The sequence below is a fragment of the Eleutherodactylus coqui genome, chromosome 2 (assembly GCF_035609145.1).
Source record: "Eleutherodactylus coqui strain aEleCoq1 chromosome 2, aEleCoq1.hap1, whole genome shotgun sequence".
NCBI lineage: Eukaryota > Metazoa > Chordata > Amphibia > Anura > Eleutherodactylidae > Eleutherodactylus > Eleutherodactylus coqui.
The window spans coordinates 263,606,170-263,667,117 of NC_089838.1; the positions used below are offsets into that span (position 1 = coordinate 263,606,170).

Here is a 60,948-nt window from a genome sequence, read left to right on the forward strand (position 1 = left end):
GCAACCGCATCCCCTGCATCCTCTATAGTTACGCCCCTGTTCCCGCCCATAGTTAACATTACGTGCGTTAAAGAGAGGGCAGGTCCTATCTCTTCTCGCCCGTACAATTATCGGGTGAGAATCCCGATAGCGAGAATGTAAACAATGAAATCCATTGAAATCAGTCTCCAACGCACAAATTTCACGCAATTTTCTCACCTGTGTGAAGGCAGCCTAAGGGCTTATTCAGATATGCGTATATCGGCTGGGTTTTCACGCCCGGCCGATATGCGCTGCCCCTCTCTGCAGAGGGGGGAGGCAGGACAGGTCAGGAGCAGTGCACTGAGTTTTCGCCCCCTCTCCACTATTTGCAATGGGAGGGGTGGGATGGGGGCAGAGCTAAGTTCCGCCCTGTCCCGACCCCCTCCAAATTGCAAATAGTGGCGAGGGGCAGAGAGGGGGCAGGAGCTCAGTGCACTGCTCCTGGCCTGTCCTGCCTCTCCCCTCTGCAGAGAGGGGCAGCGTATATCGGCGGGGCGTGAAAACCCGGCCGATATACGGACATCCGAATTCGCCCTTAGGCTGGTGACACGAGTGTATTTTGACTGCATTTTCAGAGGGATTTTTTTAGCACATATGAATGGCATTACGAATCCCCCTGTTTAGCCCTAAATCAGATGGAAATAGAACCTATTGATTTCAATAAGAATATACACATGGGCTTTTTAAAAAATACTTAATGCTATTGTGAGCCTTTTTTAAATGCATGTAACCATGGCAACCATAAATTTAAAAAAAAAAAAAAAAGCATTCACAAAAGATGAAAAATCACAAAAAAACTTTACAGATTAAATCGGCAACTGCCCGTGTGAGCGCAGGCTGTATTTACATGGGCGATTGAGAGCTCTAGAAAATGAAGGCCATTTTTATTGTCATGCTTTTTTTTATTTTTTTGGCAATTTTTTTTCACGATTTCCATCCGTTTTGCATATATTTCTCACACACGCATGAAGAAAAATCCTAGCAGGCTTAATATTTTATGATCTCCATGGTTACATGTGTTAAAAACAGATCGCTCTTGCATCATACGATCCTTTTTGTAATGCACCCATTACCTTCAATAAAGGATTTACATCTGAAGATCGCACAGAAATAGGACCTGCCACGTTCTTCTTTTTAGGGCAAAAACACACAGGCGTGTCTTTCCCCCTTTATTACAACCGTAATAATTACGGACGCAGAGCGGGACAAAACATAAAACCGCTGATTTCAATGGTTTTGTCCTCACTCGCTCTTTTCTCGGCTGTTAATACTATCTTCTTGCAACTTTTCCCATAACTTTTTACCATATCTACACGATTACTCGGTTTCTCTTGCTGAGAACAATCACACTTTGCTCTACTGGCTAACAAACTTTCTTCTGCACTCTGGCACAGAGTTTCAATCGCTGGTGAAGAGGAAGAACTTTGCCTGATTCCTGCACAACTATGTTCCATACCGGCGAGCGAAGTTGCATATACAGCAGTCTGTTTTCGCCCTCACTCGAACTGTCAAAAAAAAAATTGCTTATATGAATATCCCCATTCGAATCAATGTATTCTATTTCCATGCGATTTTGGCCCAATTTTTATTTTTTTTGCAGTCTGGAAATCGCACGGAAAAATAGCCTGTTGGAATACAACCATGCAGGCAGATTAGATGAGGGTGCCCCTGCCCTGAAATCCTTGGGGTACATGGAGCTGTAGTTTGATAGGGGTCACATGGTTGCCAGATAAAAGAGATTGTAGCAAAATCTACATGTTACATGCGGTGGATTAAGAATATTGAAGAAGTAAGGTGCGGGGATGAGCAGAACTGTCACTACATGAGTGGTACAGCTGCACCTCCCTCCTGCGGCACCAGGGGGCGCTCGTGCTCTCCACTGGCAGTGACGTGTTTCCGCGGTCCCTCTGTCTGTCTGCGGGCTCCTCCCATTGGCTGCTGCTGCTCGCAGGGACTGGAGGTAACACGTACTGTACCCCTGCATGCAGAAGGGTAGAGAGTGACTGGCACACCGATCTGCTGGGGAGCACTGTGATCAGCCAAGGCACACCATGCCCAAGAGGAAGCCCGGACCCATCCAGCTGAACCCCACCCCTGATGGCACCACTGTGAACGGGACCCCATCAGCTGAGTAAGTGGGGTGATGCGGGCACTAGAGGGGGTCCTGCCTGGGAGAGCTGCACTCAGTCCTGGTCCTGTTGCATTTCCTGTCCTGAGACTTTTCCTCTAGTGGAGAGACACTTGATGCACGGAGCACACGTCCCCATCTGCAGGGCAGTGCCACTCTCATGCCACTTGTGCCCAGGTTGGCACTGTGCTTGCATCTTCTTCTGGCAGTGCTGTGTGTGTTGCAGATGGAGATGCATGTAGTTCCTCTTTTACCCCTTGACATCGGTACCCTGCTGACTGCAAAGGTGTGCATGGATATAATAGAATGACCTGTAGGATGCCCCCGTCGGGACCCTCTGGACAGAGGGGGAGGTGGTGGTGGTGAAATAAGCCAGAGTGCAAGTTCTTAGGGACAGGTGATTCTGCACCAAGATCTGCCGGAATACACAAGGGTTGGGTCGGATTCACACAGGTGTAAGCGCACAGCTTATTGGTGCGGCCGTAATGCGCTGACACCCGCGTATTTCAGCACCTGGGGGGTTTATTATGCAGGTTGCCTCCGTATTCGTGGCGCTTTTGTGTAAACCCATCTCAATGGGCTCTTGCACTAAGAAAATGGCGCACGTATTTTTTGCACAACTAAAATGTGCGCACAAGACACCGGCACGGGAATGAGCACAGTACACTGTGCAAATATGGCTGACATCCACAGCAGATCTAGGTGCATCTCGCGGGAATATTCTCCCCGTGTGAAGGGTCTCTAGCGGTACGTTCACACATAGCGGACATGCCACAGATTTTCTGCAGTGGAAACTACGCAACATTTGCGCATCAAAAACAGTGGCAAAATCCACAATATTAAATGTGGTTTTGCAGCACATAGCGGCGCCACTCTCACCTCTGAGCGCTCAATGGCAGCACACAGTCACCTGCTGCTGAGCGCCACCGTCCCTGGTCAGGTGATGTGAAAGTAGATTGATGGAAAATTGGCGGCACTCGGTAGCGATTGCTGGGTGACCGTGTGCGCTGCGGTGCTAGGAGTAAGCGCTTAGTATGCAGAGGTGAGAGGAGCGCCATTCACGTGCGGGCTGAAATAAGCTTCGGAATCCGCAGACGAATCTGAGTCCAAGTCCACACCAATGGTGCGAATTTTCCACTGCGTGTTAACCTACCCTCTTAGGTCTTAGGGCTCTTCCACACCTGCGTTTTTCTTGCGCATTTCTATTACGCAATAGTGCTACGTTTTTTCTAAGGCGAATGTCAATGGGACTTTCTAATGTTAAAAACGCATCACACAAAAATCGCGAAGCACAAACTTGCAATTTTTGTGCGATGCGGTTTTAACATCAGAAAGTCCTATTGACATTTGCGTTAAAAAACCGCAGCGATATCGCGTGATAGAAACACGTAAGAAAACGCAAGAGTGGAAGAGCCCCTATGCTGCTACCTACATCAGCTAGTTGTATGACTCCACGTGAGAAATGTCCTGTAGAGGGGCTAAATAATATTGGGCTCGTTATGTGGTCCTCACGAGATTTCATACAACTGACTAGTATTTCTGGGAGACCTTAGTCTTCTTAGGGGGTTTTAAAGAGACTCATTTAAAGGGATCCTTTGGATTTTTTAGCATATGGCACCTGTGTTACGCCGTTCCGTACAAACGTAAAAGGTATCCTAGAGATCACATCACTAGAAACACATCCGGGAAATACAAAATGCTGCCCTTGAGGCTGTGTAAAGCTTGTGCTGTGCCCGTGGTGCCTGGTATAACGGGTGCTGCCTGCTATCTGGGTGTGTCGGGCACAGAAGGTGCAGAGTGAGCAAGCCCTGGGACATGACAAGAATGTGCAGATCTCAGCTACAGGTCTGTAAGTGTCCAGACACGCTCAGCCGGGACCCTCCACCATGGCCTTCCTAGTACATACCTGACTGTTATATATATATCCACTTATCGATCTCTCTATAGAAAAGAGCAGCCAGTGGATTCTGCTTGTCATGCTAGCACAGTGAAGTGACTCCGTGGAGGGGGTTGAGGTTGGTACTGTGCCCAGGGATGGCAAGAATCCTTGCAATGTGTCATTTCGGCTTACAGAGCAGCGATCAGGTCAGGTAACGCCGGCCCACCTGGGCTACGCTGTATAAACACGGGTAGGGTAGGGAAGTTCATAGGGGTTGGGGGGCAAAGGAGGGGGGAGGGGGAGTTCCTGGTGATGAGAAATGGTGCATACGAGGGGTACCCCAAAGAAACTGGAATCTTCTTCTGGTGGCCGGATGTTACTAGTTCAGGTTCTGTTGTAGGTGAATGTCTGCAGAACCTTCTGAAGCGGTATGCCATACGACGTGGTTGGGGCGTTCCGATCCAGTGTTTTTTTTATTTCTTCAACAGGTTGTTTGGTTGTTCACCTATTTTGTGATGGCTGATTCATACGAATGACGTGCAGTTGTGAAGTTTTGTACTCATAAAAAAAATAATTTGCGAATACGGAGAATAAGGCAAGGGTGCTGCGCCATTTTTCGTCAAAAAAAGCTTAGCACTCAGCGCTGTGTGGGCAGGTCCTTTGTCATGATGGAAGAAGCAGTCAACTGTTTGCCCACACATCGCTGAGTGTTAAGCAATTTTTGACAAAAACCGGTGTGGCACCCTAGCCTCACCCTCCGTGCGACTTTTTTTTTTTTTTTTACAAATGCCTTGAGCAGTGGAAAAGGAAACAAAATTGCACAGCTGCACGCTCTTCATATGAGGCTGGTTTCACATGGCTGGGTGCTAGATCGGACCGTGAATCTCAGCCCGGTATCGCGCTTGTGCACGTGCGATATTCCCACGGATGCAAGGTGGTGTTGTGTCGAAAACGCCTCCCATCACTTCAGTACAGTTGCAATCCTCCGTTGTGGCATTCAGCCGCGTCAGAGGATCGGCAAGTGTTTCCCCTTGTTTTCAACAGAAGACATTGCGTCGCACTCGCGTGCGTATCGCATGCCGTGTGATGTATTTTCTGGCCCCATTGAAAACAATAGGCGAGGCATTTTGAGGGAACGCCCAAAGACAAGACCTGCCACGATTTTTTTTTCCAACACGGTAAGGTGGGAAAAAATTGCTCATGTATATGACCCCATTCAGAACAATTCATAATCGTGTGAGAGTTGTCCGTCTCGCAACGCACATAACTGGCGCGGTTTTTCTCCTCTGTGTGAAAGCGTCCTCAATCAGCCGTCACACAGTAGGAGAAAAACAGCAACTTGTTGGAAAAAAAAAATGAAAATGACTGGAGCCGAACGCAACTTTCCCCAACTGTGTCGCCTGGCGTACCACAGACATTCACCCACAACAGAACCTGTACTAGTCATGTCCGTCCGACAGAAGACCACTCCTGTTGTTTTTGGGTTCCTTCTCGTATGCTGGAAAACATTTTAAGGAGGTTCTGAAACTTGGCTCAGGAATGTCTTTGTTAGGTGACCCATATATAGACATTTCACCATAATCTATACGTTTTGGAGGTGTATGGCAACCATCACTTGTTGTACAGGGTCTTTGTGTAGTGGGAAGAAAAAGGTGAGTCTGAGCAGAGCAGCTCGGAGAGGGACCCCATGACAGGGTTGGTACAATGGCGCGCTACGTACTGAAGGACATGAGAAGATGTGGAGAAGTGCTGCCAGCCTCCTACGCTGGACCGACGGTCAGGCTGGCACTGAATAATATTGTAGTGGTAGCTTTAAAGGCTCGGACTCTGGTGCCACCTGTTGGCAAGTTCCCTAAGCCCCAAAATAATAAACAAACTGATACTCGCCTCCCCCCACAAGATCCCTAGCGGCGGCTTTGGCTCTTCTCTCTGACATATTGTTTACAGTTTGGGATGTCCCGTACACCTGCTTCTTCAGCCAATGACAGAGCACAGTGATCAGTACTGAATAGAGATGAGCGAGCGTACTCGGTAAGGCCGATTTCGCAATCGAGCACCGCGATTTTCGAGTACTTCACTACTCGGGTGAAAAGTACTCGGGTGAGCGGGGGGTTGCAGAGGGGAGTGGGGGGAGAGAGAGCTTCCCCCCCCCCCCCCCCCCCCCGCTCCACCACGCCCCGCCCCACAGCGCCCCTGAGTACTTTTCACCCGAGTAGTGAAGTACTCGAAAATCGCGGTGCTCGATTGCGAAATCGGCCTTACCGAGTACGTTCGCTCATCTCTAATACTGATTTGTCATTGGTTGTAACAGCCTGTTTACGGGACGGGACACGTTGACTGCACCTTGTAAACAATACATCAGCAACGAGACTGAGCCGCCCGTGGGACTTGCGGGGAGAGGTGAGTATGAGCTCAATTATTTGGGGGCATGGGGAAGCTATTTTTACAAAAAAATGTCTAATTGGCCAACCTTTTTGAAGGGACTATATCGCCAATTTTTTAAAAACTATTAATTAAAACCAGATAGTGAAACACTTTCATTTTTCTAATCGTCTTTTTATTTTCTGATTGTAGACTGTACGTGAATATGGAGGTGGCCATCTTTCCTAAGGGCTTATTCACACGAGCGTATATCGGCTGGTGTTTTCACGGCCGGCCGATATACAATACCGTGTGTTGTACAGGCTCTGCTAAGCTGTCTCCCCCTTCCCTCACTGGCTCACCTCCTCTCTTTTCCCGCCCCTTGCCTGCAGCCAGCAATCGCAGGGGGTGGAGTTTGGCCACAAGCATACCAAAGTTTTGGAACTGTGAAAGTCTCCAGCATGTAAATGATGTAGAGCGGTCTGGTAGGCCGGCTGGACCATCTCTGTTACCTTTATGTAAAACCAGAAATCCTGCACCGCTAGCCTCCTCGGACGTGGAAGACACCCAATATGGGATCGACGTATCTCTTTGAAATCCTGGGCTTGCATAAGGGCGCATGTGCCCTTCTGTGGGCTGAATCGCGGAGGTTAACTGCACATGCGCCGCCATCTGAGTTCAGGGCACAGGCGCCGGATTTTGAAGATATTTTAATAAATCCACAGTGGGAAAAAAATCTGCTGTGGGTTGAAGTCATGTTGCAGAGCATCACATCCACAGCGTGTTCTGTTCTGCTGCAGACATTACACTGCGGTTTCATTCATTGTGCATTTTGGTGTTGAATTTTTGTGCTTAAATGCAGCATCATTTTTATGCTGTGCGCACAACTTGCCAGATTACACATTGATGGTTTCTCCTGAGATGTTGTAAAGTGATGGTCAAAAGCAGTTTCCTTCATATTTCCATTCTGTTATGGAACAGAAGAATGAATGGAAAAATGGCGGGCCAGATTCATCATTTTGACTGTCATGAGTTCTGTCCGCTTTTCATCGTGGTTTCCCTCATTTTACCAGAAAAAGCACAGCATGCTGTGATATTTTTTCCCCCAACATTTGTGACAATGGAAGTGTGAAAGGAGCCTAAGGCCCCCTGTCCATGGTAGGCACCGGACCCTTGTCCACGAGCGGAAAATCATTGCGATTCCCCGTTCGCATGCTGCGAATTGCCCCGATTCTCCGCGGCCAACCTATCTATCAGATATGGTTGACCGGTGCAGATTCGGCGGCGGCTCCCGCTGTGGAGATCTGAAGCGGGACTTCACAACGTCTGTGGACAGGGGGCCTAAGGCCAGCTGCACACGAACGAGTCGGATTCCTTGTGTGGGAGTCCACAGCAGAATCCGTCTCTGACCCCGGCCCGCGACTGCACGACAATGTCAATTGCGGATGGGCTGCGGGTCAGACGGCTTCCATTGACTTCAATGGAAGGCGTCCGTGCGGATTCCGCACAAAAACAGAACATGCTTTGATTTTAAATCCGTTTGCGGAAATCGCAATTGCTATATGCTCATCTGAGCGGACATGTGAATGCTGTATTTTTTCAATAGGTACAGAATATCACATTTCGCGCTTGACTATCGCAGAATCCGCAATTGAAATCCGGTCGTGTGAAGCCGGCCTCAGATTGATAGGGCAGAGACGTACTTCCGTCATACAGTTAACGGTATACACCTAGTACTGAGATATACCTCCATCACATATATAGGTTACGTTGAGCATGGTGTCTAATGTGCAGGCAGCATGTTAGGGCGGACTAACATGGAGGTATTTGCATGCGCAATACGCAGAGAATAGAACACTTATTTCAATAGGTTCTCTCACATCATGCGCTTTTGCGAACACATCTGGTGCTAATTAGGCTGCATAGCCTTTTAAATCACGACACGGGTGTGCCCCATGCCAATGTCAACAGTCCCTGTCAGCGCAAAAAGTACAGTAAAATGCGATGACACGCTTGCAAAAAAAGCCTTTTCCAAACACAAAAACATTGCGCTGCCACATGTGTTTTTGTGAAGCCATCCGTGTCCACCCTTATAGAGCAGCAGGGGATGAGCAGATTGTCTGATACAGTTTTGTGGGAAAGGATTCAGTACAACTTATATTCACTTTAATTCCTGCCTTTTCAATGCTCAGGAGTCCAGTGGGCGGTCCTATCAGTGATTGACAGACTTCTCTGTGGGAGGTTACATACAGAGATAATTGTCAATCACTGATAGGACCGCCCACTGGACTCCTGAGCATTGAAAAGGCAGGAATTAAAATGAGTAAAATACAAGTTATACTGAATCTTTCCCCATAAAACTACAAATCAATCTGCTCGGCTCCTCCTGCTCTATAACATGATACGTACAGGTAGGACATCACATACAACCTGACAGGCTCCCTTTTAGGACCATACTTTTCCCCCATACCTAGCACCTGTGTCCTCATTTCGCCCTCCTCTTTGTGAGTCCCTCTGGGTGATGAGCAGCTGAGAGGGCCGGTCTAGAAGATATCTGCTATCTAATTACGACTTACACTTGTTATTCTGAAGCCCTCTCAGTAGAGCGTATCCTCGTGTGCACCTGTCCTACCGTACACTTACCCGCAAAAATAATTACCAGGTCACTTACTTCCAATGTAATGTCCCATGTGGGAGCGCGGCGCTCATGAATGCTGCACACTGATGAATGACTCTGCTGCTTCATTCTTGACGCCTAAACAAATGGCCCAATACAATATTTTTGTGTAGTGTATGGTATTCTAGCCTTTAAGGGTATGTTCACACGTATATAATCCGTAATGGAAAAGTCTGATGTGAATCTGTGTACATGGCAGAAGTCAGAGGCTAAGGGCTTATTCACACGGGCGAGCATCTTGTGTGTTGCGAGACGTATAAAACTTGCGTGAATGCGAACTCCATTCTTTTGACTGGACTTATCACGAGCGTGTTCCATTTGTTTGATGGGACCTTTAAAGACTTGCATGGCCCTCGTATGCTGTAGGTTGTGCATGAGCGTGCAATGTGATGTTTACCTGGGAAACGCTTGCGATCTTCTGACGTGTGTGAAACGCGCTTGAAATTGCAATTTTACAAAGGCGATGCAAGGCATTTTTTAATGTTCAGCACCTTGCGTTGACGTGAAAAACGCACGTTGCAAGCGCGGTATTGGGCCCGCCCATGTGAATGTAGCCGAAGGCCGGGTTCACACGACCGTAAGCAGAAAACGCTGCGTTTGACGTATGGTTTTACCGCTGTGGAGCTGGCGGTGCGTCGGCCTATTGCGGCGTATGGCTGTGATCTTTGGACCGCACACAGCAGCATATCTCATACGCTGTCATGCGCAGTCTTCCTGGTTTATTTTTTTGTTTACATTTCCTGCTCTGTCACTTCGCAATGGTGTGTATAAACGCCGCAGATACGCAACGTAATACGGGCCCATTGAGAACAATAGGGCTCTATCACGCATAATACGTGGCAAAATATAACATGTTGCGTTCTTTTTCGCACGCGTATTATACGCTCTGAATACTCGCATGTGTGAACTAATCAATGAAAATCAATATATCTTCATTGACTCCATTCACAGCGTATTACGCGTGGGTAATACGGAATGTATGCCTGGTCTAAGGCAGTATTTACACAGCAGAGTTTGTGCGTTGCAAGATGCGCAGAAATCGCTTATGAATCCATTATTTTCCACGGGTTAATTTACATGAGTGATGTTTTTTGTTTTTTTTCACATTCGCATGTAATGCATTTTGCATACGAGTGCGATGCATTTTTTCCATTTTCAAGTATTGCAACATTCAATTTGTTTTTTTCACACATGTGAAAATCGCATGAGCAGTGATGCTGTTTTTCTTGTAATACCTGCGATTTCTCACGATTGTGATGCATTTTGCACTTGCTCGTGTAAGTACAGCGTTAGCTACACATTTTTGCGCCAGGTTTCCATTTAAAGCTGCCGCTGATGTGTGCACGAAATCAGTCCCATTCAGTGGGGCTAATCTACAAGCAGATTCCGAACCAAGAAGGGACATGTCACTTTTTTTTCTTTTCCGGTGACCACACCGTAGATACCCATTCAAAGGAATGGGATGTTGATTTGCCACAGAATCGGCATGGACGCATCCGCCGTATGAACAGAGGTTTACGGCAAATTCACACGTTATGGATCAATTTTATTCCCTTTCCATGCAAACAAAACATTGCCAATATGTTCAAGATGTTTTATTCACATTTCTATTTTCTTTGTGTATGACTTTTTTGCCAATTCGCAGCGTATTCCAATGGGTCCATGTGAGTTTTTATTCCATAGTAGTCAATGGGTTGAATGTATAGGGACTTTGTCATCAGGTTCTTGCTGCCAAAACCACATGAACCCGGGACAGGGAAGCCTATCGGTTCTGTGGGTGTTTCAGAATAAACACACTTAGAAGTTTGTATGGAAGCTGAGCTCGGAGTCAAGGGATCGGGTCATGCAGACTTTTGCCGTACGCTGCATGATGACTGACAGCTCGCTCCCTATACACAAGCAGTGAAAGAACTGTTACTTTACATGCTGCGGACAGTGAGCGTCCGGCCCTGCTCATCCCTGTGACTCTCAGCTTATCTCCGAAACAAACTTCCAAGTTTGTTTATTCTGAAACGATGTAGCGTTTCAGTATAAAACACCCATTGACGTGACTGGCATCCCTCATGCTGCTCCTGATCCACATCTGTCAGCTGATCGCCAGGCTTGAATTCAGTGTGGACAGTGCTGGAAACGGATAGCACTGTCCATATTGCAATGGTCTTATTTGGTACTGCAGCCACAGTTCCCATTGAATTAAATAGGAGCTGTGACTGTAATGCCAACCCTGGCCAATGCAATGTTGACAGTGCTGTCTGCTTCCAGCACTGTCCACAATGACAACGAGCCCAGTGATCAACTGATTGAAGGAGATCTGGAGTAGTGGACCCCTGCTGATTACCTGCTGATGATCTATCCTAATTATAGAGTAGGTCTTCAGTATTAAAAGACAGTCCCTTTAAGATCGGCCCATAGTATACTCAATATGTAGCCTTTGCCTGCAATTCTTAGAGTATTAGGTTTTTTCCAATTGAAGTCAGTTGGATATGTTTCATGCGTTGCGAGATGCACGGAAAAAGAACCCATGGTTTTCTTTTATTTATTTTTTTTTGGGGGGGGGGAGGTGATTCTATTTATTGCATCGCTCTCGCATATACATGTGAGTTTTATGCAAATGTGATGCATTTTTGCTTCCATAGTGGCAAGAACGTACGATAAAAATCCAGGGTTTGTAAGCACAATATCCGTCCGAGTTTCAGTATTAGTGTATCTTGACGCCACCAGAATTAAGGTGGAGCCAAGATACAAGGAGTTTGACGGGGTTGCCGCCCCCTGTTCATGATTGGCAGTCCTGCATTCTCTCCGTCCTCGCCCTCACAGGTCCTGTAGCCACCGCCGCCCGCCCGGCGTTGAGGACGGTGAAAGACGGCACTAAGGACTTATGAGCGCTGCTGGGCAGGGGACGACGCCGTCCCTTAGGAGTTGGGGGCGCTGCCAGGGACTCGGGGGCGTTGCTGTGTGAGGGAGAGGTGACCGCCGTCTCTCACTAGCGGACCGCCGAAGTTGACAGCGCTGCTTTGGGCCGAACCGCTGAGTGCCGCTGTTCAGTTCACGGCGCTGCTGTGGGCCGCAGCGGTGAGAGAATCTGCTCTGGAGTTCACAGCGGTGCTATGCTGGTGGCCGCCGGCGGTCGGCACTTCCTAGCCATGGATCGTTGAGCTCTGCAAATTGCCGGCGGCAGCTGTGGTGGCTGTATGGGGGAGGGTCATGTATATTCACCTTTGCACTTCCAGGGTTTCCGCGGCTCCGCTACACTTACACCGTTAGCAGGAGCAGGAGGTGTCACGGCGCGAAAAGATCGGCAGGGACAGTCACAGTGCCCCGCTTAAAGCCAGCGGGAGTGACAGTGGGGCCAGCAGGAAAAGCTGTGAAGGCCAGCCAGAAAAAGGGGCGCCAGGGACTGTGACAGCGGGACTGCTGGGACGCCAAATACAGTCACCGTGGGGCCAGAAACAGGACCTGTGAGCCCGAGAAAAGGGGACAGTGCCATGCAGCCAATCACGAACAGGGGGCGCCAACCCCCTGTCAAACACCTTGTATCTTGGCTCCACCTGTACTTCCGGTGGCGTCAAGATACACTAATACCCCGAGTTTCTTGGAAAGATATTGCACTTGCATTAAACATGTCCGTGTAGACTAGAGTGCTGGTTGTGGAATTACCTGATGCAACCCCCGCCTTACAGTGCCTTATGTATTTGTAAGATGGGAACGTAGTTTATCCCTACTGTATGTATGTGGCGGTCTATGGAAGGAGTGGGGGAGGTGTGTTTGATTAGGGGGGCTGTGATGTCAGGATGTACTTGTTATTTATGTTGCTTAGCAACAGAGGCATTGGAAACAAGCTGAATCCTTCTAAATACTACTCTTGAAATGTCTCTCCGCTTACAAAACCCATTAACGCTCCCATGTCTATAGACAGGAGCAAGAGTCTCTTGAACTGTCTTTACCAGCAGAGATACAGCGATGTAATTCAGAAAGAAGAATAGCTTCATGGCAACCAATCAGACGATGGAAACTGGAAGAGCCGTAGAAAGTTTCATTTGTTTGGTGAAGGCACTGCAAGAGTTAACAGCTGGCAATAAGTGTATTCTGGAGTGACAAGCAGAAGCTTCCCACGCTGTGCCTACATTACCCTATGTAAAGATAACATGGGGGAAAGGAAGTGTGATGCAACAGGGTAAGATTAGATTGCCGGATGGGGTTAACCAGCAGGGATACTCTGCAAACAACTGTACAAGTCCATGGCATCCGGTAATCCCCTGAACATTCCTCTGACTAATTGTCAGCTGCACATGGGGACAGGAGTTAGGAACTTTTCACACTGTGTTAATGGCTTTCGTTAAACGTATGTGCCGGGAAACGCTGCCAACATGTACATTAAACTTAGACTTTGACAGATCCATGAAAGTGGCATCCATCACCCAAAGGCTATGAAGGCATTCTGTAAAAAAACAAAAATGGATGTTAAAGGGGCACTTAATTTTCGGACAACTTCTGCTCATCTACTAGCTTGTGTTAGTCTCATCATTTCTATAATATACTTACATTAAAAATGTTGTTGCTTCACTACTGTAAATAAGAGTGAAAGTGGCAGGGGTCCCCCTTATAACTTCTCTGCCATCCACTGTCTGTTGTTAGGCACAGAGCTTCTATAGTAACAAGAGCATGGAGATGTTTACTTAGAAATGGGGGGTGAGAGCTATCTCCCCTGCACTCAGAGACTGCAGGCTGACAGATCTGCAAACACTGTGATAACTACTGTATCCCCACAATATCTTCCTCTCCTGGTTTTGTGTGTATACATACATCAAAATAGAATCAGTCATTGGGTGCAACTTCCTGCTCAATGCAAGATTCACTAAATTATCCCAGACAGATGTCTGTTCATTATATTGGAGTTACTCCCTATTTGGCCAGAATTCCTGTATCATCCTGGAAGAGCAGAGGGATGGGCATTCAGGTACTGCCCCCTCTGCTGATTGGACCACAGACTGAAATGCAGCATGGGGAGTCAGGGCAAGGAAGTGCAGGACAGTGAACTACTAGTAGAATGCTAGGCTTGCTACAAGCCCCCTTCCTTTCCTTGCACCATTCCCCACATGAGATTGGATTGCAAAAAGCAGGGCAGCAGAAAAATGGGAAGACCATCTAAAAAATCAGGGCTTACAGACATGAATCCGGGTGCAAACAGCAGCAAATGAGTGAGGAAGCAGAACCTGGTGTCGTTTAGAAAACTTGTATGCTTTGAACTTCTGTCACATGCATTATATTGGTATGCTAAGCTGTATGTGTCACAATAGGTGAGTATGGTTTCTGATGTTTACATTACTTTACAGAATGTGTCTGGATGAGATAACAATGCCTACTGTGCTATAGAGAACGCCCTATGGATACTGACTCAACAAGAGGCAAAAGGGCCTTGTTCGGTGGATGGGGGACCTTTTAATCCATTTGCAGTATGCACCGGAAACTTTTTCCCAGCATAGGTGAAAGTGTCCGATGCAATCAGCAAGCATACATATTGCGGTCAGTGAATTAGTAGTGTATATTTTGGGGGACAGGAATTACATCAAGGCTGTAAAACTAATTTCCCTGCGAACAAACAGCTCATACATGTAGATGGCGACACTGTGTGCATAGACCCTATGCAAAGGCACATGGTAACACAGACTAGTTGGCACAGCATATGGCACTGCTTTTAGTGGAGAATTCCACAGTAACGCTGCTTTCATGAAGGGCATAAAAATATGATACGGACATAATTGCACCAAAATCCTCGTTCTGCATATCTGACAGGTGTGTATATAATGCCCTTCCAGGATTGTGCTCGCGAAACTACTATTACTAGTCACACTTGGCGGGTCTTCAATGAAGTCACGTGACCATGGAGCAATGCGCTACTCGTCATGTGTACAATTAACCCTTTCCAATCCAATTTGTATCTTGGTTTTCCTAGGGGACTTGCTCTTTTTCTGCTGTTATACTATGGCGCTATATGCTGGCTAAAGCCAGTACTGCATGAGGTGACACGTTGGATACGTTCTGACAGCAGAGAGGCTGGCAATATACAGTAAGAGAACCCCGACGGACGTCTTTCAACATCGGAGCTCTACAGCCTTAAATCATAATGTCTTTAGATGTCAGACAGTGGATTGGAGAGGGTTAAACCGTGTCCGCAAAAATCCATCTAGTTTGATAGCGACAGGTTTACATAGTCGAAGATCTTCAGGTTTTATAGTTCCCAATTCACATCTGCACTTGGCTGTCAGTTCAGACTGGAAAAACGGAAAAGAACGGATCAGTTAATTCCTCGTAAACAGCAAGAATAACAAAAAAAATCCTTCTGTTCACTTCCATTCCATTATGTTAGGTTTTGTTTTCTGTTTCCTTCCGTTAGTTTTTGATAAAACTGATCAGTTTTTTTCTACTGAGCATGTGCAAAGTTACAAAAAAAAAATGACAGAATAGACCCGTTAAAAAGTGACCTTTAATTAATGGATGTGTGACGGGAACAAACAGATGGCTTAGGTTGCTTTTACATGTAACGGTTTATCATTCGCACGGACAAACTATGTCGGAGTTCACTTGTTGACTCGTCCATCCTGTTTATACAGGCAGATAAATGGTTCACTCACTAAATCATTCAGTCATTCACATTCCGTGTACTAGTGAATGAGAACGACTGAAGGATCCGTATTCAAACCAAACGATTAGCGAACGAGCCAACGACGATTTTCATGTTTGCATATGAAATGAGCGATAAGTGAACGAATTGTCTTTCATCGTTCGATCGCTGGCTGTGCTTACACTGATTACACTGGGGAATCCAAAAAATTAATTTCATGGAATTTTCGACCTTATTCTGGGTATTTTTGTGTCGCTGATCCCGAAAATACCATCAGTTTCATTCTAGGAGCTCTAGTTTTTGAGATATTCCTGATGTCATTATCTATTTTTGTTATATGTACTTTATTTTCCCGCCAGTATTTGCTGACTTTTAGTACATATGGTACATATCGCCACGGCTGCACAGCAAACTTGGTTTGATGAAATAATGTGTAAAGACATTGAAGAGAAATGGAACGTGTTTCGGCTACAAATGTAGAAAATTTCCTGCATGGAGAAGCTAAAAGTGGGTAAATTCGAAGGACCACAAATCCGGGAACTCATGAAAGACCGGCGTTTCCAAGATTCAGTGGACACTTTGAGGCGCAGCACGGTCGTTATTTTATATCCCTGTAAAGCATTTCCTTGGGAAGTAGAAGGCCACAATCTACGGAGAACTTGTAGAGAATACGCTCACTGCTGTTTTTGACCACGTGGTTATAACATGAACATCAAATTGCAGGACCTGCAGTCATGTTGGATCGAATTCCAGATTGTCTTGGTGATCTAAGTGATGAACAGGGGGAACAATTTCACCAGGAAATAAGGACCGTGGATTTCCGGAATTACATGGAGGAACTTGGGTGTAGTGATCTAGAAACGGAACACTCGAAATTTTACGTTACATGGGCTGTCTGGGTGGAGTTCCGAGACTCCTCTTGTGGAGTGGTTGAGGAGCGGCATGGTCTAGTGAGAGATAAAATATGGGGCTTTATACAAAAAATTTTCCTCCTTAATCCATTAAGGACCAAGCACTGTAAATTTACGGTGCTTGGTCCCGGGCTTAACACCCAGCCGTATGTAAAATTACAGCGGGGATTAAAGCCTCCTGCTTCTGCAATCAATCAGAAGCCGGACAGGTTGTCAGCTGTTAGTCACAGCTGATAACCTGGAGGAGGAGGGAGAAGTGGATCTTAACTCTTTCTGCCTTCTCCTTTCTTTAGTACATAACCTGCAGGAAGAAGAATGCGAGGAATGCAGGCTCAGTGAGAACTATGTACTAAAACGTGAGCCCATGGGTCACGTGACCGCCAGGATTCCCTACTACAGCAGAGCTGCAGGGTCCTAGAAGACCCTGATCAGCTCTGCCAGAGACAATTGTCACTACAGGTGAGGTTTCTCCCTGTAACTGGGGCTCCTATGGATGCCTCAACTACAGTGGAAAAATGTCACAAAAAAAAACAACAAACAAACATGTGAATGTCCCCCAGAGGTCTTATATGACGTCATGGGGGACATGGTAAAAAAAAAATATTACATAAAGAAGTAAAAAAAAATGACACAATAAAACAATATATACATAATAAGGAAAATAACCCAAAGCCGACACCAACCAAAACCGTCACTATGTGCGCCCTGTAATCCCAAACCATACATATTATATATCAAAACGCCCGAAACAAAATGACTATACCATTCCCATACTTTATTTTAGTGTAAATATTCTAATTAAAAAAATTATAAATGTTAAAAAAAAAAAAAAAAAATTTTTTAGCTTATTACCCCCAATAAAACTAAAAACTGAAAAAAAAAGTCGGTGAAAAAGATATTAAAAAATTGACCTATATGTTATGGGAAAAAAAACACAGCAAAAATAATTTTGGTAGCCAGAGCAAAGAAAATAGGGCAGTAAAACCATCACATGGGTAAAATCCCTAAAAAGTGTCCGGTCCTTAAGGTACAAAACAGCCTGGTCCTTAAAGGGGTTGTCCCGCAGCAGCAAGTGGGGTTATACACTTCTGTATGGCCATATTAATGCACTTTGTAATATACATCGTGCATTAAATATGAGCCATACAGAAGTTATATACTCACCTTCCCTGCGCTGGCGTCCCCGTCTCCATGGTGCCGTCTAATTTCAGCGTCTAATCACCCGATTAGACGCACTTGCTCAGAAGGGTCTTCTCCCTTCTGGTCGGTCCGGGCACGAGCGGCGTTCTGGCCCCGCCCCCTTCTATGCGTCATCGCGTAGCTCCGCCCCATCACGTGTGCCGATTCCAGCCTCCTGATTGGCTGGAATCGGCACACGTGACGGAGCGGAGCTACGCAATGACGCGTAGAGGGGGCGGAGCCAGAACGCCGCTCGTGCCCGGACCGACTAGAAGGGAGAAGACCCTTCTGAGCAAGTGCGTCTAATCGGGTGATTAGACGCTGAAATTAGACGGCACCATGGAGACGGGGACGCCAGCGCAGGGAAGGTGAGTATATAACTTCTGTATGGCTCATATTTAATGCACGATGTATATTACAAAGTGCATTAATATGGCCATACAGAAGTGTATAACCCCACTTGCTGCTGCGGGACAACCCCTTTAACCCCTTGAGTGGCACGCCCGGAAAAGTTCCGTGACGAGCTCCACTGCTCATAGCAACATAGCCCGGAAGATTTCCGGGCTATGTATCACTATGGGAGCTGCAGAGCACAATGCCACAAGCTGTGACAGTGTGCTCTGCCTGCACAGACCCACACAGAGCAGAGCAAGGGCTTTGAAAAACCAGCAGAAGATATTGCCGACATGTCGGCAATGTCCTGCTTTGTTTACAGGTTGCCATAGAGACCATCGGCTTGTCAGAAGCAAGCCGATGGTCTCTGTGGCAGGGAGAGCTTGGTGCTTGGCTGTCAGAGGACAGCTAGGTACCTGCTCTTACAGCAGAGATCAGAGAAAACCTCCGATCTCTGCTGTGTTAACCCTTTACATGCTGCAGTCTATGTGACTGCAGCATGTAAAGGGCTGTCACTGCAGCATGTAAAGGGCTGTCACCATCGGACCCCTGGAATGTGATCAGGGGTCCTGATGGGTCCCTGTGGAAGTCCCCTAAAGGGACAAAAAAAAATAAAAAAATTTTAAAAAATTAAAAAAAAAAAAAGTAAAAAAATTATTAAAAAAATAAAAAAAACACTTGTCTCCCTTTACTTTGTAAAAAATCAAAAATACAATCACACATGTGGTATCCATGTGCGTCGTAATGACCCAGAGAAGGAAGTTAATACATTATTTAACCCCTTAATGACATGGCCCCTTTTTTTCTTTTTTCCCCCATTTCTTTTTTTCCTCCCCCCTGTTTAAAAAATCACAACTTGTCCCGCAAAAAACAAGCCCTCATACGGCCATGTCATGGGAAAAATGAAAAAGTTATGGCTCTTGAGACGCAACTGCAAAACTAGTTGAAATTCAATGATTAGACCATTTTAAAAAACCTGCCCTGGTGGGCACGACAGGGTGGTAGGAAACCTGCCACTCAAGGGGTTAAGGGGTTAAATGAGTGCGGCCTAGGATACCAGGGTACCTCATCCCCTCCTTATTTGTCATTTTGACACCTTTTTTTTCCCTCCCCCATCTCTCTTTTCTATCACTTTCTTTGGTTTGCTTTATTAAACTTCTAACGTAATCTTTCACATATTTCCAAGACTACGGGCTTAATCCCACGGACGGATTTCTGCCGTGTTTCGTAAAGTGTTATCCCGCAACTATTAGGTTCTATTGAACCTAATAGCTTTCTGCCCTTCATGGCATGTTCTAATTGCCGTGGAAAACTGCGCGGCCGGCTTCCATTGTAGTCAATGGAAGCTAACCGTCACGCGATACTTCCACTGTGAGCACAGTGGAAGTATTGCGTGATTACGCTTCACCGCCGGTGCGTCATCTGGAGAGGTGAGTATGGGGTCTTTGGGGGGGGGGGGGCGTGTCAGACTCCTCTGCGATATTCCGCTGGCGGAGTCTGACACTGCAGTGGGCAAGAGGCCTTAAAATTTGGTTAGGTAGGACAGTGGGTGATTATGGACTGCTGACTGAAGTCTTACCGGCTTGAGAAGGGGTGGGCACAATGGATGGCAGCTCATGGGGCAGGAAACAGAATACTGCTGAAATGTTTATATATGGAAGCAAGTAAGTATTATAAAGAAGGAGGACATTGACTCAAATAATGAGAATTCTGATTGTGTAACAAGACCTTCCTGCTGTTATACAGTCAATATTTGGTATTCTATGTTTAAGAGTATACTGTCATTCTCATATGAAAGATAATAAAAATCATTTTGAACAATAAGGAGCATGGAAGAACAGGACTGCGGACGATGGAATACACATATGCTGGCGGACTGCTAGTGAAACGTCCAGTGCGAATGTCCAGAAACATCTCATCGCAGGAAATCCCCAAAATGTATTTTTATTGACATCTCAATGAAGAAACTTTTTGTTTTATTTGTGTTCCTGTCTTCTTTGGATTTGTCTTTGTGCCTTCAGCTTTTGATTGGCCGTCATTACATGTGTAATACAATATGTGTACATTTATATGGGCATATGTCATATCTTGATAAGCAGACCCAATGGAGGAAAAACTGATGTCATTTTCAGAATCTATGACGCCAAAATACACCCCAAAAGTTCTAGGACCTGTCACTAAAAATGGCGTTTCCCAGTGTTCTCATTCAAATTTGAACTATCCATTGATGGTTTTTTTTCCCCACCCAATCACACCTTCTGTCTCTGTTTTAATAATGGATCCATCAAATAAGGAGGGAAAAAAACATACATTTTTGTTTTCATTTTGCTTTAAATCTGCTTTAACATGATAATGGATCCATTAAAAAGGGAACACAAACTCTGACATGAAAGAAGCCTAGGGTGCAATCGCAGTTCCTTCAGGGATGTCTGCTATAATTTTGTTTCTCTGTTCAGTTTTTGGAGCAGAAAACTGGAATTATAGTGGAAATAAATGGTTTCATTTCTTTTTTCCCCCATTGACTTTAATGGGTTTAACCCCTTAGTGACTGACATGTTGTTTTTATGTCCTGCAGATGAAGGACGTGTATGAAGGGAGATTGCGTGAACGGCTGTTTCTTACAGCTGATTTCCAGCAGCAACAGCTGCGATGAGCAACACGGCTTGTCGGGGCTGTTAACCCTATAAATGCCGCTTTCAGTCCCGTACGGCCCTCCCCCTACGATGAGAACGCAGGGAGCCGTGCAGGTGTCATAGCAGCCGGGGGTCCTTCTGAAAGGCCCCAGGGCTGTCATAGCAGGGTGCCTATCAATCCATCCCCATGGGATGGCTTGATAGACTGCCTGTCAGATGACAGTACATCATACTGCAGGAGCGATCAAAGTATCGCAAGTTGTTGTCCCCTAGGGGGACTTAAAAAAAAAATTTTTTAAAGTAAAAACAAGATTAACAAAGTTTTACTAATTTTAATAAAAGTTTAAATCACCCCCCTTTTGCCATATTTATAATAAAAGAATCTAAATTTATAAAACAAAAATACGTGTTTGGTATCGCCGCATCCGTAAAAGTCCAATCTATCAAAATAATGCATTATTTACCCTGCGCGGTGAACTTTGTCAGAAAAAAAAAATTAAGAACGCCAGAAATGCACTTTTTTGGTCATCCTGTCTCCAAGACAAAATGCAATAAAAAGCGATCAAAAAGTCGTATGTATTCCAAAATGGAACCAAGCAAACTGAAGGACTTCCCACAAAAAATGAGCCCCTGCACAACTATATTGACAGAAAAATAAAAAACTTATTGCGCACAGAAGATGGCGGCAGAAAATAATTTGATTCTGTTAGGTTTCCGTTTTTAGCAGAACAATTAGCGCAGTCTGCAGCCTTACTTGTTTAGGAAATAAATTTGAGGCTAATGGGCAAAAAAACCCAAAAAACGTTTATTTCTGTTTTAACTGTCTGTCTGCTCCAGAATCGGAACAGACGGGACTGTATCTGACAGGCCTGATCTAGGAAGTGGTCGGCATGGCTTCTGGTCACTCCTGTCTATTCATAATGATGGACAGAATACATTGTATAATAATCCCAAGATAATGATTGGTTCCTAAATATATCTGTGTTCTTGGATGGCTTGTGGTGCCAGCCACATATGGTCGGGCAGCCGGATTAGTGTGCAGTGGGCTAATGACTAGATCCTGTTCTTGTTCAGTATGAAGTGCTGAATCCATCATCACAAGGCTCATTAGTGTCATCACAGGCTGGAGAAGTCCTCTGCCTGAAGAAGTAGAAGATATGCTGCAGTTATCTTATACATTATTGCAGCCAGTACAGCCTGACTGCAGTACTGTATACACAATTACTGTACATTAATAACCGCACTGACCTCAAGCAACTTCACAGATTTTTGCAGAGTACAAACTTTTTCTGTATGGGTACCTTCACACTTCATATATTTGCTGCAGAAAACTCGCAGTATATATGCAGCGGCTGATCCCACACCTAAATGGGGTGTATTTGGCTGCAAATGTACATGCGGAAATGCTGCAGATCTTGTATGTTAAGGCTGGGTTCACACGGGGCGGGATTTCCTTGTGGAAAGTCTGCATGTCACTTTCATCAAACCCGTGATTAGCCAGCAAAGTGGACGAGATTTTTCAAAAATCTTGTCCAGACACTGCGGCCAAGCCACACGAGAACTGACGTGCGGCACGGAATTCAATTCCACAGCATGTCAATTCTTTTCTCTTTTCCACATCGGCCTCCCTCCTCTCTATGGGGAGAGAAAGCCACAGCGGAATGATGACGGCGAAACTGCTACGAAACTCATGGCTAAAGCTGCGGGTTTTGAAGCTGCGCCTTTCCAGCAGAATTCCCGCGGTTTTTCGGTGCGGCCATTCCGCGAGAATTCTGTTGAAATTCCATCCCGGGTTGAGTTCTGCAGCATAAATAGACATGCTGCGGATTTAGACTTCCTAAGGGGCCTCGTGTGGCACAAAGTGTTAAGGCAGCAGTATGTAGTCCTAAGCTCTCGCTCACAACCTGAAGGTTGCGGGTTCAATCTCCGCATCATTTAGGTAGCCGGCTCAAGGTTGACTCAGCCCTCCATCCTTCAGAGGTCAGTAAAATTAGTAAGCGGCTTGGTAGGGGGGTAATAAATAAATATATTAATAAGTTGGCGCTATACAAATAACAAGTCCCCCTTTCCCCCTAAGGGGGCTAGTACACAAGCTCCAGCCGGCACCGCCAATGCTTATGATCTACTGAAAATCATCAGGTCCATCACAAGTCCATGTGCAGCCTTTAATGATTCGGCCCTTTTTTCCTCACACCTTTTAAAAACATCATAACTTTTATTTAACCATCGACGTCGCTGTATGAGGACTTGCTTTTTGCGGGACGAGTCGTATTTTTCAATGGTACTATTTAATGTACCATATAATGCACTGAAAAACTTAAAGAAAATTCTAAGTGAATGTGTTTTTATTATTTTTTTTATTAAAACAGATTTATGAAACCAATGATTTGCAATGATTTCCTTCCCATTAGCGATTTTATTTATTTTTTTTATTTTTTTCCCCCACTGATGTGATGCTGCGAGGACAAAAAATCGCGGCATGCTCTATCTGTCTGCGATGTGTGATTTTTTTTTTTTTTTTTCTCCCCAACTCCCTTGTTTCTCTATGCAGCCTACATTATATCGCGTTGCACAAACATGCAAGATTATTCTAAAAAAAAAACAAAAAAAGCGCCCAAAAATTTTACAAACAAAGACGCGATCGCCCGTGTGCAACCAGCCTAAAGTCTGCGTGCATTCTGTAAGCCTAAATCTTTTCAAACTGCTGCTGTAGGAGAGCGTGCGCATACAAGTCTGAAAATGGTCACATTTTCAGAACACGTGTGTGGTCTTCAAAGGGGGACATCGCGGGAATCGGGGAGTGGGTGAGTTTAAAAACACATAACATTCAACAATAACATTATTGTGCTGTTCTGTGGTGACAGTGTCCCTTTAAGTTTAGTTTGGCTACTATATGGGCCCTGATATTATATATTTAATTTAATGCAGAATTTGTTGCATATTTCCTTTCATAGGAATTTAGGAAAGTTTTCAAATATGGTGGCTGCTGCTTTTCCACCAACCGAAGTTAGTGTAGAGAGGTTGTCATCTAGTCTTGAAATAATTAGATCAGCTTTCAGGTCGTCTATGAAGGAGGATCTGATAGAGAACAAATACGTAGACTGCACAAATGTTTTAATACGTTAAACTTTTTATCCCCACTCGCTAAATGCCTGGTGTCTATAGTATATTTACAATTTTTAGTAAAAGTTTTGTGTTCTGAAATTGTATTCCAATAAATAAAGTATATTTAATGTTTAAACAAAATAGCTGGATTGTTTTATCATAATGGTGATGAAAAGCCGGATGTTACCATTCTATTACAGTAAATGTATCACACATTGAGTCACATATGTCGGAGTTGGAGTCTGGGAAAATTGAGGAGTCGGAAGTTTGTTTTACTGGCTCCACAACATAGTGAGATGATCAGGGGACAGGAATGTGTTGGTCATCGCTAGACTTGTACGGATAAGCTCATCTGTACTATAGATGAATTGATAAGAACTGTTTTACCAGGTTTTCCAGACAGTCCTATGAATACTGCTCCTGTATTCAGCATAACACTGTGCACACAATATTACCACGTGGTGTCACTGGGTTGCTGTTGTCCCATATAGATTAAAGGGCTAGAATCGGTGTGATCATGAAAAAGCGGGTGTCTGAAGGGGCACTGTCATCATGGAACAGCACCATAACCTATGTGTCTTTTATACTCCTCACCTTCTCCGTTCCGGCGGTGTCCTCTTGTGAAGTCTGTGTGCGTTCTGTAAGCTTGAATCTTTTCAAACTGCTGCTGTAGGAGTGTGTGCGCACACCCATCCGAAAATAGTCACGTTTTCAGACCACGTATGGACTTCACATGGGGACATCGCAGAAACCAGGGAGTGAATGAGTATAAAAAAACATCCCCCAGCTCCACGCGGACGAACACCATAACTTTATGGTCCTGTTCGTGCTGACAATGTCCCTTTAGCCATGCCTCCATATAGACCATAGTGTATTTGGAGATAGCCATCTGTGTTGGCACTACTGGCACTGCTAAAGGCTTTTGCACAAAACCTGCTATAGATAGGTTACTGTATATGCATCACTATTACGTCTGCATTACAATGACTGGAGATGCTTTATGTGGCATATAGAGGATTTAGCAGTTTGTATCGACATTATCTCATGATAAAAATGATTGCCCATTGCAACCAATTGGAGCTCAGCTTCGATTTCTTGAATGTCTTATGTTAAATGAACGAAGCACCGTGATTGATACATGAGGATCAAAATGTCTGACTATTAGAGATGAGCGAGCGTACTCGGATAAGCACTACTCGCTCGAGTAATTGGCTTTATCCGAGTATCGCTGTACTCGGGGCTAAAGATTCGGGTGCCGGCACGGAGCGGGGAGCTGCAGGGGAGAGCGGGGAGGAACGGAGGTAAGATCTTTCTCTCCCACTCTCCCGCCCGCTCTCCCCTGCTCCCCGCTGCGACTCACCTGTCAGCCGCAGCGGCACCCGAATCTTTAGCCCCAAGTACAGCGATACTCGGATAAAGCACATTACCCGAGCGAGTAGTGCTTATCCGAGTACGCTCGCTCATCTCTACTGACTATAGATACTGAAAGTGAGAGATATTGTTGGTCATTTTTTTGGCTGTGTAGCCGCATCTCACCTCCCGCCTTCTGTCACTATCGTTGCCACTTGCACATCATCTCCCCTCCCGGCTAGTGTCTTTTTTGAAGCCGCTCTCCCTTCTGTCCTCCTGGCTTCCCCCTAGCCCTCCTATCTCTGGCCCCGCTGTCACATTGCTGGATGGCTTGAGACTGTAGCGCTGAAGCCGGCTAAGCTGTAAATAGCGCCAGATTAGCTACGCTACCGTACCCCGCTGTCACTGTTCCTGGCGGCCACCCATCTACACTGCAATGTCTTCTGCCATCCACCGCCGACGCTGAAGGAGGGCCCGCAATCATCTCGTCCAACGCCGATGCAGAAGCAGAGTCCATGCTCTCCTTTTCCACGTCCCACGAGCGGTGTCATCCACAGTCTTACTCTTCAGCTGGCGTCAAGCTAGCCAATTGCCATCTGTGGGCATTCACTACAACTCCACCAGGGCATACCCATGTCTCCACCCACACTTCTGGTGGAACCAGAACCAATGCCATTGAAAAATGCAACACTCCCTGCAAAAAGACAGCTACGTCGGTGGATAAATAAAGTATGGATAAAAAACAAAAATAGGGAAAAAAAGGGTTTCGCGTTTGAGGAATTGAAAACTGCAAGTGGAAGATTACTGACAGACTATTGGGTGAAGGATGAGGACATCTTTGTATGGCAGTAACAAGTTACAGTGTAGCTTGTGATATCAATTTGACAGATCTTGCTTATCTCTTTTGCACAGTTTTGACAACCACTTCTCTTATTAGGAGAAGCCTGCTATGAGCTGGTTGAGGTGTGCCTTGCCACTGCAGCCATTCATGCCTTCCACTGGTCTTCTCGATACCTGCATATCACATAACATCATCTTTATATGGATTGAAGAACACAACGTCTTATAGGACCTATCTACAGATGTTCACGCTATTAGGCAATCTAGTATTGAAACCGTATTTCATTACTGTCATTTGTATGGTCAGTCTTAGTGATTCATCACAAGCTGTTCCAAAGTTCATCAGACATTGAAGCATCTCGCATGTTATAACATGATCAAGCACTTTAGGCTTTTCCATAACTTTGTAAAGATAAGTTACACATTTTTTAGTGTTCTCACTGGGTACATACATTTTTATATCTCAATACTTACTAATTTCAGGACAAACCTTGAGGCCCTTCAGAAGAAGTTAGAGGAGCTTGAACTGGATGAACAGCAGAGGAAGCGGCTGGAAGCGTTCCTCACTCAGAAGCAAAAAGTCGGAGAACTTAAGGATGATGACTTTGAAAAAGTTTCCGAGCTTGGTGCTGGAAATGGTGGAGTGGTCTTCAAGGTTTCACACAAGCCATCCAGTCTTATCATGGCTAGAAAGGTGAGCCACTGCCAGTTATATAAAGTAGGTTGTTCCAAGTTCTAAAATTATTCCCTATCTGCAGGATCAATGGGGTCAACCCCCACCGCTATATAAGGATAGGGGATAACTTTCAAATTTAGGACAAACTCTTTTAAGAGACAGGAAATGTAATCTATAGGTTGGATTTTATAAATGAGTCCAGAATTGTACCAGAGACTATATAATTTCAAGCTGTTATGCCTCATGTCCACGGCTAAAATGTGATTTAATATCTGCCGCGTTTTTCCCGCAGCGTGATCTGCGCCCCATAGGGATGCATTGGACACCCGCAGGTAGTTAAATACCTGCGTATGTCATTTTTCCCCTGAGGCGCGGATTGCGTGTGCGGGAAAACACCCGCGGCATGCTCCATTTTAGTGCGGGTCTCCCGCGGGGACGGCACCCGCAGGCTTCTATTGAAGCCTATGGATGCCGTCTGGATCCGCGGCACACCCGCACCCGAATTTCTGCTCTCAGGCGCGGGAAAACAGGAGTTAAAAAAAAAAATGGAGTGCCCGGTGCATGCGCGCGGCACGCTGCCTGCGTGCCGAGCACATCCTCTGGGCCAAAGAAAAGGTCCGACCGCGACGGAGGGAAGATCCGCAGCCACCGGACAGGTAAGTTTAATCTTTTTAGCCTCATGTCCGTGGGAAAGGAGGGAACCGCTGTGGGATTCTGCATGAAGAATCCACGGCGGGCCTGATTTTCCTCGTGGACATGAGACCTTAGGGATCCGTGTAGTGCTTCCATCTGATGGAGTATGAATCTGACACAAAAGACACCTTGTGTGAGATCAAAGGTATATGAAGGAACAGGAGAGCCTGATAACCCTTTATGAGTGGTATATCGCGGCTCTATACAACACTGTAATACGGGTGCATATGTGAGCCCAAAAGTTGAAAGAGGCCAAGGCAACAATCGTGGGGTTAAGGCCCATTTACACACCACTATTATATCTCGATATTCATTCAAACGACCGCAAATAAGTGATAATTGTTACGTTTAAACGCTTGCATTGTTTACTTTTCGTCTGAACGATGGTTGTAAGGTGAACTGTGCTCTCCACCGGAGTCGGCAGATTACATTGTATACTGCGGCAGCCCCGACAAGAACAATACAGCTGTGTGCAGAGCCAGCCCACATGCTGGGCTCTGTAAACAGCTCCAGGAGGCCCTTTTACATGCAAATGAAGATGATAAAGTGTTAATGGACATTAGTGTCCATTAGCACTTTATGCAAAATGATCGCTAAAACTTTCAATCATTTGAAATATATTTGCGTGTAAATGGGCCTTTACACAATGCAGTGCTACTGTACAAGCAATTTGTTTGTTTGTTCCTTATCAACAGTACCACACCATTACTACTGAAGCAGCAGCCAAACGGTCTGGTGGATGTGTCCTGTCTGTCTCTGCTGCCCGCGGTGCCCTTCAATCCCTGGCCAGCTTAGCTCTATGATTGGCTGGTGACGATGATGGCCTCTTTTTTATGTCATCTATAGACCCACCCAAATCTCAAGGAGCCATGATCCGGTGCATGGAGGCAACCGTCGGCAGCAGAGATGGTTTGGGTTCCCTACCGTACCATTCAGCAGTGATTTACATGCAGAGTGGGAAGAATTAAACTTTGTTGTTTTTAAAGCTATGCAGGCATTACTGGCTTTATTGAATACCAAAAACAGTACTTTGGCATACTTGATATTTTAGTTTTTTCCTTTATGCCATTGGTTTCATCAGTTCCAAGCTTGTGACAAATTCCCCTTAATGCCAAGTTATGCTGTTTTAGTTACTCTTTCAATGCAAAGGTTGAAATCTGCAGTAGATTCCCAGTATTTATGCAGTGAACTGCATGACATAAACCATAATTAGAGATGAGCGAACCTACTCGGCCACGCCCCTTTTTCGCCCGAGTACCGCGATTTTCGAGTACTTCCGTACTCGGGCGAAAAGATTCGGGGGGGGCGCCGTGGGTGAGTGGGGGGGTTGCAGCGGGGAGTGGGGGGGGAGAGGGAGAGAGAGAGGGCTCCCCCCTGTTCCCCGCTGCTACCCCCCGCGCCCCCCCGAATCGTTTCACCCGAGTACTGATGTACTTGAAAATCGCGGTGCTCGATCGAGTAATTACTCGAAACGAGTAGGTTCGCTCATCTCTAACCATAATGTTTTTTTCTTAATTGTTACTGTATTTCTTCCTACAGTTGATCCACTTGGAGATTAAACCAGCAATCAGAAACCAGATTATACGAGAGCTACAAGTTCTGCATGAGTGTAACTCCCCATACATCGTGGGCTTCTATGGGGCCTTCTACAGCGATGGAGAAATCAGTATCTGCATGGAGCATATGGTAAGAATGGGGAGGTGCAATTATACTGGAGCAAAGGTGATTAGGAAATGGATAAAACCTAAAAGTTATGAATATGAAAAGTTTTTGGTTTAATTAGAACACTGAGCAATAATGTCCAGGTTACACAGTAGCTTGGGGAGTAAGGTTAAAAAAGGACGACCTATCTATCTTGTATTGATGCGGCAACTAGAACATCCTGGGATATAGTTCTCAATTGTCTTAAAATGGGGAAATAAAATCCTTAATGGCAATCGGATCAGTTGCACATGTCGAGCTATGTAAGATACAGTTTAAAGTAAAACACCTAAACTTTCTTCAAAGCAATTCTCAGTTCACCGAGACTTAAGATAGGCAGATTCATGTTGCCCTAACCATGGGTAACCTCAAATACATTAAAAAAAGAGCTATGCTTTACTCTGAAACGCAGCTTCTCTCTGCTTGGCACAGCTTGATTGACAGATCTCTTAGATGGGGTTCAGTTCTAGTTAGTGGGAGCTGGATCTAAATGACTTCTTTAAGTGCAATGCTCTTTTTCTCCACTAGGATGGAGGGTCACTGGATCAAGTGCTGAAGAAAGCTGGAAAAATCCCTGAGAAAATTTTGGGAAAAGTCAGCATTGCAGTGAGTATCCATAATCTGCATCCACTAAAGTTACATGTTGAATATTAAATTCAATCAACTTCAGAAGTCTTTTCTCTGTTTCTGAAGTTGGCTTCACTCAGAATGAAGTAGATGGGTTACAGTTGGTAACAACTTATATTTAACGTGTAGGATTCTTCACACCGCTATTTGACTGCACATATTTTAGCAGATCAGACGGCGTTTTCTGTTTCAGTTCTGTAATTCATCGCACATAGGCATTCATTTTAAAAAGTGAAGGTAAAACATATGGCCGTTTTATGTAATTCAGTCTGTTGAAATGCCAATCCACAAAATACCGTTGATTTGAACAGAGCCTAATTCGGTTAGTATTGATATTGCTATTTTGTTACAAGGTGTAACAAATCTAAATCTGTTTATTATAAGGTGACAGCTGGCACACAACTAAGCTTAATATATTGCTAATTGACGTTACTGTATTTATACTTTTTCTTTTATATACATTGAATGGCCACTTTATTAGATATATATGCCTTTTCATGATTGGAGCTTTCCTGTATGGAAATTAGACAGATGACCTCGGAGTGCAACATAAAATCAGGTGACAAGGTTCCAGTGGATTTCAGTTGTGAATCCACATTAGATTTGGAAAACCGAGCGATCTGAGTGACTTCCAACAAGTCCTGGTCATCGATGCTAGACTGGGTGGGACCAGTGTTTCAAAAAGTGCCAACTTTGTGGGGTTTTCTCATACTGTGGTGTCAAACGTATACCAAGAATTGTGGACTTGTTGATGTAACTTGTCGATAAAAGGGGTCAGAGGAGGATGTCAGAAATCGTTCTAAGGCAAGTAAATTGCAGCCAAATACAACACTGGTGCTCCAACTAACCTGTCCGAATACACAACTCATCATTCCTTAGCACAGATAGGCAATAACAGCAGAGGACCAGTTTGAGTGTCATTACTGTCTAAGAGAAACGGAAAAACGAGCAATGGAAAATCATCGCCTGATCAGATGAATCCACATTTCTGTTGCACCGAACTGATGGGAGTGAAGCAGTATGAACGGATAAACTTTCCTGTAAGGCATCAACATCCTGGCTGGTGGAGTAATGGTTTGCCTTGGTGAATGTTTTCTTTGGGTCTTCTAATAAGTGTGGATGAATGCTGCAGTAAAATTCTGCAGTTCTGAAGGCCAAAGGAGGTCCAGTCTGCTACTAGATGGGGGACTTTAATAAAGTGGCCATTCAGGATAGGTTGCTGTAGCAGGCTGTTATAAACAATCAATGTTGTGAAATAATAGCAAACTAGTTTTGATATACAGTGGTGGCTTGACATACAAGTTTAATCCGTGCCAAGACGGAGCTCTTCAGCCAAAAAGCTCATATGTCAAAGCACTTTTCCCCATTGAAATGCCATTATTGCGTTCCAATGCATTTCAATGGGTAAACTAACTACAATTAAAAAAAAATAAAAATCAATGCTCCCCTAACGCCGGCGTTCTACGATGATCTGCGGCTTCTGCAGGCTGTCGCTCCCTCCTCCACGCCAACAGAGCATTGCTTTCTGGATGCAGGGCTTGAATGCCCCGCCTCCGGCAAGGTAATGCTCTAATTGGTTAACTCAGCGGAGTTTCAGGTAATGAAAGCCAGCGCTGGGTTAACCAATCACAACCATTCAATGATGTCATTAAATGGCATGTGGTTACAAGTGAAAGAGCTCTTCTTCTTATAGGATGCATGTTATATAGACAATTTTCACATTTTAATGTTGATCTTCAGGCAGTTGTCATAATTTCGTAGTAGTGTTTGATTAGAAATACACTTGACTGGGCGAGACTGGGAAGACCACAAAGACATGGGGTGTGTATGTGTGTGGGGGGCTAGCACTGGGTATTGTGGGCATGATATTGTGTTACCGATTTGACACTGATGTTTTTTTTAATTAGGTGATAAAGGGCCTGACCTACCTGAGAGAGAAGCATAAAATCATGCATCGCGGTAAGAAACCAATATATGTGTGTTACCACGTCCTCTGGTAAGAAGGCACAATATGTTAAAGAAAAGCTGTCCCCTGGAACCTCTTACTTGTGTAAAACTACTGACGTGATATCTGCCATGTCACCAACGGCGCCCACATCAACGTCAAGTCGGTAGTCCAGTTCTCTCCAGACATGTCCCGGTATATCCTCTGTTATGGATTCCACTGTAGAGGATGTGGTGGTTTGGGTTGTCTAGTGTCACCTATGGCGCGCACATATGGTGCATTAAAACCTGAAGAGATCTTCTATCTTTTCGTGTCATTCTGGCTGATGTATGTCACTTTATGCATGAAGAAATTAGCTTTAGGTCGTCTGCACATCTGCAATTGGGCTCAGTCTGCGTCGTTTTTTGTTCTATAATGGAACGGAAGCAGACTGAAATCTTTCAGTTTTTTTTGAAAACCCACTGAAATTAAAGGGGGGAATGGAATTGTTCCGCTTTAAAGAAGTGGAACGCTCTAATAGAGCTCTAACACAGATGTGAAGAATCTCTTACTTTTACACCATTTTTTTTAATCATCTTGTATGTATTTGATACTCTCCAGGGCCCATTAATTCATGGTGCTTCCAATGTTGTCGGTTCTGTCCCCTTTTGGTGTTATGTTCAGTTAGTTGAGAAAGCACTGTAAAGACTATCAATTATTGGGGACAACACAATCCACACAAGTGTCGCTGCATTAGTATTCCCATTAAAAACATCATTAATTTCATCTAAAAATCCAGGTAACCAAATTTAACACTAATACCCAATATACACAAATAAGTACATGTTTTCATTCTGTTTGCCTGATACATTGATGGATAAATGTAGGGTCTAATCACTGTAGAAAGCCATAAACCAATATAATGGCCTATACTCTTAGAACAGCCAATAATCAGCCAGATACGTACATCAGAAAACAAGGGTCACCATTTTACTCAGAATTCGATGGGTCAGTGTTGGCTAAAGAAACTCCTTCCTTCATTCCCCGAATAAAAACAGCAGGGCATCCCATTCATTCATATAGAATAGGCTGTCGCTTTGTTTCAGTCAGGCAATACAAGTACAAACTGTCCCTATAATGACCATTATTATGCCCTGCCTGACAGTGGAGCAATCGTTCCGAAATTGACGACCCCACTCACCGTCGGCTGCCACCTTCTGGCCGGCAGGAAAACGTATAAGAACTTTAGCGCTGTCAGTCAATTAATAGTGTCCCACACGTTTCAGCACTGCACTGTCTGTCAACTAATAAAGCTATTACACAGTTCTCCCGCGGCCAGGCCACTGTACTACTTTGACAGTTGGTCTTATGGCAGGAAAATCTCTGGGGCTTGCTGCACTGAGTATGCAGTAAAATACCCCGGAAGATTTCAGATGACAGCTCAGTGCTCTGCACATTTCAGCACTAGAGCTGTCCACAGAAATCTTCCAGGGTTTAACTGCACGCTCAGTGCAGCAAGCCCTGGAGATTTTCCGGGCGTGCCACTAAAGCAGTTAAACCCTACACAGGACAAATGTGTTCACATGCCCGACTTGTTTCTCCCAACAAAATTGTTGGGGTCATCAGGAGACTTCAGAAGAAAGGCACTTTGATCAGTCTGCTAAACAGACATCCAGATGGAGACGAAACCCGCCTCACCAAGAGAGGGGTATTTAAACGTCATATTACACAATTGGCGCACATAAGATCCCATCATCTAGGTCATTAACTTACCAGCCATTCCATTCACAGGCGCTAACAGATGCGGCTGTTGTATGCGCATACGTCTAACCTCACACCCGAGCGTAATAGCGCCCGGACATGATACCAATGGAATGCAACATGCGCTCCATATTCGCACAGGCTTACGCCTGTAATATAGTAGATGCTGGTATTCACTGCACATGCATACTTCAATTATGTAATTGCAGTGTGTTAGATCTTACATCACCAAAATCATCTGCCATTCTTTTTTTTTTAAATTGACGGCATATTCTAGAGGACACATACATGAACAAATCTGTTCTACCCCCTCTATGTTACAATTGCAGAAGTCACTCAAAAAGAGCGCCTCTTCTGTACAATGACTCCTGAAATATTTTGTCTGCATAATATATGAACATACACCTCATCTGCTGCAGCGGACCGTTCCTGTTCCTATTGGATGGCAGCATTCCTTCAAATCAATGCCTGACCCTTTAGAAAGGTCTGTAGAGCAATGATTGGGAATTGAAAACCAAGCCCGAATCCATACACAGACAGCTGTTTAGGGGTGTCTGCCCCTCATCGGTGTAGAGTAGGATCCTGGCTTGGCTAGTGAGAGGCTTGTGACGTGGGTCAGGAGGGGTTACATTACTCCTTATCCAAAGGAGCATGCATGGTCTTATAAGTCTCCTTGCTTACCTTCTTGGTGCTCTCCTTAGGTAGTGATGTTACCATTGCTCTCCTTAGTTGGAAATGGGTATAATGGTAGGAACCCAGTATACGCACATTTAGATTTTACTCAAGCACACTATGGACGGTTTATACACCAATCCCTAAATAACAAGTGAGGATAGATGAAAATTCTCCCTAGATCACATTAAAGCCAAACAGATTTATCTGAACTGTGGAACAGGACAGGAGCCGCCGACTAGACCAGAAACCCCTCCACATGCCAGAAGTATAACCGGTGTTCTCTAATGAGGAGGAGCCAGAATAATTGTATGTAGATGAGCACTGATTGGCTGGCTGGTACACACGCCCCCAACCAACAATCCAGATACACACACCAGCAGAGAAGTGCTCATGTCTGCATCCAAGGTCGAAATAACACGTGTATACATGTGCTTCACATAGGCAGGGGCTAATGTTGTGAAGTCACCCCGGTTCCCGATCCATGACATGAATGCTTCGGGTTTTCTTTTTTGTTCGTTTTTTAGATAAAATCTGCAATGGTAAAATAATACTTGCCATCATGTTGCATCATACAGATTTGTTTGGAAACCCAATGAAATCTGTATTCTACTATTCAGCAGGCAGCGGTCAGGCGTATCCGTGCGGGTTACATGCACTACATCCAGTGTATAGAATGACAGTAGATCAGATTGATCCCTGTATACGGAGCTTACTTTCAGTGTTGCAGCAAGGACAGCGGGAAGCTCTCACTAGGAATCTACATGTAACAGTAGAGTTAATCCACAAGTACTTTAATTGCCCCCATGGGAGAAGCTTTTAGAGTATGCGTCTCCTAGTAACTGAAACACATTGTTAGCGGAAAGAATACTATGAATAGCGAGTTCTCATAGAGATGCCGCTGACGCTCGTAGCCCCCCGTACAGCTTCCTACAGTAGATATGTTACTGGTGCTCTGCTTTGCCTAATTCTCCTTTTTACTCTCCTGCAGATGTGAAGCCATCAAATATCCTGGTGAACTCCAGAGGAGAGATTAAACTATGCGACTTTGGAGTCAGCGGACAACTCATTGACTCTATGGCCAATTCCTTTGTGGGGACTAGATCATACATGTCTGTGAGTGACTATTGGCACATAAGGGTTATCTCCTTACCGCTGTACTGTAGCCTATGGAGGAAGGTCGGACCGCACAAAGAGCCTTTTGTTGCATTCGTGCATTATGTCATCTTCTGATTGCCGTGTGGCGCACAAGATGTGTTATCTTTGTATACTGGATCCCATTTGTTCACATTGTGTGTCACACAGCAGATGGAGTATTAGAAATGTCCTCCCACACTGTGATTGTGTGTGTATAATAACAGTTCTCCGATACACTTGGGGACGGGGGTGGGTTTATTTCACTTGCATTATGTCTCCCAGAGACATTCTGATGTATTACGGAAAACAGATTAACACTTTGCTGCACTGGTCCTTCCGTGAGGTTTTGTAAGGATAACTTGGAGCTTCAACTAAATTTTGGGGCAGAAGAGGAAGTAATGGAGCTTGCTACATGTGTCACGTACGTGGAGACATTACTCCATTCTTTGAAGCATCATGTTCTACAGACGTATCCGCAAGCCCTTAAGTACCGGTCTGCATCATTCTTTGAAGCGGTACTCAAACAGGTTGTACCAAGATTACAAGTTAATCTCCTATGCACAGGATTGGGGATAACTTGTTGATTGGTAGGGCCCCCACCGCTCTTGAGAATGGAGCTCCTTTACTGCACTCTCCGCAGTTGACACTCCATACACTTTCAATGGGACTGCGGAGATAGCCAAGCAACAAGTGTTCGGGTATTTCCGTCAGCCCCATGAATGGAGTGCCAACCGTGCATGCTCAGCCATAAGTGACACGCAGTGAAAGGTAGATTGGGACACGGGATCCCCGTTCTTCAGGGTATCAGATCTGTTGTTGGTCTATGCCGGTAGCACTCGGCACCCTCCATCAAACAGCAGGTAGTTTTGGTCCAACCACTTTAACAGGTCTGGATTCTATTTTTAAAGAAAGATTACATAGAGACTGGAAAAGTACATTGTCTAAACATGTTGGTGTTCATGTATCAATATTGTTGACGACTATCGTTCTGTGCTCTGCATTCCTTATCGTTTTGAAGAATGCAATTTTTAAGATAGTGTTCTCTAATTGAGGTTCATTGGAACCTGATGATTAGTCCTGCAGCACAGCAGCAGCAAGTGCTGTACCCTTTATATATTCACATGGAGCGGATATGCTGAATATTTTACACCATGGTTTTATGTGTGAAAACTACACCTCATATTAGGCCAGTTTAAGATGAGCGTATTGTAACACATGCGTAATATGGATCCGTATTACAGACGACATCACAACCATTTCTCATCCGTATTTGATCGGTATTTGCCTCTGTATTGGTTTTATTTTCTACTGGACAAATACTGATCCATATTCGCCCAATAGAATATGCACTATGTTGACAAAAGTATTGGGACACCTAGACGGGGATTAAATTCGATTTTATTCATGTTTTCCAATACGATGTTGGGCCGTCTTTGTCCTCAATGACTACAGTAACCCTCCCAGACCGCTTTTCACCAAATACCAATAGATGTATGGAGAGATTTGCCTCCATTCCTCAAGGAGAGCTTCAGATAGCGTGGTGGGGAATGATGGACGTACACGGATATGGCCTTCTAGTTCTTTCCAAAGATACTCAATGGGATTGAGCTCCGGATTTGGGGCTGGCCAATGACGTTTGCAGACGTTCTGCTCAAATCAAGCTTCAACACTAAGTGCTGTATGCCTTGATGCTCGGTCGTGTTGCCACAGGAAAGGTAATACCACAGTGTCTGCACTCATTGGCTTTGAGGGTGGATTCCACTATAACAAAAGGCCCTAGTTTTTCCCAGCAGAAACACCTCTGGCCATAACAGTACCTCTTCCAAACTTTACTGCTCTCCAGGCAACCACCACACCCAAGTGCGACCGTCCGATCGGAAGATGGTGTACTGGGATTCAGCCGTCCACAACACTTGCTTCCACTCATTTACAGACAGAGAACGACGCTCCAAGCACCATCACAGGCGCCGCGGAGCGTTCACTGCTGTGGTGTTGGGCTTGTGTGCTGCGGCTTGCCCATGGTAACGCTTAGCATGCAGTTCCCTCCGGATGGTTCTGGTATGAATGGATGCTCCAATAATTGTGAGACCTCCTGAGAGCTGTAAATTGCAGGGTGTACTTGTCTATTTGTCTATACTCAATGATGCAAAAATGAACTACCTATGATTTTAACTTATCTTTTTTTCCGGTCCAACGTGAACATGGCAGTATCTCCAGAGACGTTCAGTGTGGAAGAGCATAGGACCATAATCAAGTTCCTGTTTCTCCAAGGGAAAGGTGCAAAGCAGATCCATGATGAAATGGCACACACTTTGGGTGACAGCGGCCCTTCATATGCAACAGTTAGAGATTGGGTTGTAAATGTTGGTTTAAAACTGGCAATTTCGTTGTTGAAAGTTAGAAACCCAGTGGAAGGCCTGTCTCCGTCTCCTGACATATGACTTGAGAGAGTTGGTGTCTTTATCCACAACGACTTGGAAATGAGAACTTGCAGCCAAGTGGATCCCAAAACATTTACCGAACAGAAGAGGAGACGTGTGGAGACATCGGTGGCTGTTTTGGAGCATTTTGCAAGAAATGAATCAGATTTGCTGGACAAACTGGTTACTGGTGATGAGACCTGGATGTACTGTTATGATCCAGAGACAAAGGGACAGTCTAAGGAATGGAGGCACAGGGGTTTCCCAACAACAAAGAAGTTTTGTGTGCAAAGGTCAGCGCTGAAGCAAATGGCAACCATTTTTTGGATAAGCAGAGTTCTGCTCGAGGACTACCTCTCAAAGGGTTCAACCATCAATGCAACATATTACTGTTCATTATTGACAAAGCTGAGGCAAAATATTAAGGAAACACATAGAGGAAAGCTCTCCAAAGGTATCATCCTGCTGCCTGAAAACGCCCCGTCACCCACTGCAGGGGCCAGTATTGCAAAAATGACCTCCTTAGGCTTTCAACTGATGCCCCATCCACCCTATTCGCCCGACCTGGCTCCATCTGACCACCATCTGTTCCCCAAGCTCAAAAAACACCTAAAGAGACAACAGTTTTGGAGTGTTTTGGAGGCAACTAATGCTGCAAATGGGTGGTTTGACCAGCAGTTGGAAGAATTCTATTTGCGGTGTCTTAAAAAGCTTCAGGAAAGATGCCACAAGTGCATCGACATCCTGGGGGAATATGTAGAATAGTGCGGCAGTTTCAGCTTCCTAGCTCAATTTTTTTTTCTAGGTAGGGCTCAATATTGATCAGCACCCCCTCGTAGACTTTAAAAACTATAAAAGCGCAGCGATGTCCCATTCCGATTGGTTGTTCGGATGACGTCCCACCATCAGACCCTGTTGGAAGTCTGTCAACTCTACACCTCGTGGCATTCTGATGGTTTCTGTACTGGGATATACCTGTGTGATACTCTCCTTCATACCTAATGCTTACATATCAGATTTGCATATCCCCTTCGCCTGACAGCACAGGACTGGTGGAGGGCCCAATACTGTTGTCAACATAGTATAATAGCAATACTATAAACAGAAAAACTAGGTCATGCTGCATTTAAAAAAAAAAAAAAAAAAAAAACAGCTGTGAAAAATACAGCCATGTTAACAGATACATAGAGTAATATTCGTTTTATATTACACAAAACATGGACCAAATATAGAGGTAAAGCACGCTCCTTTGAAACCGGCCTTACAATAGGAGCCAAGTGGATGAAACTTTCAGAACTCTCCTCCACAACATGCAAAAAAACTCCACAATGCAAAATCCGTCACAGTGCAGAATTTAAATAGGCAAATAGGGAAGATGGAACAGTACCTCTGCAGCGCCACCTATTGGCAGCACGGCAATTTATGCTACGGATTGGTTGTGAATTGTGTCCATTCAGTTCAGTAGGGAAGTGAAATTCCACAACAAGCCCAAATTGGGTATTTGTAGAATAAGAAAACATATGAATGAATAAAAAAAAATGTATACTCTCGTTCTACATCGTTTCCCCCAACATTAAAGAGCCTTGCTGCTCTGCTAGTTTCTGTATCTTGGTCACCAGTGATGGAGTGGCCGTATAGACACGTGACTGCGGCAGTCACATGAGCTGAGACATAATCACTGGAGGCCAGGAGAGCGGTGAATAATGCTGGAAGGTACTGGCATAGGCCAACAACAGATCAGATATCATAAGGCCATGCTCCAGTAGTAGAAATGACAGTATTGACATCTACTGCAATTAATTCATACAGAATACAGACAATTCAAATTAATTTCTTTTAAACATTCACTAAGACAACGCCTCTCTCTTTACATTTTTATGTACAGGTAAGACAACTAGGATTTTTTTATTTCTTTCTAAACTTTTTACTACCTTTTATTTTTTTCTAATACTTAATAATTTTTTTTTACTCCTCTTGCATTTTTTTTTAGTTCCTGTCGGGGACTTTAACTTGTGATTGTTTGATTGGTCATAAGTATAATGCAATACCATAGGATTGCATTATACACTGGTCTGACAGGCACTCTATGAAGACATGGCACAGGCATGCCTTGATAAGTAATCATTTATAACCGCTGTGGAGTCCCAGGCTGGCATGACAACCAAATGGCATCGGAAGTTCGCATTGCTGGGGGCCTTTCGGGAGTCCCTAACACCGATCGGGTCATTTAAATGCTGCTGCTAGAATTGATGGTGGAATTTAAATGGAATCTGTCACCTGCTATGAGTACCATAACCTGAGTTACAGTTTTTATAGGGCAGGTTCCCAAGAGCTGGAGTGGTTTTTTTTTTTATACTTACCTGCTTTCCGATGCCGGTGCTTGTCAGCCCCGAAAGAGGCGCGCGGATCGTGCAGTGGACTCAAAACTGCAGGCTGTGTGAACGGACTCCAATAGTGATCAATGCCTGGAGCTTTGAGTTTGGCGACAGGTTCACTTTAATAGCTGCTCGCATCGTGAAAGCTGATTGCAGCTGTTATCGGCGGGTGTCAGCTATCAAAGATGGTGGACACCTGTTGTATGTGTATAGTATTCTTGCTTCCTAGCCCACTCCATACACAGAAGCCCAACATGCACCGTACATGTATGGCACATGTCAGGAGTGGGTTATAGGATATCATGAGACTCTCGCCTATCTCTTTCCCTCTTCATGCTAGCCTACAGACGGTAGGAAACGGGACAGATTAAGTGGACTGCAGAATTTGACTACGCAGGGAGGCACATATATTTGCATAGGAGCTGTGGGCGCACAATGGTGATAGAATGTTTACAAACACTTTTTTGTAATGTTGCTATAGCTTATTTTTTTTAACGCATGGGAACAATAAATGTTGCAAAACTCTATATACTCTTTAAATAAATATGATATAATGTAACTTGGATGTCACACCTGATACAGTACGAGTATCCCCATGTGTTCTCTCATTCTAGCCGGAGCGACTACAAGGCACACACTACTCGGTGCAGTCTGACATCTGGAGCATGGGTCTCTCACTGGTGGAAATGGCTATTGGGCGGTATCCAATTCCACCTCCTGATGCCAAGGAGTTGGAACTGATTTTCGGCTGCTCTGTTGAAGGAGACTTTGCATCATCCGACCTGTCTCCTCGCCCCAGACCACCAGGACGCCCCATTAGCTGTGAGTGTTGCTTTTCCTGATCTCTGCACTTTCTTCTGCACAGAACAAATCTAACTTTAAACATTAATTGGATTTGGAATCTTCATTTGATTTTAATGTCTGCTCCTTCAATTACTGAGTGGAACCGTGTATAGAAAAAAGCGTAACAAATCCCTTCAATGCTGATTAACCCCTTAAAGACCAAATACAGTAAATATACAATTCTTGGCTCTGGGCTTTAATCCCAGCTGATAGCAGAAGTACGGCACGGGATTAAAGCCTTTGCTGCTGCAATCAAGCAAAGAGCAGGTCGGGTCCTCAGCTGTCAGACACAGCCGAGGACCTGAAGGTGGAGCTCCTTTCTAAGCTTCATAGCGCTCAATGAGAGCTAAAGAGCCAAAGTGGAAGTATTATTACTAGAGATGAGCGAGCATGCTCGGAATCAGCAGTTACTCGAGCGAGCATCACTTATCTGGAGTAACTGCTTACTGATCCAAGCATGCTCAGAGGGCGGGCGGGGGTGAGCGGCGGGCAGGGGAGAGAGTGAGAGAGAGATCTCTCTCTCTCCCCTCTGCCGCCCACCCGAGCACGCTTGGACCAGTATGCAGTTACTCGAGATGAGCGATAATCGCTCAAGTAATTGCTGTTTCCAAGCGTGCTCGCTCATCTCTAATTATTACCTCTATGCAACCCAGTGATCACGTGACTCCTGGGTGCCCTCTGTCACAGCAGAGCTGCAGGGTCCTAGCAGACCCTGATCAGCTTTGTTAGTGACTACTGTCACTATAGGGGCTCATATGGATGCCCCAACTACAGTGGAAAAGTATGAAATTAAGAAAAAAAACAATATGAAAGTCCACTATAGGTCCTATATGACGTCATGGGGGATATGGATGGTAAAAAAACAAAAAAAATGTACAGAATAAAATAAAAATGTATAAATAAAATAGAAAATGACTCACCGTTGACGCCAACCCAAACCATCCCTGTATGCGCCCTGTAATCTGAGACTACACAAACTATATATCAAAACGTCTAAAACTAAATGAGGAACACCTTCCCATACTTTATTTCTAAAATTAGTACATTTGTGCTAAAAACTGTAAATTATTATTTTGTTTTAACTTTTTACCCCCAATAATACTAAAAAATGGGAGGTGGGGGGAGTCAGTGAAACAAGATATAAAATAGCCTTATATGTCATGGGGGGAAAAAAAAGCATCAAAAATAATTTTGGTAGCTAAAGAAAAAAAAATTGGGCCGTAAAACCACCACATGGGTAAAATTTTTAAAATGTGTCTTGTCCTTTAGGGTTAATTCAGCCGTTTTGTTTCCCCTGCAGCTGCGTTGCTTTCTGTTGTGTATGATTGGCGCCATACAGCGAGGTTGTGTACAGTATATAGAGCCCTGAGGGACAGGACCTGTAGTCTGGGGTTTTCTGCCCTTTCTCTCTTTGGCGCTACTTGCTTCGGTATCTCTGATACTTTGCATAAATGACTGATGAAGTACATGGCATTCTGGCAGCATTATGTAAGCCGCGCACAATGATATTTTTAGTATAGCTGCAAGTTCTCAGTGAGTGTTGCCAGCAAAACGTAGCGAAGTTCTAGTAGAAGATGGAAGGGGGGGATAGGTTTCATCAAAGAAATTAGCATTTCAAATACCTTTGTATCTAGGGCATCACCTTACTGCTAGAGATGCTCATTGTTATTTCAGATTGCTTTTGTTATACTGCATTAATGTGACAGTGTGTAACTTGAACTAGTCCTCATGCATACCCTATTGCACCTGCATAGGTCTATACGACAGCGTACGTATTGTGCTACGTGTCCCTGGCACGGACTGATAGGCACTATATGCCCTTGTTGGGTGCACCCGTGTCGCAGTATGTTCCAGATTACGGCATAGGGCAAAATCTGTTAGGAAAATGTTTGCTACCATGTGGCGGTTATATGGAGGCCCATATACAGTAATTCTATGGGCATTGTATTTGACATTGATTAGGTCATGTGCATGACGACATAGTAACGTAGTAAAGTTGAAAGACACATCCATCATTTTAAATGTATCCTACAGTGGTGTTCCACAGTAATGCAAAAACTACCCTTGTGAGGTGATAGACATTTGCCTCATAATATTGACGAAAATTCCCTTTCATGTAGTTTTGAAGGCAACAATCGGAGCTGAAGAGGCACCTTGATCAGTCCCCGATGACTAGGACATGTGCTGTTACCCATTAAGGACTAGGCGCGGTAAATATACGGCGCCTGGTCCTGAGCTTAAAGCACCGCCAATAGTAAAATTATGGCGGTGCTTTAAGCCTCCTGCCTCTGCAATCAATAAGAGGTAACAGCTGATAACCCGAAGGAGAAGACAGGAGGGGTTTTTAACCCTTTCTGCCTTTTCCTTCCCCGAGTACACAGCGCTAAATGAGCACTGTGTACTAGAAAGTGAAAGTACAGTGTAACTTTCACTGCGGGAGCCCGGGGGGTCATGTGACTGCCGAGGTTCCCTGCGACAGCAGAGCTGGAGGGTCATACTTGACCCTGGCCAGCTCTGCCAGTAACTAATGTCACTACATGTGGACTGGGCGAAAACGTGTGTCGGACTGGGCGAAAACGTGTGTAAGTGGGTAATCCTGGTATATAGGCAGGTAGGAACTATTAGGGGTTGATCCAGGGAACAGTCTGATTGCCATTAGGGAGTCGGGAAGGAATTTTTTCCCCAAAAGAGCCAATTGACTTCTGGCCTTGGGGTTTTTTGCCTTCCTCTGGATCAACACAGTAGGATAGACAGGCTGGACTAGATGGACAATGTCTTCATTCGGCCTTACATACTATGTTACTATGTTACTATGTTACAGGGGTTGCTTTCCCCTGTAACTGGGGCTCCTATGGATGCCCCAGCTACAGTGGGAAAGTGTCAAATAAAAAAAAAAATGAATGTCCCCAGAGGTCTTGTATGACGTCATTGGGGGACACAGATAGTAAAAAACATAATTACATACATAAGTAAAACAAAATTACAGAATAAAACAACAATACATACAAAAGAAAGAGAATAACACAAAGCAGACGCCAAGCAAAACCGTCGCCGTATGCGCCCTGTAAACCAAAACTGTACATACTATATATCAAAACGTCCAAAATAAATACAGGAACCCGTTCCCATACTTTATTTTAGCATAAATACACTAAATTAAAAAAATAACTATACATGTTAAAAAATTTTTTATTTTTTTAGCATTTTATCCCCAATAAAACTAAAAAACGGGAGAAAAAGTCAGTGAAAAAGGTATTTTAAAAAATCTCCCTGTATGTCACAGAAAAAAAACACAACAAAAATAATTATGGTAGCTAAAGGAAACAAAGTAGGGCAGTAAAACCTCCACATGGGTAACATCCCTAAAAAGTATTTGGTCCTTAAGGTACAAAACAGCCTGGTCCTTAAGGGGTTAAACAAATCATAAAAATGTGCAGTACATTTGTCAAACATACATTGATTTTATTTTTTATTTTTTTTTGCTCTCTCAATTGTTTTTAGCTACTGTGATATCATCCTACATCATGATTTATGAAACTCTTGTCTTGTTTTGCTGCAGCCTATGGCCCAGACAGTCGACCTCCTATGGCCATTTTTGAGTTACTGGATTATATAGTGAATGAGGTAAAGTTAAATCCATGTATGTGTTGATATCTCTTTCTCCTATACACCTCTCCTGAACACTTATCAGCGCTCAAGTCTGATTTCAGTTGCGCTTGTTTGATTTAATTAGATTTCAGCTTAGATGAGTATTAAAGGGGTTGTCCAGTTGTAAACTATTGATGGCCTATCTTGTGCATAGTCCATCTATAATGGAACATTGGGAGTCTCCTGCCTGTCTATATGTTATTTTCCAGGCCAGCGTGCTTGTGTGCTGAGCTGATTTCTACAGGAAGCAAACAGCTCCATTCCCACAGCAGTGGGCAAGCTCGGTATTACAGTCAAAGTTCCCAGTGAATGGGAAGTTTGACTGTGGGACCAAGCCTGGCCGCTGCAGTGGTAAGGCAGCTGTATGCTTTCTGCAGAACTCGACTGAATGCCGGAGGATACTGGCCTGGTGAACAGCTGATCAGCGAGGGTCCTAGGTAGCATCCCCTGCTTGATCTACTGTTGATGGCCTATACTGCAGGTAGGCCATAAATAGTTTACAACTGGACAACCCCTTTAAGCACAAGAGAGAGGTGGAGGGGCTGCCGATTGAGCCCATTGAGCTGTCTAAAAGTGCAGAACGGCATTGAACAGCTTGTATTGTATTGTAATACATGCAGCCTGTAGTAGCCAAATAGTGGAAACTGTTTAATTAAAACCAATTGCAAATCTGTGCCATTTCTAAAAGTACATACAGTGCAATAAACACCTTGGGGAGATTTATGAAACTGTCTAACAGAAAAATGGTCTTAGTTGCCCATAGCAACCAATCACAGATCAGCTTTCATTTTGTATTCTGCGCTGATGTAAAATAAAAGCTGAGCTGTGATTGGTTGCTGCAGACAACTAAGACAGTATTTCTTTTAGTTTCAGAAATCTGCCCCCTTGTGTCCAAATCTATGCTTGTTGCACCTTCAATTTAGTTATAGGCTATGGGGATGGAAAAAAGGGCCCTGGGGCTGCAGAAAAGATGTTTTGCAACATAAGAGGTTATGTATGTTCTATATGACTTGGATGTACTTACCCTGACTTGACGGGATGCAGTGTTATAAGCCAGTTTAAATCCTACTCCTCTGAAAGAGAACAAATCCTCCACAAAGCAGATGAAGGTACATTGTACAATAAAGAATAGGCACTCTACTTGGTCCTGAGATGGTCCTTAGAAAGTTAAGGGGGCTATTGGGGTTTTTAACATTTATGGCCTGTTCCAAAATCCCGTAGGCCATCCATATTTGATCGGTGGAGGTCTGGCTCATGACACCTACCACTGATCAGCTGTTTGAAGGGGCCATGACACTTGTGAGAGCGCTGTGATCTCTTCAATACGTATATGGAACACTGTGCGCACTTAGAGCTCCATACTTTTGATAGTGTCCGCTTCTGACTATTGCAGGGTTGTCCCATCCAAGTGCAACGCTCTAAACAACTGCTATGAAAAGTAGGCCATGTAAACAGCTATGCTGCAGGGGTGCCGGATGTCGGACCCCTATTAGTCAGAACTTTAGAACCCCGGAAAAGACTTTTAAGGATCAGTGAAGTTACAGTAAAATGGCGCTTTATGAATTTTCTCCATAGAGAATCAGTTATGTTCTGCAATGACTTACAAATGTCGCTGTGGAGCTTTAGTCTGAAGGATCAAGTGCTCACAAGGTCATTTAGGTCCTTTGTCTCTCGGACACACTAGGGCCACATTTCGCCAGAGGGTTTGATATACAAACATGACACCAACGCCTCACTGATGGGTCTGCTGTGCTAGAATTCTACTTGATTAATGTTACTTCGTCTGGTGTTTTATATAACTTTATTCTATCCAATACTGTCTGCTTTCCTTCCACTTACAGCCACCTCCCAAGTTGCCCAGTGGAGTGTTTGGAGCAGAATTCCAGGACTTTGTGAATAAATGGTGCGTTCTTGACACGGTCCTCATGAAGACAAACATATATATGATAGATGGTTGTTATCCCTGCTTATATTGCACCGTATGGGAGTCTAGAAAGGGGCATAGATAACCATACAGCAATTGGCATCACATGCATTAAAAGCATGCATTGCTTTTTGAGAACTTGTCCGTGCGGCAGTGATGTAGAACTGTCCTTAAGGATACCTATCAGAAAAAAAATAGGGAGAAAACGCTCTTATTGCATAATTTAAATCTGTTTCCAAATATCTTACTTTTAGCCTGGCATATGATCATTTGAAGTTACAGGCCCAAAACTGGAGGAGGGCTTCTGACACTTACTGTTCTTATTCCTATCAGACACAGTGTTGTCATAAAGATTGCTAACGATATAACATTTTATACTTTTAACCCTTTCCAATTCACTGTCTGACACCTTCCTACATTCTGATTGAAGCTTGTACAGCTCCGATGTCCAGCAGGGGTATTCTTACTATATATTGCCGGACGCTTTGTTGTCTGGGCTTCACCAACATGTCACATACTGCAGTACTGGCTCTAGCCAGCAGATGGCGCCATTGTGGAAGGACAAAAAGAGGAAGCCCCCTAGGAAACCCTGAATCCAGAATTGGATTGCAAAGGGTTAAACATGGCTATCGTCTGTAAGCCAAACCTCCGACTGCATCATATACAATTCATATAAATTTACTGTATTAAAATGGTAACATCCGGCTTTTCAGCACCAGTATGATAAAGTAATCCAGCTATGTAGATCAGACGTAAAGTATACTTATTGGAATATAATTTCAGAACCCAAAACTTTCCTAAATTTGTAAATATGTAATACTCTATACTTTCATAGGAATTCAGGAAAGATTTGAAATGTCCTATAAATGTTATATTTATAGGACATTTTAAAACGTTCCAAAATTCTTATGGAAGGAAATATGCAACAAAGTCTGCATAGAATTAATTATACCAAAATATTCTATATATATTAAGCCGGAGCCGGTACAGTTCTATTAACACCACCAAAATAAGACTCCAACTCCCCAGCCCTGCTTTTAACTGGAATAGCCGTGTATTATGTAGGTATATCCATATAGTTGATCATTTGGAGCCACACAAAGTCTCCATGACAGAAATCCGAACAGGGAATGTTGTCATCAGAGTCTTCAGGCTCTTGGTCTGTAAACTCAAGTGATTTCATCTTTCCATAGATGTATGATAGTACAAATTCTTTTCTTCTGGTAGGTCAACTTTACATCTTGGGCAATCCCCTCCAAAAATTGTCTTTAATAATCTACCATTAATTTTCTCTTTATACTGAGACTGTTTATTGAATTGAATACTGTGTTTCTGCTTACTGCCCCAAGATACTGCTCATTTGGGGAAGGTAAAGCTGTCAGTAGATCTTAGCAAGAATATAGCACTGGGCAAGAATTAAAGGGGTTGTGCCAGGTCCACAACCCCTGTTCATGTGCCTTATTAGGGCATATAAATATGCGGGATCCCCCTTCTATGGCCAAAACTGAGAGCTGCACTTCTCTGTTGGACTTTGTGCTGTCCTTGCATTAGAGAATAGACATTTATGTGAATCGCCTTCCTGTAATGCTACCGCTGCTTTAAGTAAAATGCCTAGCTGCCCATGGCTTACCCTAGCAAAATCTAATGTCACAACCCCTTTAACCCCATACATGTTTTTACAGTAGTCACTAAGAGTCCTTAGGCTAGGCCACCTTGAATTTATGACCCTAATCAAAGGCTTGTACAGGAGTCCCGTGTCGGGATGTGAAGACTCTATAGCCAGCCGGGTTCCTATTCTAATGGCTGGGATCGGAGGGACCTCCTTGTCCTAACCATTCACACCTAAAGCCCCATTTAGACACACAGATTGTCGCTCAAAAAAAATCTTCTGAGCGATAATCGTTGTGTGCATTTACACGGCAAGATGATCGCTCGAACTTCGCTCAAACGACAGTTTTGAGCGTTCACTTTGCATAAGTGTGTAAATAAAGGCTCACACTGCATGCAGAAGACAAATGGGACCACTATCTTCTGCATACAGCTGTTGTGTTCACGGAGCACTCAGCTGGTAAACGGCTGAGCTCTCCGAGCGGGGTATACAGAAGACACCTGAAGCGCTGTCTTCTGCATACTCCTACTGTGTTCACAGAGCGCTCAGCTGCTATCGCGCTGAGCGCTCCGAGCGGGCTATGCAGAAGATAAGCGCGGCCGCTTGTCTTCTGTATACAACGGTTTTCTCCTTTCGGAGCGCTTAGCTGGTATACAGCTGAGCGCTCCGAGCAGGGTATGCAGTAGACAGCTGGAGCGCTTGTCTTCTGCATACTCCTGCTGGGTTCTCTGAGCGGGATACCAGCTGAAACAATAGTATCAGCTGGTATCCCGCACTGATAAGGCTTATTATTGTCAGCTTGCTAAAAGCCTCTGGATCCACTAGGCGTGCCAGTCCATCAGAGCCTGCCTCAGTGTCTGATTGTTGATCTGACAAAAGTATACTACATTGTATAACTAGTTCAGTGTAATGTACCAAAGATCAAACAACCACATCTTAAAAAAAAAAAAAAAGATTATTTTTTTTCATTTAATTTACTAAACTCGTTCCCTCAAAACACCCTTTGACCGGCTGCACATGGATGGATCGGATTCTGACCCTCTGCCCAGGCGGTTAACCCCCGTGTACCGGTCTGTAGTCTTCTTATCTGTATTGTGGATGTGCTGGCCGGTGCACATGCACAGTACAGATAATGCTGCCCTGTCGCTAGGCGATGACCGAGATCCCACAAAATGTCCGCAATGATGATTGCGGAAGGGCCACAGGTTAGACAGCTTCCATTGACTTCAATGGAAACAGTCTGAGTGAAGTCTGCACAGAATCGGCCTCATGTGGCGCAGAGTGTAAGCTCTTGCCTACGACCTGAAGGTTGCAAGTTCAATCCCCACCTGCTTCAGGTAGCCTTCCGAGGTCGGTAAAATGAGCTTCCCAGCTTGGTGGGGGTAATAAGTAATAATTACCTGAAAGCGCTGCGGAATAAGTTGGCCCTATACAAATACCAAGATCTTTTTTATTTACTCACAGTATGCTGCGATTTCTCCTCTGCAAGCTGAAAATCGCAATCGATTTTCGCTCGTGTAGAGGAAATCACATTTTGCCATAGCATGCTATGGGCAGTATTTGCTGCGGAATCCGGAGGCGGACGCTTGCTCTGGATTCCGTAATGCTATCCCCCCCCCATGTGCAGGCAGCCTTTATTATTGAGAGAATAAAATAAACATATTGCCACATTTTAATGACCTGTACTTTAAAAATAGGTAATTAAAAAATATTTATATAAATTTGGTATTGCTCTAATCTGTTGACCCAAAAACTAAAGTTACCATTTTCTTATACCGCAAAGTAAGCGCCATTAAAAAAATAAATTAAACAAAAGGATTGCAAAAGATGCAATCCAAAAGTCCCATTTACCCCAAAATGGTAGCAATGGAAACTACAAGTCATTGCAAAAAAACAATACCTCGCATTTTGGAATGCTGAAAATACAACTATTTTATTTATTTTTTTAGAATACTGTTGAAAAATAGTAACACACACAAAAAAGCTATATAAATTTGGTATTGCCATAATCGTATTGACCTGCAGACTATAACTAACAGTTTATTTATACTGTATGGTGAGCCCTATAAAATAGAATCTAAAGAACAAAGGTGGAATTTTCTTTGTAATCCCTTCTAAAAATAAAAGTTAAACAATACAGTATATGTATCCCAAAGTGGGTACCATCAGAAAATACAACTTGTCCTGCAAAAAACAAGGTCTTATATGGCTAGGTCAATGAAGATGTAAAAATGGTATGGTTCTTGAAACAAAAATTGCCTGATCATTAAAGTGCAAAATAGGCTGGTTACTAAAGGGTTAATGGAGGCCCTATTTATCCCTACACCACTTTTATTTGAGTTAGAAATGGGAGTTCCTACAAGCGAAAACATTTTCCAGGGGTTTCCCCGTTTTTGTACGTTTTGGGAATCTTAGTTTTGCACTTTTCTAGCTGAAAACCATTTACATTTACTACTTAGTAACTCCACTATAGTATATTTTGCACCACACAAAGGCGAAGGTCCGATGGCTCCTCACACAAAGATATGCATGTTATCATTCTAATATTATAATTACAGCCTTGTTAACGTTATTTCATTCCTTTTCTTCCAGCTTGGTGAAGAATCCAGCGGAGAGAGCGGACCTCAAGCAGCTTATGGTAATGACAAATGGCAACAAGATTCTGATCTGTGCAGTGCAGAGGAATTCCCCTGGCACTCGCCTACAAGTCATGGGTATGGGAACCCATCACTTCTATCGCTAACCACCCTCTTCTTTTGCGCTTCAGGTTCACAGCTTCATTAAGACGTCAGAGCAAGAAGAGGTTGACTTTGCTGGCTGGCTGTGTTCTACTATGGGCCTGAAACAGCCGAGCACCCCTACTCATGCAACGAGTGTGTGAAGAAAATGAGACAAGAAGCTGGTCCGGGCAGAGAGCTACCGCCAACATATCCTGCTTCTGCCATCCTGCAGGGATCTCTGCAGAACGTGCCAAAAATAAACGGTTTATATTCATTCTCTATACCTCTTCGCTCAAAGAAGGGTATGGGTCAAGAATAGATGTATCCCAGTGTCTCCCGTGGGCTTCGCCTGCAGTAAGGTCCTTGCTTCTACCCCATGATGCTTCCAGTCTTTGTTGAGGAGGGGAACGAACTGTCCATTTTAATTTCCTATCGAAGGGTTTAATGGCTCAGTCCTACGTGGGACCAATCTCAGCTTAAAGGGCTGTAATATTTATTTTGTCGTCCTTCTAAGTCGCGGTCAGATAAAGATACTCGTGTTTATTTTGTACCGGTAATCTAGATATGAAGAAAAAAAATATTTTTTATTTTAGAGAAATCTATTACTGTTCGTGACGGCTGAAATTTGTCCCATACGAGACTGGTATGAATAACAGCCCACAATGTCAGCCAGTAGGCTGAGCTGTCTGGAGATCTGAGCCATGCGGCTAGCTGTCCGCAATACAACCAGCGTCCAAAGCCATAACCCAGAGCCTGTCACCACCTAGGAATTTGCCTTCTTTTTTGGAAATGACTCCTCTCTGCCGGAGCGTTAAACCGGCTACTGCACTTAATCTCTCTTGGTATGAACCACTCAGTTTTAATACATTTCAATATAATCCGTGATACTCTATTACATTTCATAATGATCACCGTAATCAATAGCAGTGGAGTCCGTTTTATGACAGGCAGATGGCAAATCTATAGCGTTCAATGATAGTCCCCCTTGCATGTGGCTCCGGTAGAGGAAGAGGGATGTCTACCCGGCAGTCGTTCTGCTGCCTCCTGCCTGTGCCTCTTCACCTGCCCTGACTTTTCGTATTTATTTTATATATGGATGTGATGTGATGTGATCGCTCAGAATCCTTTTGCTGTGTCAGGCTTCTAATCCTCATTATTGTCCTGTACCGAGTGTACGTACGCTGCTTCTTCCAGCAGACACTCCCAGGTGAAGTGGAGGCTGATGCCAGCGCCTGGTCCTATCAGAAGCCTTCGGTCCTTATAACTTGTACCTCTTGAGAACTCAGATGTATTATCTTTGACTACAATAAATCTGATAAACACTCTTGTCTGGACTGAATGCTTGAATAAACCTGAGCCTGCTCACCCCCATGTAACCACTGCGCCTAGCAGCGTGGTCAGAACGCCTAGCAGCGTGGTCGGAACGGCCATCTTGCTTTTTTTTAAATTCCAATGATGCGGCCGCTCTCAAAGTCTGTTAATGAGGAAAAATGTCTGAGTGTGTCATGGAGGCGTCTAGTGGTCAACCATCTCCCAACGAGAGGTGTCCTACACAAAAGGAGTCTCCGAGAGCCTTTTATAGGGCAACAGGGGAAGTACTTTCATGGCCTCTGGTAGCAAGAGGTCATGTCCAATCAGATCGCAACTACAAGTGAGGCTGCAGGGGGATTCCGTTTTCCTGCTCCTACTCATGCGAAAAGATTCGGGGGGAGGCGGGGGGACCTTTTTGCACCAGTAGGCAGTTACTCGAAAAAAAGCAATGCTCGTTCGAGTAATTGCTCTAAACGGGCATGTTCGCTCATCTCTAATAGAAATGTATCAAATCCGCTTTAAATATGCAATGCAGTGATACATTTAGGGGCCATTTACACGGGATGAATATCGCTCGGAATTCATTCAAACTGACTAAATTGAGCGATAATTGGCCCGTGTAAATGGATTCTCGCTGCGTATGAATGCTCTTTCAGCTTCACATAGAAGGTGGAAGCGCTGAGTATGAAGCCAGCGATCCGGCGCCGCAGCCTGCCTGTGTAAATGCTTTGCACGAGCACTAACGACCTTAGCGGTGACGTCAGAGCTTGTGCAGTCGTTTAGATCCTGATGGGACATTAGAGGATGTCCACACGCTGCAATGGAAAATGCACGGCCTTTCTTGTTGTGGATCTGTTTCACAATGTGCATCTCTTACATACAGATTGTTGATTTCAGCCAATTACTTGAAAAGGTGAATCCCGCAGTGAAGCACTACAGCATAAATGGTCATGCTGCGAATTTAAAATCGGCACCGCAGATCAATTGTTCCTGCAGTATACGGAGATTTCTTGAACTACTCCATACTGCTGGGTTTCTGCAGCGTTTGCAGTACACATAGTGTACAGAAATTCTCCTGCAAATGGAGTGGAGGATTTCCGCACTGAATCCGCAGCGTTTACGAAAACCTCTGTGGATTCTAAAACCGCAACCTGCCTCCTGCTGCTGTGGCTTTCAAGATTTGAAATACAAGAGTTAAAGGGGTTGTCCCGCGGCAGCAAGTGGGTCTATACACTTCTGTATGGCCATATTAATGCACTTTGTAATATACATTGTGCATTAATTATGAGCCATACAGAAGTTATAAAAAGTTTTATACTTACCTGCTCCGTTGCTAGCGTCCTCGTTTCCATGGTGCCGACTAATTTTCGCCCTCCGATGGCCAAATTAGCCGCGCTTGCGCAGTCCTGCTCTTCTGCTCTCTTCAATGGAGCCGCTCGTGCAGAATGCAGGCTCCGTGTAGCTCCGCCCCGTCACGTGCCTATAGAAGTCACCGGAGCGCGGGGATTGAGGTAAGCGCTCCGGTAAGCTTTCTGTACGTCCCTGCATCGGGGTTGTCTCGCGCCGAACGGGGGGGTTGAAAAAAAAAAAAACCCGTTTCGGCGCGGGACAACCCCTTTAAGATCCACAGCAAAAAAAAAACTTGGCCAAATCCGCACTATTTAGGTGCAGATTTGGCCACTGCGGATTTCCAGCGTATTTGCTGTGGAACACCGGCGAACAAGCGGTGTGTGAAACCGCCCAAAGAAGGCTGCATGACCGCCTTCCTGAACTTGTAATCACCATCATATTGGTTATCATCCGGGTTTCTGAGGAACATAGTTGGAGTAAAAAGCTGCCGGGCGGCAGGTGCATTTGTTGGAGGGGGACACTCAAATTAACGGAGCAACTTTGGCTGGGTTCCCACGGGACGGAAATCTTGCAGCTTGGCCGCACCGAAAGGCCGCGATATTTCCGTGGGAGAGCTGCAGACTCAAAACCCGCGGGGTTTGGAGCGGTTCGGCTGCCGGCACTCCATTGTGGCTTTTTGTCTCCAATAGGAGTGAGGTCGCAACTAAAAAAAAAAAAAAAGGAAACGACATGCCGCGGCTATTTCGGCCCAGCTTTGCCGCGATGGACTGGCTGCCCCGTGTGGAAGAGTTTTTGCAAAATTTTTGTCCACATGGCTGCCTAATCCCGGAATTAGGAGCCGCAGGCGGATTTGCCGCACAGAATTTCCGTGGTAAACCCGTCCCGTGTGAACCCAGCCTTTGAGTACCGGATGCCCTGTTCCTCCCTCTACTGACCACAACCAGAACTTTGATTGCAGATTATTTCCTCTTCTAGTCCCATAAATATTGATATCAATATCACACATGCAAGAAATACTAAGATGTGCCGATATGAATCAAAGTGGTTATGTGAGACTAAAATATTGCTGACTTATCTTCAGGATCGTTCATTAATATCAGCTAAGAGGAGGTCCAACTCCTGCCACCCCGCACCGATCAGGCTGCGGTCCTCGGGGCAAGGGCCGTGCCCTTGTCACTGTATACCTGGCACAGCATCGTATATTTTGCAGCAGCTCTGCCCGATACTTCGCCTTAATTTCATTCACTTGTAAAGGGACGGAGCTACATGTGACCGACGAACGTGACGCCAGAGAAGAGGCTGCAGCACTTACCCGAACACCGTGGCCTTTTCTATACTGATCCGTGTGGGTGCAGCTAGTTGGCCCCCCAGAAATACGGATAATCTGGTCATCGACAGCATATTTTAGTCCCAGATAATGCCTTTAAAAAAAAGTCAGTTTGTACATTAAGAATAATGGTTTTATTTAAGATTGCACCAAACAACACACACTAGAGCCTCTCCATCCACGTATTTACATTGCACAGCATATACCTTAATGCTGTGTATTAGTACCCGTCTATGGGGCTGCATTATCACCTTCCATGGATTTCCAGCTGCAGAGGTCGTTGATCCTTTGCTACAAGATTGTGCTTTTAGTAATCCATAAAAAAGACAGACAAACAGAATTGTTCAACATCAGAGTTACAGAAACCGTCCTCTGAACATGGCAGCTGCGGAGATGCCAGGCGTCTAGAGTCGGGGCACCTACCCATGCTTAGTACCCCCCGATGAACCACTTGCAGTGAAAAGTAAAGATTCAGTGCACTTAAAGATGCCCTCAATCATAACCATTCTGTGAACGCTTTCTTCTAATAGGTTGTTAAATGACTGAAATGTGCCCTCCTCTATCCGATAACCAACCTGTACAGAAGACCATGCTAAATCACCCAGGGACTTGTCAGGGCTCCATACACCACTGCATGCTACTTCATTTTAGAATTAGTTAGGACTCGGGATTCCCTCTGCTAATATGTTAAAAGATTTAGTGTGGCCTTCCCCTTTAAGAGATGGAACCGGCTGACCAAAAAGGGCTAAAACAAAATACATGCAAGGTAATATACTGCAGTTATTAACCCTGTGGACAAGGCATCTTTCACAGAAGTATTAAGTCTATTCCTGGTGGCATCTTCTAAGTGTCTGAATCCTCTTCTTCCTCCTCCTCCTCCTCCTCTTCTTCTTCTTCTTCTTCCTCCTCTTCCTCCTCTTCTTCTTGATTGTAATCCATTGTGCCAAGCTGCAACTCAGTCTGGTTTATCAGAGCTTCATCATCCACATTCATAGATTCCTGCAGTTACACACAAAAAGACAATGGACACTGGTATCAGAAAAACTCCATAAACCCCTTAAGGAACAAACACTTTAGGGATTTTACTGCCCTATTTTTTTTTCCTTTAGCTACCAAAATTATTTTTGCTGTTTTTTTCCCCGTGACACATAGGGCTATTTTTTAAATATCCTTTTATTGACTTTTTCCGTTTTTTTTCTTGTATATATTTGTATACTTTTGGATTACAGGGCGCATACGGCAGCAGTTTTGTTTGGTGTCTGCTTTGGGTCATTTTCTTTTTTATGTATAGTTATTTTGTTCTGTAAATTTTTTTTTTTACTTATTCACGTAACTTTTTTTTTTTAACCATCTGTGACCCCATGACATCATTAAATACCTTTGGGGGTCATTCACATGTTTTTTTTTTTTTAATTCAACTGTAAGTGCTTATTCACAGGAGTGTATATCGGCCGCCGTTTTCACGGCCGGTTGATATACGTTACCATCTGATCCGCCTTCCCTCCCTGTCCCTCTGCCTCTATCCTCTTCTCGGGCCATTTGCAATGGGAGGGGTCCCCTCCTATTGCTGGCTGTGGACAAGGGGCGGGACTTGGGATCTTAGCTCTGCCCCCATCCTTGCCCCTCCCATTGCAAACAGCAAGAGGGGAGGAGAGAGAGGCAGAGAGCTGGTAAGGGTCTGGAAGTGGGAAGACAGATCAGATGGTTGCGTATATCGGCCAGCTGTGAAAACGGTCCTGTGAATAAGCCCTAACATCCATAGGAGCCCCAGTTACAGGGAAAAATATCCTCCTATAGTGGGAGAGCTGATCAGGGTCTGATAGGACCCTGCAGCTCTGCTGTAGCAGGGAATCCTGGCGGTCACATGATCACCAGGTTGCACAGTGGAAGAAAAACTTTTTCACTTCTTAGTACATAGCGCTTATTGAGCACTGTGTACTTGGGAAAGGAGAAGGCAGAAGGGCCTAAAAACTGCTACTCCCTTCTCCAGGTTCTCAGCTGTGTCTAACAGCTGACAGTCCGACCTTTTCTGCTTGCTTGCAGCAGCAGAGACTTTAATCCCCTGCTGTATTCTGCACTTGGTCCTTAAGGGGTTAAGGAGGAAAAATAAAATCATCTGCAAGTGTGAGACTTCATATCAAAATCCTTAAGCCAGTTTCACACAAGCGCTAAGAGTGCGAGTGCAATGGACCAATGAGGCTGCAAGGAAAAAAAAAAATTAAAATTGCAGCATGTTCTATTTTTTGCATTGCCCATTAATTCCAATGGGACCTTCAATACATTGCATGGCTCTGGCATGTGCATGCGAGTTTTCCAATCCTCTAGTATCGGAATTTCATAGAAGCGACGCAAGGCGTTTTTGCCTGAAAATCACCTCGCATCCATGGGTAAATCGCAAGTTGACTAGCGCGACATCAGGCCGAGCCGTGGTACAAAGAGAATGTCCATGTGGGAGGGAAAATCTGATGTGGAATTCACACTTTCCATTGCAGAAAAATTAAAAAATCTGCTGCAAACAACATACTGAAATTTAACCCTTTCCAATCCACTGTCTGACGTCTAAAGACATTATGATTTAAGGCTGTACAGCTTCGATGTTGGAAGACGTCCGTCTGGGTTCTCTTACTGTATATTGCCAGCCTCTCTGCTGTTGGAGCCTATCCAGCGTGTCACCTCATGCAGTACTGGCTTTAGCCAGCAGATAGCACCGTTGTATAACAGCAGAAAAAAAGAGCAAGCCCCCTAGGCAAACCAGGATACAAATTGGAATGGAAAGGGTTAAAAACCTGCATCGCGTGTCCACTGCAAATATGTAACATTAACGCCACGTGTGCACATAAGCTAAAAGTAATGCGTTATCGGCGTGCAGCGCGCCGGGTCCACAAGAGGAAACCTCTTCCTGCAACAACCTGAATATTTAAGGAAAAAAACTAAATAAAGAAGGTTTTCTGGGCGTTTACTTTTCACAGTCTTGTCATCAATAGTTGATTGGCCGCCCTTCGATCAGCTGATCCTCCAGCCGCATTGAGGCGGAGATGGAAGTATGATGGAAGGCATTACTCCCAGCGCTTTCAGTGGGAGCGATGCCCTCTGTTACACTTCCTTCTCATCCCTGCGGATGGAGCAACTGTCACGATCAGAAGGGAGCTCTGATTGCGGCAGTTAACTACTTAGATGCTGCAGTCAGGACTGACCATGCAACCAAACATACAGCTTGAGGGTTTCTCCATATCACATTATTCGGTGCCGTCATGGAGCAGAACGGGGACGAAGCCATTGCTTTCAATAATTGCGTTCTCATTCGCGGTATTCCCGTCCGTTAATAGTGCGTGCGAGAAATGATCGGACTCGCCGCATCGGTCTTACTATGTGCAGGACCGATCATCGCACAGTTTTTTCAAACTTCTGCTATGGCGTGGAGTTTTAATGACCCCCCAAAACCCCAGTTCATGCACAACTCCACCCCGTAGCGGTCAGCGTAGTTGCGCATACACCCGTTTTTTTCTTTTTACCATGAAGGAGGAGCCCCATCAGCGCCCCCACCCCTTTCTGCCGGATGCAAAAGGGTTAGCATGGCAGCGCAGAGACTGGTAAAGGCACCATGGCTGGGGCAGGGCTTAATAGGCAAGTTTGAGGCCGACGATCTACTGCACTACCGGTAGAGTACAAGCGATCACAAGTTCACGTCCCATATGGAGACAGAAAAAAATGTTGGAAAATATTTAATAAAATGTTTAAAACAGATTATCTATCCTGAGGAATGGAAGAAGTTAAACTTGTGGCGCAAGCGCTGAACGTGCCCTGCAGGTGGGCGGTTTGTACACGGCACACCTATGTACTCACCTCCTCCGACTGCACTACATGCGACGGCTCCTCCGTCTCCTCCCCAGCGCTGATCATGGACTGAAGAGCCAGTTCTTCAACCTAGAAAACAACAGGGAATCCCAGTTACACTATAACTCCCAGCATGCCCAGCGGTTACACTACAACTCCCAGCATGCCCAGCTGTAAACACAGCATGGGGGAGAGAGCTGTAAGCTGGCAGTTTTTACATATGTCTGGCCAGTTTTCAGCTGGGCACTATATCCCACCCTGCCCCTTGCCCTCTGACCTTTAACCTGTTGAGCTGGTCATGTAGGGCCGCCTTAATCTTCAGCAGCGTCTCTTCCTCCTTCTTAAGTTCCTGCAAGCGACTCAGCATCTTGCATCCAAGTCACCGTCTCGGCCGCCCCATCACCCAGACAGCTGTACTCACATTACCTGTCACGACACAGCGCCGCATCATCACACTGCGCGGAATCCCCCTGACGTCACTACGGAGCGACCGGCTAACGGGCGGCCATCTTAACTACGGCTTGCTGGTAAATGAACGTAGGCGGTCTATCACATGAAGTACGCAGCTTGTGGTAACGGCAAGAAAGCGTCATTCTAACTAGTGCAGCGCCACCTGGTGGTGTGGAGGAGGGAGTGGCATATAAAGCCGTTCCAGAGTTACAGTTATTGAGTGCAACGCCACCTTGTGGTAGGAGTGGGACAGCTTCTCAATGGTTCACGTCTATTTTCTATGAAGGCTTACGTCGACGACTGTGTTTTCACTGCGTTGTGCGGACGCAAGTTATGCGTTTAATGGAATTTATTGATCCGTGCACATACATCGCACCATGAGCCCTATACGTTAGTATAGGCAGCATATGAAACACTGTCCATACGCAAAACATTGTATATGGCCGCTGTTTTCATACGCTATTCCGCTATGAAACAGAGCAGGGAATTAAAAAAAACAAGATTCACTCTGCGCAGGACCCTGTGATACCCGGGCAGGCGCTGTGCCCTCGCTGCCATATGCCGCCTCCGCTGGCTCATTAGCCCGTTGTACACATACGGTCGTGTATATGGGCCTTGGCCGGGCTCACATGAGCATTGCCTATCACACGCTTAAATATACGCGATAAATGGCGTGAATAAAGATTTCATTGTTCCACAATTGCGTATGTTATGTGCGTGGAAAAGAGCGCTGGCGTTCTAGTTTACCACGTATTATGGGCAGGAGCCCTATTCTCTATGGGTGGGTGTGAAACGCAGTGTGTACGCAATTACATTGCATGAGTGCCGTGCTTTATTTTACGCATGTTGCTAGGAGACATGAGAAGGAAATTAGAAAAGAAACAAGGAAGTCAGTGCAGGACAGCGTATGTAAGATACGCCGCACATGAGCAGGCATACGGGGTACATATGCAATAATACGCAGGGATACAGTTCCCTACGCCGGTGGAATGCTGCAATTTTTATGCAGCGTATTACCATATGGTCGTGCTAACCCGGCCTGATATGTATCCTCCATCCATCTAGCTAGCTATAGCTAGCCATCTCATATCTATCTATCTCATATCTATCTTTCTATCCCTAGCCATCTCATATCTATGTATGTATATATCTATCTATGCATCTACCAATGTCATATCTATCTTTCTATCTATACCTAGCCATAGCCATCTCATATCTATGTAAATATCCATCTATCTCACTTCTATCTATACCTAGCCATCTCATATTTATCGATTATCGCTCTACCTCATATCTATCTTTCTATGTCATATCTATATCCATCCTTCTCTCATATTTATGTATTTATATATCAATCTACTAATCTCATATTTATCTATATCCATCCTTCTCTCATATCTATGTATATATCTACTAATCTCATAGCTATCTTTCTATCTAGATCTAGCCATCTCATATCTAATATTTAGCTTTCCCTAGCCATCATATATATATATATATATATATATATATATATATATATATATATATATATTCTACCATTCTCTTATCTATCTCGTATCTATGTATATATCCATCTCTCATTCCTATGTATCTCTATAAATAGCCATCTCATATCTATCTACCAATCTCATATCTTTCTATCTGTACCCATCTATTTCTATGTATCTATATCTAGCCATCTCATATCTAGATGTATATCCATCTAGCTCATTTCTATGTATCTCTCTATAAATAGCCATCTCATATCTTTCTATCTATATCTATCCTTCTCTCCTATGTATATATCTACCTAGCTCTAGCCATCTCATATCTATATGTATGTATCCCTAGCCACCTCCTCTCTA

At 44.5% G+C, this 60,948-nt stretch overlaps 2 protein-coding genes across 2 annotated transcripts; one reads left to right on the top strand and one right to left on the bottom strand.

The window, feature by feature from the left end:
- Positions 1 to 1,922: 1,922 nt before the first annotated feature.
- Positions 1,923 to 52,156, top strand: MAP2K1 (mitogen-activated protein kinase kinase 1). Its single transcript, XM_066592919.1, has 11 exons — positions 1,923 to 2,152; positions 26,583 to 26,793; positions 29,008 to 29,154; positions 29,698 to 29,775; positions 31,704 to 31,755; positions 35,145 to 35,269; positions 40,700 to 40,907; positions 44,488 to 44,552; positions 46,418 to 46,479; positions 50,702 to 50,747; positions 50,877 to 52,156. Exons 1-11 carry the CDS (start codon positions 2,073 to 2,075, stop codon positions 50,988 to 50,990), a joined length of 1,188 nt encoding a protein of 395 aa, XP_066449016.1. The 5' UTR covers positions 1,923 to 2,072; the 3' UTR covers positions 50,991 to 52,156.
- A 2,772-nt stretch (positions 52,157 to 54,928) lies between these two features.
- Positions 54,929 to 59,163, bottom strand: SNAPC5 (small nuclear RNA activating complex polypeptide 5). Its single transcript, XM_066592920.1, has 3 exons — positions 58,929 to 59,163; positions 58,661 to 58,741; positions 54,929 to 55,816 (listed from the first exon to the last, which is right to left on the bottom strand). Exons 1-3 carry the CDS (start codon positions 59,016 to 59,018, stop codon positions 55,661 to 55,663), a joined length of 327 nt encoding a protein of 108 aa, XP_066449017.1. The 5' UTR covers positions 59,019 to 59,163; the 3' UTR covers positions 54,929 to 55,660.
- Between the last annotated feature and the right edge of the window lie 1,785 nt (positions 59,164 to 60,948).

Coding starts and splice junctions, on each gene's coding strand:
- MAP2K1 (XM_066592919.1), top strand. CDS start 2,073: ATGCCCAAGAGGAAGCCCGGACCCATCCAGCTGAACCCCACCCCTGAT. Junction 29,776..31,703: donor TGGGAAAAGTCAGCATTGCA/GTGAGTATCCAT, acceptor TTTTTTAATTAG/GTGATAAAGGGCCTGACCTA. Junction 44,553..46,417: donor TGGATTATATAGTGAATGAG/GTAAAGTTAAAT, acceptor TTCCACTTACAG/CCACCTCCCAAGTTGCCCAG.
- SNAPC5 (XM_066592920.1), bottom strand. CDS start 59,018: ATGCTGAGTCGCTTGCAGGAACTTAAGAAGGAGGAAGAGACGCTGCTG. Junction 58,742..58,928: donor ACCAGCTCAACAGGTTAAAG/GTCAGAGGGCAA, acceptor GTTGTTTTCTAG/GTTGAAGAACTGGCTCTTCA. Junction 55,817..58,660: donor ATGTAGTGCAGTCGGAGGAG/GTGAGTACATAG, acceptor GTGTAACTGCAG/GAATCTATGAATGTGGATGA.